We start from the raw sequence: 72,089 nt of genomic DNA, 5'->3' as shown, positions 1-72,089 counted from the left end.
GCATCACAAACAATGAAACCCATCCTGATTTAATATTTATTATGATTATGCTCATTGAGGAGTAGCCTGTTATACATATAGGTGGTCTATATGTTAGTACACCTCCAAGCAAACTATACTCCAAACATTAAGTTGCTACATTTTTAACAAAAAAATTTAATTGCTATAGGTCACCTTTGCTGTGCTGTACGGATCATTGACTTTCCTACACTAATTTGTCAAGATATATAACCTTGCTAACAGTTATGGTAATAAAGATATATAATATAAGAATGAAGAATATTTCCTTTTCTAATATAGACTATTTGGGGTTATCTGCGTTCAATGATAATCATCTTTTAACATCTAAACAAGTGCACTAAGAGATCTTACTTCCCACATGAAGTAATACATGTCTTCATGGATTGTACACGGATCTAAGCTCGATATGTTTGCATGAACACAAGGTGCCATGCATAAGTTTGAAGAAAACATTGCAATAGTCATTACAATGTTTTTCCTTTATTATGAAATTGTACATGCTGCATTATGAGGTGTTACAAAGGAAATGTCCTTGAGCTGGGAAGAGTTAATGGCTAGCTACACCATCATATACAATAAAACCAAACACTGAACATGAACAGTGAAGAATTACTGGCTTCATGTGGATGCCTAATTGCCCTAGGAGTTTCTGATGAAATCGAGTCCGTGTATGAGGATGAAATCTTAGAAGTATCCTTGGTTTTATGTGTCTCTATGGATTTGCCATCATTATCTGACATGTTTAATTTTGGGATGCATTTAATGCACTTCTTACATGATGAGAGAACCATTCTGGGTTTTAAGTGTATGGGAATAAAGAAAAATAACTTTAGGCATTTATTTTCCATAGACATGCCTAGAAGCCTTTTCTGCTTGTGCATTCACGAATTTAAGTGTCTTAATCTGCAAAGTAACTAATGCTTAATTTGGGGATTTACTCCATCAATCATGATATAGCATTTATAATGCCTGAAAAATAAAAAAGCGGTGTTTTGAAGATCATGTAGCCATGTCCCAAGTTAAGCACATGGGATGGGCAATGCCAACGGTGTTATGATACAAAATTGCATGTTAACATATATAAATTTTGGATCTACCCTGTTGTTCATGATCTCCACATCTTTGAACATGCATGAACCAAATTTAATTGGTATGGGTTCTTCCCAATTGTCAATCATATCAAAACATTGCATCAAGCCATTTAAACTATTCTAGGACCACTTGATACATATCTAAATGGCCTTTTAAAACACATGGTTTTGGATTTCTAAGTATTTTTAGATGTTCCAGATCATGATCCAAGTGCATATCCTTAATAATATGTCATTAATTTTTTGCACCTATAGGGTTGAAGCCTTAATCATTCCAAAAGGATAAGATTGTGTATATATATGTGTGTGCATCTGTGTAAGTGCCTGCCTGTATGTGCATTAGGGTTGAGCAATGTGTTGGCTTGAGTGGTAATGGTGTGATGCCCTAATACAGTAGCTGCAAGCCATATGTAACATGCACAGAGAGAGAGAGAGAGAGAGAGAAGGGGGGTGGATGGTTGAGGGGAGAGTGTTGAATGGTGTGTGCTTATTTAGATATTGAGAATTTCAGTAATTCAATTATGCGATGTGTAGAGTGTCTCGTTGCATTTTCTTAAAAACTGTGGGATAGAGCTTAGAAGGTTTGCATGGATCATGCAATTTGCTGGTTTTCTTTATAACCTTAGCAGACACTGGAGCAGACACTGGAGATGGCTAGTTTGCTCTGACTAGTCTTGACTATCTGGAGTTATAAAATATTATTATTTCTTATGTCCATTTATCCTCCTTCTCTCGCCCTCCCTTCTTCTTCTTGTTAGCATTTGTACTCTTGTGCCTCGCTTTTAGTAGCATTGATACAAATAATGGTACTTAAAAATCATATATATCTAACGGTAAATAACCAAAATTTGCTTTCTTAACAGAATGAAATGATAGCTATCATTGGTGGAGTTGAAAGCCTGCAGCTTTACATAAATAGAAAAAAAGAATCCATATGGATCATCAGTGATTCTAAATTTTCAACTCCAAAAATACTTGATTTAACAACAAGTCTATACTGTACAACCACATTAAGAGCCAAAATATCCCTTGTTCTTTTTTAAAATACGTATGAGTTTGAGAATCATAAATGTTTGAAGAGCAGGAATTGGAAAAAATTGGAGGATTAGGAATTCTCCACATTTGCTGTCTTTGAATAGAATCAAGGTTGTATGAATTGTTTTGCCATTAGCAAAATGAAAAAGGACAATATTGAAGCCATGCATTAAGGGCAAGTGGAAAAGTTGGGAAAACAAAGGTTAAGTACCTAGTTTTGCTTGAAATTGATCTCTGTCTAATAGTTAAGTGCCTAGAAATTTGGATTTTTTGCTTCTTGGAGCCTCTCAGAAGGGCAGAGATACAAGCTCTTATGGACTAAAAACTCCCAGTGAGGTAGATTTAATTGCTATTAAACTTGAGCAGCATGTTTGCATATCTTAATCTTTAAATATTTTGCGTACTAGATTTTACTGGTCTGTACAAGGTGTGTAATATTGTATTGGTAAGGAACAAGTACAGTATAGGGCTTGATACATTGTTGTACTGAAACATAGTTTGGGTGCTGTTTCGACTTAGCACTTTACCATGCATTGGTACGGGGATGTACCATACTGTGCATGGTAGGAGACCAGTACCGAGATGTAAAACCTTGATTTTAAAAAACTTGCGGCAGAGTTACTTTTCTCATAAACCTGAAACACAAAAGTGCTTGAGCTCTGCAACATATCTTATTAAGCAACCAAGATGATTACTTAGCTGCTTTTACTTGAGATGAAGAAACACAGAGGTTATTGAGATGTGCAACATATTGAGTGAAAGGTGGTGTTTCTACTGGAAAAAGTGTGGAGTTCCTATTGTCTTTTTATTGCAGTCAATTGAGCCTCATGCGTGCAACCTAAGGCTCCACCCTACTGTAGAAATTGCAAGAACATTGTATTTACTCTTGGGATGGAGACTTCCCAGTTAGAACATTCATGGAGTCACGAACTTTTATTTTAGTGGGCATCATCTTTGTTTTAGTTATAATTTGACATCAATTTCAAATCAGCCTCCTGCTTATTTAAATAAATTTTGGGTTATAATTCTTATTATTCTATATTTGTTTGAAGATTAAATTGACGTATATGCTAGTGACAGGCTTGTTTGTTTGTTGGAGAATATTCAGATGTCTGGAATATAACTTGGAAAACCCCAATGTCTTGTTGGCTATGAAGCAACCATGTTGATGATACATGCTTCAACGTCAATAAGAAGTGTGTGGACTGATGGAGAATCAAAACCATTTCTTCAAGCCAGTCCAGGCAGCATTCTACAAGCTAATTACATGAGTAACACTGTAGCTTTTCCGAATTCCTTGGAAAGCCAAGTACAAAAATCATGTACCTTTTCAAGCTTTAAGTATCACTCTAGCAGATTAAGAAGTCATCATCTGTGGGGAGCTTGCAAAGAAGGAATCACAAAGAATTGGCTGGTATACTATCTTCATTCCAATCCGTCAATTATTTTTCAGAAAAATAGAAATGTATAGAAGGTTCAATGAGAAGAGTTTTCCTGAAGTAATTAATGATATGTTCATCTCTTAAATGAGTTTTTAAATTCCCGTGCAGCGTTGTTTGCATATTAATGCATCAATGGATGAGGACTATCGCTCTTCCCGTAACATTGCAATCAGCCTATTTAAACGGTATAGGAATGTGATTGATCGTGGAGGTGGCGACAGCTTAAAAGTATATGATCGACCTCAAATTTTATATACCATTTGTGATCTACATTTCCTGATGGTAAACTGACATATAGTTTTCCTTTTCCACATGGTACATTCATTTAATTCTTTTTAGGAATTTATCAGTGCTGGGGTGAATGCATATGCACTTGGATGTACTGATGAGGGTTTAAGAAAAGAACTTATGAATATAAAGGATTCTGGCATTGAGATTGAAGGACTACAAACTTACGGTGGAGGAACAAGCGTGAAGTTCAAAATTCTTGCTGAGGAGGTAACATTCATTCAAGTAATTGATATTTAAGTTGAAAAATGTGCTTTTACTTTTCATTTCTTAAACTGATTGTCTTATCATTTGCGTGCAACATATGTTCTCTACATCCATCTTGTAGTTTTGTTTTCTTGAGTTTCACATATCACCTGTTTTCTTCATTTATCGTGTTTAGTGCACTGTGGACACAGGTTCTACTTGGTAACAAGAAATGTGACTGTAACAATCATTACATATATTTTTCATCATAATCTTTTAAAATAATTAACAGTTTGTATATGGGAAATGTCATAAAATCATGAGTTTTTTTTTCTTTTCTTAAGATTTAGATTGTGTAACATTGTGTATTGTTGTTTCCATTCATGCAATGCATTGATCAATTTACATGCACGTTTTGAATAATTTGGGCTGCAAATTTGTTTGGATGAGCTTGTATTTTTAGGGTTTACCCATGTCTATTTATCATTATTTTGAGTGATTATTTGTATTTATTAAAGTACCAGTTCACGAGATTGCATATCTTGTCAATATGTGCCTCCAGCATAACATGACATGACACATTCTGTTTAGCACTGATTGGTATTGGCTCAGTGCATGCCTTGTTGGTATCTTATATACAGGGCATGGTGGGTGGCATGAACCGGTGCCACAAATATATCTAACCAAGCACTAGAGCCACAAATATACTTTTGAGACAAGAAAAGAAGACTGGTGCCATGTCTTCTGTTAAAAGGTATCCAAATCATGTTTTCTTTGGGAAAAACGTAGCATGCCACAAAGAAAGATTTTAAATACTAGTGGGATGGTGGCGTGTCCCGCAATCCCAGGTGTCAGGATGGGATGACATCTTGAGCTCCAGGATTTGACAAGTCTGGAAATGGATTTGGATTGGATGGGACATTTACTTTCCTGAGTGTTGGGATGTGGGGCATCTTGTTTCATGGACAAACCGGGATAGCCTTATCCCACGATAGTTAAACCAGTGGGATGGTAGGGCATCCCACCATCCCAAGTGTCAGGATGGGGCACCATCCTTGGTGTCAGCATGGGACAAGTTGGTAAATGGACTGAGATGGGATGGGAGATCTACCATCCCTAGTGTTAGGTTGCTGGGCATTCATGGAAAAACTGGTACAACCTTGCTCCATGGTATTTAAAACCTTGACACAAAGCCTAGATCCTCAATGTAAGTCACATCCACATCACTATCATGAAATCTAACATGAACAGACCTTCTCTTTAAAAATGTTAACTTAGGATCCATGTCGTCACTATTATAACCTAAGACCCTTGTCAAGTTTAGGAAACACATATTCCAAGCCTAGTGGAGAAATTTGTGCCTGGCCTTTTAAACAGATGAAACTAGCTGCAAATGTGCAAATAGCTCAAGGATTTGGAAGAAACTTTTCTTTACTTACATGTAAACTTTATATCAGAGTCAAGCCTCATGCTTGACAACCTCTCATCATCGGTCGCTAATTATCATGTCTTTCAATAAATCACACTGGTAAAACCGTGTTGTACAGTTGTCTTTTATTCTTCAGGAACAAGCTTATTGCTGGATATATCCCAAGCCTTTTTACCCACAAACAGAGCGGGTGTGGGAATGTGGATACTTTAGGAACACTTTTAGCAAGGAAGCGCTTAGGGAGTGGGTGCATGCTAGAGATTCCAAGAAGATTCCAAAGCAGGACTGCATCACTCTAGGTAGAAGATCCTGACTACTAGGTCACAAACATAAAAATGGCCTATCATACAACCTTAACCAATCAATTTTTTTGCGATTTGCTTAGGGGCAGAAAGCCAGAAAGTGTCCAGCTTGCAAACAACTTGTGTTGGGTTTTAGATTTGAGTATTGGTGTTGGTTAAAAATCTTGAGAATCTGACACTTATGACAATTGCTTATTCATGATGACCTTGATCTTCCATTTGACTCTTTACATGGTAATTATTTGAGAAAAAAAAACTATCTAGTAAATTTTGTGATCCAAGAGAGAGAACTACCTAGTCTTATTGCTATATTTATTTCTGTTAGTGCGTAATAAATGTAGAAAAAAAAACGTCTTGAATAAATAGGAAGGGACATGTTTTAATCTCATACTCCATTTACGGATTTTTTTTCTTTCCTTGTGAAAAGCATTTTCTTTCATATTTCAAATTCTAGATAGTTGTATTGGATGCTAATTACAGTTGCATAAATTAGTTTTGATTAGTACTTTGACCATGCAACTTGTGATTCTGATTGATAAAACAAAGCTTTCCAAATTTCATGTCATCTTATTTATGCAGGTGCATGAGTGCATTTTGTGGTTGAGCATTGTCTTTATCACTATCCTATGCACGCCACAACCAACTATTGTCAGATGGTCTTCTACATCACCAGTTTCATCTGAAGTTATGCATCAGTGGAGAGGATTTTGTGCTCTCATAGCTAATGCTTATTATACAAGAGGAATGGCATGGTGAGTATAACCTAATATTTCACACTAGCTTTCTTTTTCCAAGTTAGATTGCTACTACTTGTTTGTGGTTACTAAATTCATGAGTTTTCTGCTTTATCAATGTAGTTTATACAGTTCAGGCAGATCATTTTACTGCTGTTAGGAGGTAGCTGATACCACTTTTTATTTTCTTTTCTGTGGCTAAGTTGAAAAGAAACCTGAAATAGTATATAGATCTATCATTATAATCTTCACAACTAGATTGAATTAGGTCGTGAAGTTGTTGATGTAGTTAGCCTAACTAGGCTTGAATGTAGTCTGAAAGATGGATACGCATGCGGGGATAGGATAAGTGTATTTAATTCAGGCATTCTTTCTCCAGATAACACATGCATTTTCTATTGTTGTTATTATTATCATCATATTTTATTACTTCAGAACAAGTCGTGAATTGCCTGTTGGGCGGTTGGATGATTATTATTATTTCAAAACAAGTACTGAACTCCTCTTTTTTTTTTTTAATGGAGGGGGAGGGGTGGTTGTTGTAAAATGTGAGAGGAAACACCACAGGAGAAAATCTGTTCACCTAAGCTTATAACTAGCTTTCCAAAATTATTCGGCTTCAATTTTATTGGTCCATCAAACTTACATTTCACAAGAGTGGACAAAACTTTAGGGACTCATGTGGCCAACCTGTTTCCATGTTTAGAATCTTGCACGGGAGACGTTAAATCCTGCTATTATATCAAGGGCATTAAACAGATTTTTATTGATAAGTTGTATCTAGTTATTCATAGATGGTGGATTTTCATAGCTCGTTATTTCATTTTGAATATTGTTTTATTCAGAACATGGTCTGCATATGATCTACTCATCTAATATGAGCCCAACTGCATTTATAACATGTGCTACCACAGGCTACCGGTGAAGACTCTACAACTAGAACAAATGGCTGTGTTGGGTAGCTCTGAGGAGCCATCAGTTGTGGCAAGTCGGATGCGATTAGTGTTTAGCACACTAGAGGTTTGAGAATCTTGTCATCTCTAATGCATATGAATTATAACATATTATTATGTGATGTTTCAATATCTTGCATGTTGTAAAGGTGTGAATATCATTGACCCCACTTAGCTAATAACTGTTCAAGATTAAGATAATTTGCACGTCAAAATTCTACAATATGTTTTTGCAAATGTCTGTTATATTGCAACAGTTCCACCATTGTGGACCTAGGCATAATTGGATCTGGAAAGAAAATCTAGCTTGCTGATGTTTGGATTGTTTTCATTATTTACAAAAATGAAAACAGGTCTCTGTTTTTTCCCCATTGACTGGTTATCTATCTATCACTATCGATGCATGTTTCTGTTCTTGTTGTAGGAATTTTTAAAATTTAACAAAAATCCAAATGTATCTGTATATCCAAAACTGCTGTATACAGTCCTAATCTGTTATAAGAGTTGTCAAACCGAACCCATTCCAGCTGAAAGTTTGATGAATTGGGCAAACAAAATCTGCAGTCAGATCCATGATTGTAGGAAGCACATACCTCTTCATGCTCAAGCAAGAAACTGGGTCAAATATCAAATCTGGGAATTGGGTTTTCTGTCAGATTTCTGCTTTGGCCATGCTAGATCCTTTCAGACTTCTTAGATATCTCATGCTGATCATCAACTTCATTCTGTCCTTGTAGATGTGATTTTGCCTGTTTTTTGAATAATGGCACAGAACATGTTTGGTATGATTTTTTGCTTGCCCCTTGATCAACGATTTCCCTTCATGATCTCTCTATGACATGTTTGCTTGCAAATCATCACCATACTCCTGGTTCTGGACCTTCTGAAACTTTTTTTATGTTATACTACAGTTACGGACCTATTTATATTTAGTAAATATTAAGAGGTGGAAGATGCAAATGATAAAGGGTTTGCCTTCCCCTTGGTGAGGTTATGCAACCTTGAACAGGATGCAGGGTAACCCTAACTTTGTCTTGAAGAGGGGTTGGCATATATGAGTTCAGAATTATGGGGCAGAAATGCATTTTACTCTGCCATGCACTACTTTAAAGATTAAGTAGGGGTTTCAGCTCATCAAATACTGGTCTTACATAGCCACAGATGTGCTTGGAAGAGCGAACTTAAAAAAAAGGAGGGTAAATCAACTGGAAGATATGCATATCCAGCACAAACCTAAGTTCTTAATGCTTGCTGTTGTGCAGTATAAATCTGCTTTACCATATAACCCAAATCATGAAGGGTGTGCATTCATGAAACTTTGCTCCTCTATGTTTCAATTTTTATATGGCCGCGTGCACATCCATCATGAGTGCCATATTCTAAATTAATTGAAATTTTCTGATGTGGTTATTTTGGTCTTTGCAGGTGGTGAGTCCACAGTGGCCAAGAGTTTAGCATAATTTTTGCTTCAGGCACACAATTCTTCTAAATTCTGTGTATATGCGAACAACCATCTCAGCAAAATGAAGCAGAGTGTTTGCTCCATAGGGGAGCTTTTCAATCCAAAATCATTCAAGTTTGGCAAAAATCGGTTGTAACCTTGATTAATTGAGACAATTTATTTCTTAGTATGATTTTGCAATGTTTATATTTGTTTACAGAGTATCATTTAGATATTACACATAAAGTTGAGAAGGAATCCTGTTACATGTATATTAGTTCTTCTGTATCTGTTGTCTGCATAGGCTGGCTCTAAATTTCTGACAAGGATATTAAGAGGGGTTCAAAATATATGTAGCTTAAACTTTGTTGCAAGGATAGTAGGAAGGGTAATAAATCATTGGATTTCTTTTATGGTTAATGTCTCGTAGTTCTTCTGCCAGATTAGCTATAATCAATTTGTCCTCTTAATTTAATCATGCTCTGGATCAAAGCACGATAGGAGATGGAAAATGCTTTGGGGCACATGTTAATGCACTCGAAAAGTTTTTGTTCTTTTTGGTTAACTCATATGTTATCGGCTTGGCATCTTATTGTTCAAATTTCTTCGCTTAATTAGCTTCAGTTGTCTTCAACAGGATTTCTTACCAACATTGTCCTAAATTTATTCTGGAAGAGATGCGCCGCTATTCCGTCTCATCTTGACATTTGGGAGTAAGGATGTTTTAAAACATATGGACTGGGATGCTAGGATAATAATAGGATGGTTTTATCTTGACATTTGAGATGGTATTTTGTTCCGGTGTCTCATGGGATATTGCATTGGGATTTGAGTCTTTGCTTCTAACCCTCCGATCTCTCATAATCCTTAAATACATTCTTTCGCAGAATGGAATAGGCAAAGCTTGCGGTACCTATTCCATGTGTATCCTGTTTCCAAACCCACTTATCTCCTGCACAAAACAGGATAAGGGATAGATTGCATAATAAAAGCAATACAAGTAGTCTAACATTTCTGATGGTGCTTATGCATTTAAATCCCTTTTATTCAAAACGCCCACAAGCAAGCTGGTCAATCAAATTCATTTTAATAAATACAACCGGTCAAGGATTCTGGATATAGTCCTATTGCTTGGATGCAGGCAAAAAGCTTATCCTCCGTATTGCAAGCAGTACTGTAGAGGGTCCTCCCCGGGGAAAGACACTTCTTATTAGGGGTGCTTGGTTGGAATAATCGTGGTCTGGAATGAAAATTAAAATAGGGTCTTATGCCTTGCTCAAGTAGTAAATTTGATGTAACAGTATAATCCCATAGTTATAATTATTATGTTAACTCTTACTTAATATCAATTTTTAAAATAATTATTTTTTAAAAATTTTTAGTTAAAAATAAAAATAAAAATTTGAATTGACTTCAATTCCTATCTTTTATATGAACCAAACAGAAACAATGAAAATCACCCATTTCGATTCTGATTACAAATCCAACGTTTCGGAAGACGTGGCCATTTGATTCCGATTTCAGTACATTCTGATTTCTATTCCGATTTTGATTTCAGCTGTGAACTAAGCACCCCCTATCAAAGTGTTTGATTCGTGATCGGAATCAAAATTGGAATGAAAGTTTGGAGATTAGAGATTGAGTTCTATATAGATTGGATCATTCCTATTCCACTCTGGAATCGAAATCAGAATGAAACTCTTCCCAACTAAATTGGTAGAGTGGGAGTCACCCATTTCTCTTCCGATTCCAAACCTCCACTCCTCCCAACCAAGCACCTAAAAACATGTTTAGCAATCAAAGCAGATGTAGCTGTACAAAAGTCCTTGACAGCAATTCCTGCAAAGTCCTTCAGCAGCCTAATAGTATCCCAGTTAATCTGATATAATCCTTTGTAATCTCATCTAATCCTTTGTAATTAGTTCATCCTCCCACAAAAAACTGTGGACAATCTAATCAGTATCGTCAAGAACTGTATTAGGAACTTGCATGGATGCTAACAAGAATTTGATTTTCACAAACTGCATTCACTCATGAATCCTGGCTGCCAAAGAAAGGCAGTGTCTTTATGAACGATGAGCTAGATCAGTCTAGTAATTAATGTGTTGTGAAATGGTAGCAAATATGAGAGGAGGAGCCAGGCTTTGCTTCTGCAGTGACAACATAGCACAAACAGCACCAAAAAAAAAAAAAAAAGAAAAGAAAAAAAAAAGAAAAAAGAAAGAAGAAGAAAGAACTGGTTTCTACAATCAAAACTAAAACTGAACTGGTCATCTACAAAAGCAACTTAAAATTGGCCCAAAAAATTCGGTTTGGTTTGTTTTTGGTTTATCAGGTTGATATTTAATGGGTTGAGTAAAATGGGCTGGATAAGGTCAAAACTAAAAAATGCTATTTTATATAAGGTTGATATCCAATGGATTGGACTAAATAGGCTGGACTAAGTTTAAATATAAAAATTTTATTTTATATAAGAAATATAAAAAATATAAAATTAAAATTTATATATGTAGATATATGGGTCGAGTTGAGTTGGGTTAGACTGGATTGGCTTGGATCGAAATGATTTATATATGTACACACACACACACACACACACACACATATATATATATATATATATATATATATATATATATATATATATATATATATATATATATATATTAGGCTCCATTCAATCGGATTTTGGTTCCCATCCAATCGAATCCTTCTCCATTAGATCGGCGTGTATCTCAGAGCTTTTTTTTATAGCTAACGGAGGAGTTCGAAGGGCATTAGTTGAGCTGATGTGTTAAAAAAAAAAAGCAGCATTCAATGGGACGCGATGCGACTGTCATCATCTCCTCCGCCGCCATCATTCGGTAACCCCCCTCCCATCCGCATCTCCTCTCTTTTTCTCTCTCTCCCCCCACCCACGACTGCCGTCTTTCGATAACCCCCCCCCCACCCATGCCACCTCTCTTCTTCTCTGTCTCCGGTGGTCGCTATCTCGTCTCCTCCTAAGCCGAGTTTCCCACCCCGCGACTGCTATCTCCTCTCCTTCCAAATCCCCCACTGACTATTAGTGAATATTTTGTATGAATTACATTCAAAAATTTATATCCTCATTGTTATTTCTCATTGTTTGTGTTTATATTGAGAGGATAAACACAAACTGCAAATAACCCAGGATAGTATAAACACAATCGTGGATAGGATAAATATCAAGTACTCCAGAACAAAAATTTTGAATAATAAATACAAATTTTAAATAATAAACATAAATTCTATTAGAATAAATACAAACTCTGCAGAATAAATACAAACTCTGAAACGATAAACACAAATTACTTACGGAATCTTAGAACGGATTGGTTTGAATTAATTTTTAAAGACTATTTTAAACTGAAACTAAATTGAATCTTAAAAAAAAATAATATAAACCAAACCGAAGAGGTCAGTTTAGATTAGATTCGTGCTTCAATCCAGTTTTTGCAAACCGCTGCCATAAATAAGCTTACAACTACATGGTTGCACACAAAAACCTTCAAATTTTTTAAACTAACACTAATTTGTAACCGTGTGTGATGCACAGGATATTTTTTTTAATATTTTATTTTATTTTAAAAATAATTAAAATAATTATATAATAATATTTTATGCATAATATGTATTATAAATTATTACACAAATCTTGGAAAGATTCGATGATTCTGACTCCACAAAGTTCCTTCCTAAATCCATTGTCCACAATATTGTCTGTCTATCACCATTGTCACTAATGATGTAACATTTTCGAGCTGAAAAAAAATACTGACATCATATTTTTAAATTATTTAATAATATATTTATATTTTTAAAATTTTTGTATATAAGCACCATCACAAAATCTGAGCCATCGTTTAAACTTTTCTGCTGGACCGCTCCAAGCCTCTCAACTCATCTGATCGAGACTCTTGAATGGAAAAAATAGATGAAGCACCGAACATTCCCTCCAATCAATCATACAATCTAAATCTCCTCTCTAAAGATCAATCTTCGAATAGATCGCCTCCAAACTTGAACCAAAATAAAGGAGTTACCTTATGAAGTGCATTGAAAATGGAAAATGACAAATGAAAACAGAAAAATATAGAACAAGTTGTTTTATGTAGTTAGGCTGTAGCCTGACTTGGTGCTATCATCCGATTAAACTTGACGGATATCTTTCTGCCAAAGATATGATAACTCTGTTCTCCATCATATCCTCAACTTTTCTCTGCTTAAACATACCATACCTTAATTTCCTTCACTATCCTAATAGTAGTTGGACTTCATTATTCTCGCCCACTAATTGCGCATTCCATTAAGCATCTAGTACTCATTCCATCTGCTTTCGATCAGACCAGCCCAAGTAGCTTCGTTTGCTTGTTTGACACTATAGTGTTCATCTTAACATCCCAACTCGTCTTTGGTGTAAAGAAAAATAGAATCCCCCTCTCGTCTCTCTCTCAACAATGTTTACCATCCTCCGCTCCCATCTCCACGGCGCCTCCTCCTCCTTCTCTGTCTCCTCTTCGTCATCGTCACTGACGCTGCCACCCCGCTCCTTTTCGTTGCTGTGGCAATCCCGTCAGCATTGCTGCCTACTGGCACCGTAACCGACCCCGATTTTTTTGCGAATGAGGCGGAAGCTTGTTGGCACCGCGGGACGTCGCGCGAGATGACGCGCTTTGGAGCTCCCTTATTTCTTTTGAACATGCCAGCATGCAAACGGATTAAAAACGTGGCGGACGGAGGCATCGCGATGCCTCCATTTTTATACATATATATAATAGATTAGAAAAAAAGAACCATGTTTTTTTTAATGTAAAAAAAAAAAAAAAAAAAAAGTGTCTGACTGCACCTTGGTAGGCCTATGGAGCTCTGAAATTTCATACTACTAATTTAAAACCCCTGCGATGCACGAGATATTTTTTTTAAATATATTTTATTTATTTATTATATTTTTTATTATTTTAAAAAATAATATTTTATTTTTATTATTATTTTCTTCTTCCTTTCCCTTCTCATTCCTTCTCCACGCCCGCCGATGCTGCCCTTCTCCACCCTAGTCCGCGCCCCCCGCCCCCCCCCCCCCGCCCCCCCCTCGCACGGCCCTAAAGGAACTGCAGGCTCATGTCTTTTGTATCTATTGCTTCCTGACATACGGGCCTGCAAACAAGTCAAGCGGAGCAGCACAGATTTAGTGGGAGAATCCGTATAGATGTACAATTAGTTTCGTAATGATCATTTGATAAAAAAATTTTGAATACTCATATATGCTAAAAAATCTAAAAAATACTTTCTAACGAGTTTTTTGGATAAAATTTTTGATTATTATAAATGATATCAAAATGGATCTAATCCATAACTCATATGGATTAGGAGATACTACAGCACAGATTTATTGAATTAACTATAAATCAATCGTTATGTTTATGAATAAATACATGAATTTGGATCCTTAATTTGATGAGAATGCAAAAGTTTAAACAAGAGAGAGTATGAGAATATATATGCAGATGTATATTTAGTCTCACATTGATTGTTCGCTGAAAAAATTTAGATACTTATACAGAATCAAGATATCTAAATAATACATTCTAGTTAATTTTTTTGGATGAGATTCGGAGTTGTTACACTTAGCTCATTAGGTATTAGGATTGCTTGAGCTCAAACGAAACTTAGTTCAAGTTGTCCGAGCTTAGCATATACAGCTTCTAAGTCAAGTTAACGAGCTTGCGAGTATTTATATATATATATATATATATATATATATATATATATATATATATATATATATATATATATATATATATATATATGATTAAAAAATTTAAATAATATGTTCTGATAAATATTTTTAGACAAAATCTTGAATTGCAAATCATATTTAAAGTTCGTTTAGGATCATTTTCTCCTTGGCCCACAGGGCTGGCACGGCCCAATCCTGTAAATGGGATAGGCTGGGCTGCCATATGAATAGCCCAAATAACAATCGAGCCTGTTTGGTCCGCCCCACATCAGTTCAAAGGCTCATTGGGTTGGGCCAGGCTAGCCTAGATGGGCCATAAAAATTTAAAAAAAAGATCTTAAAAAAAAAACCAATTTCAAATTTTTAATCGATCTGGGATTGGGAGGTTGGGACCTTAAGTTTTTTAATCCCAACTCCCGACCACTGCCCCACATCGTCGGAGGCCGCCGCCGCCCCGCTGCCCCCACATCGTCGGCCGTCGCTGCCCCCACATCGCCGAGCAGCAGGACGATCGCCTCTGCCGAGCAGTAGGACGATCGCCTCCGTCGAGCAGTAGGATGCCGAGCAGCCGGTTCCTCTCCCTTAACCCTTTCGCCCCCTCCTCCTCCTCGTCGTCGGTGCCACCGCCTCCAGCCTTCGAATTCGATTATGAAGCCCCATATCACCGGCCCCCTCCTCCCTTCCACTGACGGACGCCCCTCCATCCAACCTTCGAGTCCGGACGATCCCCCTCCTCCTCCAAGCCCCTCCTCCTTTCCGCCGACTGATGGCCCTCCTCCTTTCCGACTGCCGCCGACGGATGGACGACCGACACCACAGACCGAACGATTCCCCTCCTCCTTGTCGTCGGTGCTGCCACCTCCGAGTCAAGCTCTAGAGTTTGGTCTCTCCCTCTCAGGCTCTCTGCCTCTCTCGATCTCTCTCCATCATCGGTCCCCTCCTCCTCCTCTCTCGATCTTTCTCCCTCTCGGTATGAATATGATGAAGCTCTCTCCCCCCGACTCTCAATCTCTCTCTCGATAGTCAGTATGAATATGATGTTCTCTCTCCCTCTCGATAGTCGGTATGAATACGATGAAGCTCTCACTCTCTCTCAGTCATTTGAGATTCAAGGCCCATGAGCTGACTCAGCCCAACCCACGGCCCTTAAAGGGCTGGGCTGGACCAGCAATATTATGTCCCATCTTTTGGATGGGCCTAGTCCGGCCCCGCCCATTAAATTTTAAGCCCTTATGGTCGGGCCGGCTAGGGCCGGGCCGGCCCATTTTGACAATACTATCGGTGATTCATATGCTGATACCGAAAACATTGGGAAACTCGACAAAGATATCATATGTGAATGGTATGAACCATACGGCATGACGTTCCCTAAGAAGCCGGCCGGCTGATTATCCGATGGAAGAATCCTCACTGATTACGTTGGTCAGTATCTCTGATCTTGCATTCATCTCTTCATAGAAATGCTATATATCCTTCTCATTTCTTCTTTTTTCCTTAAAAAATCTACAATATTTCTTATGTAATCCATATATACGACGGACATCACATAATTGCAGTATGAATTGTCTAAGATTTTTATTATCCCTCTTAACGCAATCCTTTGGGCAATACTTTGATCACATAATTCTGTATAAATCTCTACCATTTTCCATCAATTTTATGTTGCGGTATACCTTTTTTTCTTCTGACTATAAAACTCCATTGGATGCCCGAACTCTAATGAACTAATAGCATGTCTAGGTGCAATTCTTGTACAAAGGTTTAGTGACTATATTTGACAAGGTGTTGCAGCTTCATTTCTGGAAATCAGATCTCCTGTGCCTTACAAGGATAGAAGGGTAGCCTACAAGTTGTTTCCATATGGCATGAACTTTGCACTTGGTGGAACTGGCGTCTTTGACACCGGTAACGGTCAGAGCAACCTATCTGTTCAAATCGATACATTTCAGGAGCAGATTGATGCAGGTATCTTCTCAAAATGTGATATCCAGTCCTCTGTTGCACTGGTATCCGTTGCTGGCAACGACTACGTGCATTATGATGATATCCATGGCAGTAATGTAAGCATTCTCCAAGGTCTTTGCAACCTTTTTTTTTCTTGTGATAGCAATTGATACATGGCTTGCTATTGTTTGATTCATGGTTGTATTCATCTCTTTCCTTCCTTTTCTCAGGGCATTTTTGGTTTCATTGAAGATTTACGTTAGGATTAACCAAGCAAGTAGCATTAGATGTAAAGCGTATCCATGATCTTGGTGTGCCCAAGGTGGTGGTTACCAACCTGCACCCTGTGGGTTGTAGCCCCTTCTTGACCAGGAAGTACAACTACACACTGTGCAACACTGAAGGCAACTTGGGGGCGTCCATCCACAATCATTTGCTTGGAGTGGAAATACAGAATATATCAAGTAAAGAAGATGTAAAAAAGACCTTACACATGCTAGACCTCAACACAGCCTTCAACTCTCTACTCAATCAAGGTAAAACATGAAATTTAGCAACTTAGCATTTTTGTGTAACAGCTCTTTAGCTAATGTTGGGTCCTAGTTTTCACCTTTCTCAGTTTGATCAACCAACTTTGATCTGAAATCATGCTGTTGATTCATCTGTTGTTCATGCCTTATGTAGTTGGTTTTCTTATGATCTTGATAAATTAGCTGGAGTTTTGAAATTTGATGTCATTTTTCTCTCTTGTTTTACAGTGGAAGGAGCCAAGAAATTTAAGCATGTTTATAGGCCATGCTGCGACAGCAAAACCAATGAGACAAACTGTGGAAATCTAGATAGCAAGGGGATTAAGCAGTAAACATTATGCCATGACCCAAACCCCTACTTCTATTGGGATAAGGTGCATCCCTCACAAGCTGCTTGGGCTGCTGTTTTTGAGTACCTCAAGCCCGAGCTTCGCCAATTTCTGTCACTGTGAATTTGATGCCAACTTTCCCCCTTCCAGTCATTAGATTCATATATTTTTCTCATGATTGTTTCAGTAGAACCAGTTTAGTGAAGTTCAGGCCGGAGTTTTCTTTGTATGTGCCTATTATTGTTGGCCAATTTTAGTTCTGAAATGGAAAATTTCATTGACAAAACTGCCTTTTTTATATCTATTAAAAGCCACAACCTCCAATTTTTAATAAACAATATTATCTTAATAATTCTATTACTTTGATGGCTCCTCTTGAGAATTGGACTTCATCCAATACTTATATTTGGTTAATATCTTGCAATCAATGGTCAATTTCCTTCCTACAATGCTCAGAGAATAATAGAGGATCCTAAGAATGAAGGAAAAATGATGATTGAGGATCTATATGCTCTCACTAGGAGAGTTCCCCATACCAAATAATTCAGTGCTAGAAATTACGGATTTTTCACAGCTCCGCTGTAAATGTATTTGTAAATCTTGTCAATAATTTCTGATCATAAACAGTCTATATTTCTTCCATAATCATTAATTAGTTATTCGCTATTTCTGGAGGACAATTGAAAACGAAGAAAAATGTTTTTGCAGATCTGATAAATAGTTGTACCAATTCTGCAAAATCCCTTGAATAGTCTCCAGATGCAACCTGTAGAGAACTCCTTGACAAGCTCCTTATTTAGAGGTTCCTGGTTTGTTGACAGTACAGGCAAAAGAAGTTTAATCATAGCCCTCGGACAGAATTCCATCTATACAAGGCTTCAATATTAATAATTATACAAAGCCTTTCTTACCCGCATATATTTTGACTCTCCTTGAGGCTTGAGCTACGAAAACATGGAGCACAAGTGCTGGGGCCAGCAGCATCCAAAGTAGATATTTATTCAGTTAACCAACAGTCATGCAAGGGAAAAAAAAATTCCATAAAAGCATTTCTTGCTCTCCAACACAAAAGCTGAAACCAAGTTTTCTGGATTGCCAATATAGACTTGCTACAAGAGCACTTCCATAGTGATGAAAGAGTTCACTAGATTTCCTGCAGGAAAAAGAAGTTAATGCAAGTTATACAGCAAATCCAGTTTTACCAAGCATTCTGTTTGCGGTTCGTGTTACTCCACATTCAGTATGAAGCCATGTGCTAAAAGCATAGAAACATCTCAGTCCAACATCAGTGCTAATCAGTTAAAGAAAAATTGGGACGAAGGTCTAAAGTTAGTCAATTACAATCCATATTCAGATACCAATGCTACAATTGTTGGTGTTGAATCCCCATGAGCACAAAGCAGCGTTTCTTCTCGAAATCATGGAACATAAGGTTATCTTTCAACTTCTTTTCAAACACCACACTATGACTTTCATGGTCATATGACCCAATAAATAAGTTTGGTGGCAGTCTGCAACTATGATATGACAAGGAGGAGATACAAGAGAGGAAAATAAGTACAAACAATCTGTTTTATTGTTAATTCCATGAAAAAAAAAAAAAATCCATGATGTTAAAAATTGTTGGAAACAACAGATAAGAATACATGGGCTACTAAACCCTATTGTATGCCACCGTCTTGCTGAATAGGCGGCGGATGTAAACTACCTGCAGTACACTAGCACAGACCAGTGTAAGGTACTCAACCACTGTGTAAAAGATGAGACGACTCCTGGTGCTCTCATTTGCTGCATCAAGATTAATGTCATTACATGAGTAATATTACATATATGTCATACCAAATATGAGAAAAAGAAATCAAGACATCAAAGAACAGGTGTAAGAAGAGAAAAGAATGACATACAAGATATAAATAAGCCATACAAGCATTTGACAACCTATGATTCTGCTAGGCTGGATTTCACTGTTTTGGTCTGAACGGGAGAAACTGTTCAGAACACTTTTGTCATTTTACTTAATTGTCATCCTTTATTTTACCCCGAAATACATGCATATCCGGATTATGTTATCCATATGACAGTTGGGAATAGGTCTGCTAGAAGATCATAGATATTATAAGGATCTCATACTTAAAGACACACCAAAACCTGACATTAATACCTAATCCATGTGACACAAGTTGTAGTACATCAATACTAGAGCCATGAACTCCCTGACCTAGTCCTAAACTGTTTTTGTTGCTGGATCACAGATTTACAGTTCAACCATGTGTCAACCAAGGGCCACAGCCTCAGAGGTCCATTGTGATGCATCTTCAAACTCAACTCAGATCCCGTCTTTCTCTAATCCATATCCTGCAAGCTGGCCTCTTCTTTTCCAATGGCTATGGCTCGGATGAAGAACCCCACTGGCACCAATGTAGAGCTCAATCATTGTTGAAACACCCTCTTCTCCCTACTTCGACTGTTAAAATCATGATGGGATTTGAGAGAAATGTGAGAACAAGGTGCACTAAAGTATCATTAAGTTTTCTCTCTCTGTTTTTTCTCTCTTGGAGGCATGCCATTATAAACTTATAATAACTAACCTGGGCAAGTTATTTGACTGGACGATCTTGGCCATTCATCTGGTTCAAATGATTGTGCCATGGGGTAAGTCAATCTGAAAAAGTTTTGATAATATAAGCACACCTGTAATTCCTTATGGATGACATATTTGGTGGGTCGACCCAATCAACCTACTCAAGTTTTAAAACATTGTGAAATACAGGTATACACTTTTTCTTTTGTGCCCTATATAATGATCAAGTGAATTGACAAAAATGGTTTTCTGATAAACTAGTCAAGCAAACTAGCAGATCTGCTCCATTGAGCACTTACTGCAGTTAGGAAATGTAATCTTCTTTTTACCAGTTTAGGATTCCAGAACTAGAAGAAAATAATTCTCTTAGTTTAAGAAAACCAGGGTTTGACTGAGCTTGTGATGGGCCTATTCAAAATTTTGGATCTCTTACATCAGATCGGACCATTAACAGCCTTGGACATAAACAATACAAGGTTTCTTGGATGTACAAGTCAGCTTCGATCTGACCTCTCCGGGACTGGAGGAGGTAATCAAGTAGATAACAACACCTCCATACCATTCAGCATTTCTCTCTCTATCAACAGTTATGTGGTCATACCTTATCTTTCTCTCAAAGCACATCCTTCATCCTTCACTCCAAAACATTTTAATTGATGTCCATGAGCACGGGCTTTCAGTACATACAATCTTCTCCAACTAAGAGGGTACCAAATAATATAAGCCTTCAAATACCGTTGAAGCTAAAATTCTAGAAAAAGTCCCAATCCTTTTGAGATGAAAACCCCACATTCTCCCAGAGTTCTTATGTTCTCTTCGCAGTTTCGTTTTGGCAGCCAATTTCTTTTATTCTTCGCTTTCAATTTTTTTGAGGTGGTCTTCATGCCATTGAAGCCTAATGTCACGATCTCCAATAGGCCATGATTATAACAATGGAAGAAGTCTCAAATGTCAAATCTTCCCACCTATAATACCAATTGACACAACCACTTTAGGTTACAAGGCTATTTTAAATGCTTTTCTAACTAAATTTATTTTCAGAGCAAATCTGAAATAACTTCAACCACAGATAGCAGATAAAAGGCTGCTGAAAAGAGAAGAATATCATTAGAAGAGGGCAGAAATAATAAGAAGATGGAGATAATTAGAGAATGAGATGGCAAAAGAAAGAACAAAGAGCACTTGAGAACTAGAAAGAGAAGAAGATAGCACCCAGATTTTTATTTATTAAAAAAATCATTAAACCTTACAGAAACATCACTGTTCAAAGTTGCTAGACAACAAAAAAAGTGTGGGAACAATTTTTTCCAATCCTAAAAGGACTTTCAACTAACATAACAGACATCCTAGAAACCATGGACATGGACATGGATATACAATATGAATATGACACATATAAGATACAGGTACATTGATATGACAAATCTTGAAAAGTAGGATAAAATAAGCCAACAAAATAAATAAATAAATATTTCTTATATACAATTTTAGAAAAAGCTTTAAAACACAGTAGGCTGGAGGGGGTAGGTCTTGGTGCAACAGTGAGATTGCTCCATTAGTCCAATCTAAGGTATCAGAGGTTTAAAACACAGAAACAGCCTCTCCATAATAGATCCCGTAGTGGTGAAAGTCGTATGTACTAGGATGCCCTTTTATAAAACATAGTCAAAATAACATAGTTGTACTGCATATATTACTATGAACTTCCACAAACTCATCACCTAGTCATCATTTAAATTTGTAGACTAGAATCTGCAATCTGTAGTTGAATATCTACTTCACAAACTCCCAAATCAACCATTGATCATTAAAAGACTAGTATTTGTAAAGTAAAATTCTTCCCTCATTTTTGAGGTATCTCAAAAGAATATTGAGAGTATCTAAAGCACTTTTTAATTTTGAACAATTATAAATATCAGATATATATCCTAGAAGTATCAATGAGCATCCTAGAAGTATCTCACTTTGCTGCCTCCCTCTTCTCCCCCCTTTTTCCATGGAACTCTCTTTCCCTTCAACCTAATCTCCTTCATGAAATTTTACCTTCATCTCTCACTCTAGCTACCTTATAAATCACCTTTTGGTTAAATACCTAATTTGTTTAACGTTTGAAAGAAAGGAAGTGCATTCACTATGACGGCACATTCAAATCTCATAGCCGCTCACACCACAATAATGTCTTACAATGTCCTATTCATCAAGCACACAAGACCAACATGACCAATTTCAATTTATATTTCTTGCTTAATGTGTTCACGTCCATATCCAACATGCACTTGATACTTCCCATAAGTGTCCATTTATTTTCATTTTTTATTTTTATTTAAAGCTGATATTTGATATGGCAAAGACACACTCTAGAAAAATCTGAACCAACTAGATTAGGAAGCAACATCTAAAGCCACCCTCTTGTAGTGATTAAAGCCTCCTTAGGTCTTCATTGCCATGTGTGTCCTATTTTGAGATAGAGAGAACCAACGAAAAGGGAGTTAGCAAACGTAGAATGACATTTTTTAATAAACTAAAAAATGTAAAATAAAATTTACTTCCTAATGTATCACCATCATCTCCTTATCCTTTTGTTTTAGAGGTTGCCACATTGGCATCTTCGCACCATGATTCATCAAGTTCTGATGTCCATATCTATGCTTCATACTAAATAATTAATGTCTGTCATTCTTTCTAATAATCATCATGCAATCTATGGCTAGACAAGCATTTAATCCCAGGCAAATCAAACCCGTAACCCCTTACATGTATGCAGGGGATGCATAACCTCTATGATGCCCAAGATATTATTTGGGATCCCTTTAAGCAAGGCCTTGATGGTTAAACCAGCAGACAACTAGTTTGACCCCTCATGTGTATGCAAGGGATGCATAACCTCTACGATGCCCATGATATTATTAGAGATTCCTTTGAGAAAGGCATTGATGATTGGACCAGCAGACAACTATTTTCCTGCACTTAGCCACCTTCTCATAGTAAAAACCACACAAAGGTCCAATATTTTATGTCCTAGACAAAAATCTGTGTCATGTTAGATTTAGCTGAGAAGAATGCCTCAAGTCATATTGAACAAATAAATTTTAGCCCTTGGACCATAAATTGCAAAATATACTATTCATTGAACTAGTATCAGGGATCATATCTGCAAGCAACCGGTTCGGTAAGGTACCAGTCATCCTGTACCGGCCCGGTGCATATAGGAACCATGAGGAAGCGGGGAGAGGGACAAGGGGAGGAGGAGGGTGGGACAAGGGGAGGAGGGTGGGGGGGGGGGAGATCAGCTCACTAGGGCCATGGATGATGCCTCCCACGAGGGCTTTTGGCCAATTCGATGAGATCATCAAATCCAAGGTCCTGGTCCCTCGATCCTCCTGGAGAGATCATCGAACCATGCTTTTCATGTTTCTTGATCTCAAATTTGATTGCTTTTGGTTGTTTTTTGGTGTAGATCATGACCGATCAAGAGACAGGGAGGTCAAGGGACTTTGGATTCATGAGCTCAAGGAATGAGAAGTCGATGAGGGCTGCTTGATAGACCTAGGGGGAGGGAGAGGAAGGAGGAGGGAGTCGGTGGGGGGGGGGCGCGCGGAGATCAGCTTGCTTGGGCCATGGATGATGCCTTGCTCGAGAGGGCAGCGAGATCCTCGAACCCAAGGTCCCAATCCCTTGATCCAACCCAGAAAGATGCTTGAATCCAAGCTTTTTCTATTTCTTGATCTCAAATCTGATGGCCTTTTGGTTGTTTTGTTGTTGCAGATCATCACTGATTGGGGAGATGGGAAGGTCAAGGTTTCGATTTACAACCTTTAGGAACAAGCAGATAATGAGGGGTGCCATTGAGGGGAAGAATAAGCAGACCTTAGATGGGAGGAGCATCACTATCAACGAGGCCCGCTCTCAAGACATTAATGGCAGGTTTCATAGTGGCAGAGGTTGTCGTGAGAATGGTGATGGTGGCTGCAGTCGAAGCATTCAAGGAGGTGAGGCCGGTAAGGTGACAGAGCAGGGTGGTGAGGAGATAAGTCGGAAGCTTTGAGAGAGGGTAGGGAGCCAAGATGAGTCAGAAGCTTTAAGAAAGGGCATAAAATAGAGATGAGCCGATGAGGACATAAGCCAATGAGGAGATAAGGTGAACCAAATTATAAAAAGCCTTGAACCAAACCATGGGGCCATTTTTCATCCTGGTAACCGATCGGTTCGGATCAATATGCCCTGATTAGGTGGTTTGGGATGGTTCAACCATCCTTGTATACTATTAGATTTATCCTCAAATTTAGTCACAGAAAAGGTTGACCAAAACCAAGATTAAGAAGCTTCAAGATCCACAAAAATTCAACCATTCAATCTTCATAATGTTGATGCCACTTTAAGGTTCATAAGAAAAACAAAATCCTCAAGTTTGTCAAATAGGATGCATTAAGCCACAATCAAGACTTGAATTCATAGTTCCAAGCATGATTTTGCTTTATTTGATCAGTAAAGCTACCATGACAATTGCTTCATCTTGAATTGATGACTTGAATTCGTAAATCGAATTATGGTTTTGCTTCATTTGATCAATGTGAGCTTTCAATATTGTTAGAGTTATTAAAAATAGAAAAGGGTGAGATTACTTAAATGACATACAGACATTCATGAATGGTCAATCCTAGAGAAATACTATCTTTGAGAGATTCGAGGCCCATATTAACATGTTTGGTTCTTAAAGTCAAAAACATGGAAACTTCATCGAAAATACAAGCAAATATCAGGGTCAATTAACTTTTGACTACAACAATAAACAATATTGGCAGGACAATGACTCTCTAGAGGACATGGAGTATATGTTGATGTTGATGATGATGGTAAAGGTGAAATTTTATTGGCCCCACTTACTCTTAGGCGGTCAAGTAGAATGACTGTGGGATAAGCACCTAGTTTGCTCAGTTAGGTGATAAAATGCCAAACACATGCAGTTTATGGACATTGGCATATAGTTTGCCTTTCTCCATGTCAACATAGACCATGGGATGGCAACAAGGAGACCAATCATAAGTCAACTCATTGTCTGGTCACAGTATAGTATTTTGCTAGTTCTGCAACTCATTTGTCACTTACATAGTGAATTTTATTAAGTGATTCATACTTTCATTTGGGATAATTTTCTTTATTACTTGATGAAAACATAAGAGAAATGCATTTTGTATCAAATTGGTCAAGTTGAGCTACGAATCAATCTTATAGTATTAATGTTTTGGTTAAAGCAAGTCCATTTTCAGTCCTTAAGCTGGCTGGATGTATTGCAGAACCAATATCTCTATCCTTGACAATAATAATTTAAAAGTGGAACGAATTTAGAGACACCTTGGCATTTTCCCTTCAAGTGGTGATGGAAAAATTTTTTACATCTATGTTCATGATGGTCTTAAATGGGAGATGCAGTCTTAAAATGGGATCAAATTCCATCATATGTTATAGGTTTTATAATGTAAGCTTACTACGGCGGTGCCGAGATTCCCGTGCTTTCAGGTATCGCTGCTCTCCTGTAACAGACTCCAGTGCTTCCCTAAGCTCTGCAATCTTCACATTTATAGGATCCAAATGCTCTGCAACAACAAAAAAAAGAGTACATAAATGTATACAGAACAATAAATATGACCAAAATATTTTACATAAATCTTATTTGTTATACTGAGAAAGGAAAAAATATTGAAATTCAGATATTCAGATTTTTCAATTTATTAGATTTACAGTGATTTGCCTATTGATTAAAGAATAGAATTACGATATAACATAACTTCAGAATTTTTTACCCTCTCCTAATGAAATAATAATTTAAAATCACAGCCTTAGTAAGAAAACAACTTGGTGAAGTTTCGAATCCCAGTCCCAGACCCAACATCAGTCAGGGACCAGGTTGAGATGGTACTATTCTGACACTTGAAACAAATAGGTCTTTCGATAATTCGCTGGGACAACAATTCTTTTGTCTTTCTTTCTTGTTTATATTGTTTGTTGTTGTTGATAACTGTTGGGGTTTATAGCATTTGTTTGTTGTAATTTAGGACTAGGTATTCATGTTATTAGTACCAACAGGTATCGGTATTATGCTGCTCGTTTGCTGAGCTTTTCTCCCCTTCTTCCTCTCTTTCACCTTCCTCTTGTTATCCGTCTTATTATAGGTACTGGGGTCCTAGACCCATCACAGGGTCTGGTTGTTAACCAGTCCGATTCAGGAAGGCAGGGACAGCATCTTTAAACTTTGCTCTTGGTACTTAAGAGACATAAGGAAATGATGATTACACACATATAAACATGATGATCCGAGCAAGCAGCCATAGTAAATCTACCAACCATCTTTAGCAAGATTATGTTCGTTGGGAATATGCCCCACATGTATGTAGAAAGATACAGTTTCTGGTGTTCTTTGTGGATTATGGAAGCAAAACTTGTACATTCCAGCCCTTGGAGCTTTGAACTCAAACTTGTCACCAGATGTTCCCTTTAATGTGTGCACAGTATTGCCCCCTGGAGAAGTCACCTGAATTATGTGACAGGAAGGAGTTAAAAATATAGAAAAGATCTAAATTGCCAAACCATGAATTATTGACTACTGCATCTAGGGAGGGTATATGTGCGGTGAAAAAATTGCCCATGCACTAAAGGCATCATGTAAGCTAATTGGATCACAAATAATAATTATAAACAGCATAGTTAGATAAACAAATTTTCCTACCTATCAAATTCGAGCATTTTGGAAAGTTTAGCTTTAGGAAAAAAAACTAATGTTCCAAATCTAAAAATAGATAATTATATGAATTAATGAAGAATTGATGATATATGCCAAATGAACAAAAATATTACGTGAGAAACCAAGGCAATGTAGTAAGGGAGTGCACATCAAATGTAGGCAACTGGAAATATGCATTCTTGCACATGCAATCACATATTATTACGTACATACCAAAAAAAAATCACATATTATTATGTGCAACAACGTGCATGATATTGGCTTTTGAAGCTACAAAACTAGCTTAGTTCTCGGACTAGTTTTTTCTCCCCAGTCAACATAGATCTTTAGAAGCTCATTTCACCTTTTTAAAATTATGTTAAAAAAAATCGTTTGCATTGTAGCTTCCAGAAGTCCAACATGTTCACATGTTGCAACTGAAGGACATCTTTCCAACTTTATTTGTTATATTTATTTATTTATTTATTTGAAAGGATACAAGAATCTAGCTAACCCCAATCCATACAAAATACAAGATGAAGTGTGATCACTTACAAGTTACAACAATATCGATCTTGATAAGGCAAATGATTAGCCAACACAGAGATTCTTCTAAGTCTGTAAATGTTAAGAATGTAGATGAATGGGTGGAGAAGCATGACACACAAATTAGGAACTATACAAAGATCATAAAGAATAGGGGTTGTAGCCCTGGTGATTACCATGCTATCTCTATTACCAAGTTTGATATGACGACAAGTTCGATGCAATGGTGAGAATAACTCTTATGCTAGAGGCTTGAGTATTAGCAAAGGATTCAGATGTGAGATCTAGAGATGCACTTGCAGAGTTTTCTGACAACCTAGACAGTATGACCTTTTCCTTTTGATAGGAGAGAATAAAGAGAAAAGAGGATAACTGTCTATTGCAGAATCTTCAAGATTATCCAAGATATCCTTCAAACTCTGATGGCCAAGTATAACCTAAATGATGAGACTAATGATACCCCTACATCATCACATAGCAAAAGCCATACTTCAAAAGATGATGATTACTAATGACTAAAGGTCTTTAAGGGTGCGGCTCAGCTATTCCTGCCAAGAAACAAATTGGGCCTCTTCTTTGGAGTGTTGCGATTCAATTTAGCTATCGGGTCCCAAACTTCCAGATTTAGGAGAAACTATTAGCAAATATCATTCCATGCCATTTCTCAAACTCATTAAAAAAATAAAAAGTAGAACAAAGATGAAAAGGTAAGAAAAACCCATTGCCCCTTCCACAATGCCTTCACCTCCCTACCTTTCTTGCTGCCCTCACTTCACTATGCCTCCCTTTTCTTCACCGCCATCATAACCACCTCACCCCCTCCCTCTATGCCTTAAACCTTGCCCTTGGCCTCCCTCTTCCCTTGTCACTGCCTCTACCTCCCTCTTATCTCTAGCCCAAGACTTCTGCCCTCTTTATTGATGCTACCTCCGAAGACCCAAGTACCCCAAGTCCCTTGTCTTTTGTGAGCCAGTGACCCAAGTACCCCAAGTCCCTTGTCTTTTGTGAGCCAGTAGCCCTCTCCTTTCGCATCCTCCCCCTGCTTGGCTTCACTTAGTCTTGCCACAACACCATCTTCACTGGCCCTGGTGACATCATCTGCATATACTCTACCCTCGTCGTCTCATCTTCACCTCCGAAGACCCAAGTACCCCAAGTCCCTTGTCTTTTGTGAGCCAGTAGCCCTCTCCTTTTGCATCCTCCCCCTGCTTGGCTTCACTTAGTCTTGCCACAACACCATCTTACTAGCCCTGGTGACATCATCTGCATATACTCTACTCTCATCGTCTCACCACCTAACCCCCTAAGCCCACGCCTTTGTAAACCATATCTACTCATTCCCTGAAAGCAGGAGCTCAGTCTCATCCTGAATGGAAGATTGCAGTGGTAACCGAGCAAGTGGTCTCAAAGTTGGAGAAGATGGAAGGGTTAACATGTGGGACTAGTGGGAAGAAAGATTGGGTGACAATGATGGATTTTCACTTCTCTCCTTACTTTTTTTTAAAAAAATATTTCAATGGGTTTAACCAATGGCATGGAGCACCCTATGTAGGCAATTTTCTCAGCAATTGGGGCCAATCACAAACCTTCATGCAAGCCACCAAGCCTGTCTCTTGTCTGAGCAGAAACAATTGAGCTATACATGTCTTCGAAGAAGCTTGTGACATTTCATGGATAAAACTATCTAAAAAGCTGATGGCTTTAAGCATCCAACTCAGATTCCAACTATGGTTCGCTTGAGCCAGATGATGTCCTACCTCCTATAGTCATATATACAAAACAAGGCAGCAATAAGACAAGAAAACGAGAAAAAGTAAGTCCTCACAAAACAGCTATGGTTCATCAGTTAGAGTTTTGATTGCTCTAATCTATACCAAGATCAAGATCTGAATTTAGGTTCAATTTGAAATGTAACTACAATGTAAAATGACATGAATTTAATTTTTTTTGCTTGGGGTTCAAATCACAATTTTCTGGAAAGAGATGAAATTATACAACTTGATAACAAACGAAAATGAAGAAACAAGAAAAATCTTTTTCTAAATCTTATTTGCAAAAGCTTTTCCAAGATAAGTAGCAGATTTCCCTACATGGAGATCTAATAAAAAAATAATAAAAGAACCAACCTAATAATATGGATGAACATAGAGAGCATCATAAGTTGAGAACATGTTCTGAAAGAGAGAAAACTTTCTTGAGGTGAATTGATTTGCATATGCTAGCTCCTTTCTTTTGTACTGTTTCTTCCTTTTCTTTTTTGACTTCTCTCTTCTCTTGTTCCTATGCCCTTTCTCCTATCTTTCTATTCTCATTTTTGTCCTCCTTTCTTTCATTGTTCTATACTCGACCAAGTCTCTTCTTTTCTTAGGAAAGAGAGTGTCTGATTGGAATGGCTTAATCCTTAACAAATCTATTGTTTAATTGTGGGCCCCCATGTCAGCAGGCTACTTCTTTGGTAATCTTTATTGTGGTCTCTACAATGTACAATAATGTATAAATTGACTAGCAAAGTCCAAAGTAGCCTCTAATCATGACCATGCATCAAATAAGCACCCAAAATTAATGAAAACCTACTTAATACATCAAAAGCATGGATGCTATCACTGCAGGGCACTAAATTGATTAATAAGGAAGTGAGAACTGCGGCTCATTAGCAGGATGGGGTTATGTCCATTATTTTCAAAGGGACATGCCTCAAATTTAAAATCATTTGATAATCTATTTATGATTTTTCTGCAATAGAATCAGTTGCTTGTGTCTCTACATTGCTAAGTCATGTCATTTGCATATGTATGAACATCATATGACAATCCATTCTATGTAAGCCTGCGCTAATAGGATACATAATGTCAGCAGCTAATGGTGTTGATCTGCATCTTCATGTATACGTGGAATTCATAGGACATTTTTAACAGAATTTAAATTAGTACATGAGCTAGGCCTCGTGCTTTGTATGTATCTTTGAGAGAAGCAACTTGAATAGGCATACATAGATAAAGTGCACTCCTCTTCAGCATTCAGAGAGGACATGAAGATAGAGGCATGGAATGTACTTATATCTCTTTATCAATATGTATAATGAATTAACTGAATCTATTCCATCCTCTTGTACTCTAGTAACTTAAAGACATTATTTGCTGTCTGGTAGCTTTTCACTTTTATTCAGTTCTTCAACTTTGGTTCATTTCGTTTAATCAATTTTTTCATAACAATTTGCAGGATAGACTTATTGATATGCTGAAGTTTATGTATTAGTTTATCTTAATCAACAATTACTTGTATAGTCAGTTTGATATAAAAATACCATAATTTTCTAAAACTTTAACTGAATCATATTTCTAGTTCAAATCTTCAAAATATTTCTAGTTGTTATTATTAAGCATTAAAAAGTGTTATTTAATAAAAAAAATGAGTTCCTAGTATGGAGGGAGGATGTGTCCTCCCACTTTATGCTAAATTTGATCCCTTGCCATATGCTTCACTCGTGGCATCCTAGGCTCCTTTTTGTACCATGCTCAAACCTTGCTGATTCACTCCAAACCCACACCCTCATTTTGATAAGGAAAGAAGAGAAGAGAGAGTCAAATTCCTTGCGTAAATCGTGAATTAAGAACAAAAGAGAAGAGAAACAGAGAGGAGAGATTTCCCCACGAGCCCCTTTCTTGTGCACTGTTTCAGGGGAGATAATAAAATAGAAGAAAAACAAAAGAAGGGAACAGAAAGAAAGAAAGAGAGCTTTTAACATGAAAGTAAACTAAAGAGAAGGAGATTCTCTTCTTTCTGAATATCTCCACTTATAAAGAGATTACAAATTTGGTTTAGGAGACGAAGCTCTTCTGTCTTTTCCTAATGTAACTACCAAACAAAATATTTTCAGTTTCTCTTCTCTTCTCTCCTAACCAAACAAAAGATTTTGACTTTCTCTCCTTTTTTATCACTTCTCTCCAAATCCCTCGACCTAAAAAGAGTGCTAATCTCTGTGAAAGAGGAGAGATTTGGAGAGAAGAGATGTTCTCTTCTAATATTTTTCTCTCATCTCTGAAGTTCTCTTCGCCTGCCTCACTTCCCTTCTTTCTTTTCTTTCATCCTTTGCTTATCCAAAAAAGGAACATGAAAGTGATCATCTTAACCAAATGAAGCAGTAATACGTAGGCAAGAAAAGTGTAGCTCTCTAATTAACTCTAGTGGGGCACTGAAGCAAGTAATTATCTGAATCCATTTATATCTACAGAATAAGTCTTTTTTTCAAACTAATCGGCATTGGCATAATGTCACATTTTCTAACTTGCATCATAGCATCAAGAGGTCATTTTTAGCATCTTACAAAGGAAACAGGATATTAAAAATAGTTTTTCAAGTTTACAGAGCTACCCAGCATTGACGAAGCCAACCTACCTGTATTCCAGTACCAAATTTTGAAGGAAAACTTAGGAAAGACACCAATTTTATTTGCAAAAAAAAAAAAAAAACGGTAGATAATCAAGAAAAGACGATGATAACAGAGTCAGAAAATAGCACCCAGAAAAGCGACACATGTAACGTCCGATCCATCAAAAACCTTAAAAAGTTCAACACTTTAAGTCGAATATACCAGAAAACGAAGGGGATTAGCGGCACTTACGACTAGATCGATGCCGGGGTGATCCGAGCCCCAGAAGATATCGTGATCGACGACAACGAAGTTTCCGGACACGGTGTCGCCATCGTAGAGGATGTACTCGTAGACGCACTCCTCGTCGGTCACGGTGACGGAGAGTGCATCGGGGTGGCGGAAGCAGCTAGCGAGAAGTACCAGAAGGAGAAAGACCTCAGGCGACCGAATCGATCTACTTCTTTTTCTCTCCATCGATCTGAACTATTCGAGATAGATCAATTGATCGGTAGCCCTCCTCCTCACTCTCCTCTTATCTAGGGTTTATTCAGCTCGACCGGGGAGGGTCTGGAGAGCTAGGGTTATGGAGATTCGCAGAGGATCGGAGACAAGGGTCTTCCGACGAGGAGAACTGGAGCTGACGCTATCAAGGGGATATCATTTACAATGAACCGTCGGACTAACTTAACTTAAGCCGGGTCATCCTTGGGTCGGCTCAAGAAATGGGAATTCAGCTCATCACCGTTTGATTTTAGGGCCGGTTTGGTTGGTAGGCCGGGGCGGTCCGGGTTTCGGCCGACAATGAACGTACCTTATGAGGCCCAAGCCTAGGCCTCACTCGAGCTTCCTAACCCACGTAAAAAAATATTTAAAAATAAAAAACAAAATAAGATATTCTAAGATTCCAAAACTTCTTCCATGAATTTACATATTAACAAAACTTAGGGTTTAATAAAAAAAAACTAAGGTAATTTTGGGCTGGGAAATGCTCGGGCGGTATTAATCCTCAAGCATGAGTTTGTCTAATTTGATAAATGGACTTATTTGCTGGGCTCACTGTTGTTGTCTCCCTTTATCAAAAGATGGGGAAGGGAATTAACGATGGCATGGTAGATGTACGCAGCAATGTTGGATTAGTCGATGAAAAGGATGATTAAAAAAAGATAAAAAAAATAATATAGATTTAATGTTGGATTAGTCGACGAAAAGGATGATTGAAAAAAGATAAAAAAAATAGTATAGGTTTAAGTGCCTTGACTTTCAAAAATTTTTGCTGTCATCATTCTGTTCATTTAAAAAAAAATAAAAAAATAGGATAGGATATAATCAGGATTATAGTTGAAATAACTCTATTATTATTTACTCTTAACATAGAATCCTATCGGTAAACTACGTTAAACTACATATATAAAAAAATAAAAATAAAGATAATTAAAAATAATCTAGATTTATTGATATATCAATTTTTTTTAATATCTCATAGTACATTCACCTATTTATATATGTAATAGCAATTATAAAATAACTGTTGAGTCTGGTAACCAACCATATCGTCACATTTTTCAGTGATTCTGAATATTCACCCTCCACAATTTCACATGCCTTGTACGTGGTATAATTATAAGCTAAATTCTTTTCAAAATAATATTAACATCCTCAGCCTATGTCTATGCATGTCTTCGTTGGTCATGACCAAGTCCTCTTGAATTTGGATTTCTCATTGTTAAGGTATCAGCAAGAGAAGGGTAGAGATTTTTTTTGAGTACGATCTTACTGGCAACTGAATTACGATGCTTAAAAGAAACCATATAGATAAAAGAGGAAAGCAAAGGAATAAATAGAGGCATAAGAAATTCAAGAAATCCACAGAAACTAACAAATGACCCTACAGGCATAATCTAGTGGGTTCTGATAATTATTTGTTTGAGAGGTAGGATGGTATAAATTAATTATATAAAATATTAGCAATAGGAGATGTATAATTCCCAGTTAGAAACAATAAATTAGTAAAAAGGTTAAAGAGATTGAAAGATACTAGAGATAGAACGATTGATTGAAAAATAGTTATAATATTTTTAAAGACGAAGATAAGAGATATATAGTGGAGAAGGGCATCATTATTTTTGTTTATTTTTTTAAATTTCAAATTAAGTCTATTAGGATATGGATGAGATATGGATAAATATTTATTTTAAAATATAGTCTACTTAGGATGTAAAAGAAGCCATGTAGAAAAGAAATAGTGGTATAGAAATAAATAAAGGTTCAGATTAACATACTGAGTAAAGTGTCATGAGCATTTAGCTAAAAACTGAGATAGGAGAAGTTACGGTTTCGTCCTCCCCTTTATCTGAAGGGGTTTTAGGGCCAGAGATGTCCATGAAGGATCATGCTTCAGGGCATTCTGCTGATGGGTCTTTTAATTGTCCACTTCCTACTTCTTCCCCTGAATGTAGAGGGGTTTTGGGTCTAAAGAGCTTTGTGAAGAATTTTCTTCCGAAGAATTCTTTTGATGCATCTTCGAATAGTCCATCTAATGCTGTTAAAGGAAAAGACAGGGGGGTGGGTTCTCCCTTTCGTTATCCTATTTGTGATCGACCATCCAATAGACTTCTTTGGTAAGATAAGTATTCTTTTTCACCTCCTTTTCATTTGGTACTTGTCCATCTCCATCTAGTCATACTTGGGCTCAAGTGATCCAAGGCATGGGAAATACCTCATCCTATACCGAAGGATATCTCTGCTTTGGAGGATAGGTTCTCCGATTTGGTGCTATTTTCTGAAGATGAATTATAGCATACTACTAAGTGAGTAAATCAATCCTTGTGGATAAATTTTTTGAACAAGGATTCCCTCTTGATTTTGTCTCAAAAGAGATGAAAAACCATTGGCAAGTGGAGGGGGATTTTTAGGTTATTCCTTTATTTGAAGGGTTTCTACTATTTTGGCTGGATAATTATTAACTATGGAAAGTCAACATCTTGACTTCAAACTATCAAAAGACTTTATCCAAGATGTGAATGTCTTGCTACACTTATCGGATTTCCCAATTGATGTTTGGAGAAAGAACATAATTTTGAAGATCGCATCTCACACCGATAAGCCTAGATTTTTGGATGTCCGGATTGAAAATTCATCTCATCTTGGGTTTGTTTGAGTTTGTGTTCAGTTGGATATTTCTCATCCTATTTATCTGGGTACTAAACTTCATATCAGCAATCATGTTATTTGGCAAGAATTTGTATATTAGGATCTTCCTTATGTTTGTTATGTCTGCGGACGCATTGGGATTAATATGGACGTTTATTTACAATGCTACCATCAATCTCATAATCTTTTTGATTTGATCTTTGGACCCTGAATTTGGGTAGCATGTGTTTCTATTTCTACAACGATAGGAGGTCCTCTTCACTGCTCCATATAGATCATCTCTAGCTTCATCCTAAGAATGTAGTATCCAAACAATCTGTTAAAAATGCATCAGTTGGTCATGAACCTACACCTATGGGTATTGTCTCCCAGTTTGTCCTATTGGTTAATCATTACTTGTCTTCTATTGTCAAACCAATGGACCTACATAGGGCTAGACCATTGTCATCTCCTCGATCCTCAGATATTAGCAAAAAGGAGAAACATAGCAGTCTCCTACAAATCGCTTGGCTGCTTCATCTAGGTCTAATTTGCCTTCACAAACTAAGGTTATCATTCATGAGGAGTAGCCTCAACCTTCCAGTAGTGTTTTTAATGCTCTTATCTTATATCCCAAGGGCCTAGGCAAAAAGGAGATTTGGAGGCTAGTGATGACTAACCCTACTAAGTTGGAAGGTGTAAGGATCTGGATTTTTTCTATAGGAATCTTAAAGTGACAAAAAAAATTTTTGATCTCATGCACTGAGCACGTGAGGCGGAAAAGGTGGACTCCTAATCGAGTCCATCTCCTCTTTCGACTTTGATCAGGAGAAGGATCTTAGGATCGATCAAACTCCGATAAAGACCCTAGGATCCATGTCTATAAATTTTCTTGTCATTTTTCTCAAATTCCCATCCAATCATTGATGAAGTCATGAGGATTCTTTTCCTAAAGTATTTTCGATGAGCCACCATTAATCGATCACTAGAGTTGAGGCAACAAACTCCTATTCTCCTTCCTCTTCTCTTTTCATAGGAGACTACTAAAGTATTTGATGGCCGATTGAGCCATCGACTGTCAGATTTCATAGGAGACCAGATTTTTTCTATTTTATTCTCCTTCTCTTTTTTTCATCAGGCCGACTATCGTCGTCAGGTTGTGGCCTTATCTTGATCACCAAGGGCTGGAGCCACCCCCTACTGCAGCCATCTAAAGCACTATCGGAGAAGGCCACAGCCATGAGAGGTGGGCCAACTTAAGACCCCCTTTCCCTATTTCAATGAAGAAGAAAGAAATTAAGAGAAAGAGATTAAAAAAATAAAAAAAAAAGAACAAGAAAGTAGAAAAGAGAGTTTTTCTCTCTCTCCCCTCTCTCCTCTCTCTAACTTCTCTCTCCACTTTTTTTCTCTATTTTCACTCTCTTTACTTTCTCTTTCTAGAATTTTTGCTCTTTAGATTGTTTCTCTCTTTTTGTAAATTTCTCTCTCTAAAAATTTTATAGACTAGTAGAGGGTGTAGTTATCTAGGTATACTCAAATTGACCCATTAATCTTGTGAGGAGTCTTGGACCTATAGTACTAGGGTCATTTACCATAATTTTCTACCATTCTTAATCATCTATGATTTTTATATTTGATCTTGATTATGTAGAAGTGTTATTTGTACAAGATGTTGAGCGAAAATATCTTGATCATAAGGTCGTAGATTGAAGGGTTGATTAATAGCTGTACTTGAGTCTAAGATCAATAGAGATAAGAATCTCTTTATATGATCATCTATATGTATATTTTTATACCATGCATGATGATTTTGATTTTATTTGGATATATAGTTCTATATTATATATGCATCGCATGTTGACTATTTTAATTGCTGAAAATTTGATATCTGATATTTTAAAATTGAATAAGAATATAATACAAATTATTGAAAGAATTATTATATGTATAAGAGGATTTGGACTAGCTACGATGTGGATTTTCAATCATGGGCTGAATCATGACATATTGAATTATCAATCATTGGCCGAATTATGACATCTTGATTTATCATCACGGGCCAAAATATGAATATTTTTGGTTTGCCATCATAAAATAAAGTACATATATTATTGATTTGTTACTATAGATTGAAGCATGGATATTTTAGTTTGCTACCACAAACTGAAACATGATTATTATGGATTGCCACTATGAATCAAAACATGGTTTATGGTTTACTAGTCACAGACCGAGCATGACTATGATTAATCCAAATTGAAAGATGATGATTGATTTGGAAGGTATTAATGAAATATAAATGATAAGTTTATGAACATACATGTGATATTTATGATGGATTTGCGATAATACATGACTGATGATATATGTTTACATAACTGTTGAGTTATAATACATACTTGATATAAGATTTTGTGAATTATGATTTCTCTTTTATAATTACATATTTATTATTTTTGAATTATATTATTATAGTAGTGTATGTGTTATAGGATTTTTATTGACAGTAAAACTCATAATCCTCTCCTTCTTTTTTTTTTTTCAGAGTTACAGGATACTTATACTTGGCTAAGGTTGAAATATTGATTCAAAGAGAATGATTAGATAGAGTATCATCCATAACAATTGGATGATCAAGTTTTATAAATTGTAAAAGATTTGATATTTGTTAATGTTGGGTATAAAATACCCACAGCCGGAACCCACAGCGGAACCGCCATCAGCAAGTGCGGCTCCGCCCGGACTCCTACGGGAGCCGAGCTCCACCGCCATCAGCAAGTGCGGCTCCGCCCGGACTCCTACGGGAGCCGGGCTCCACCGCCATCAGCAAGTGCAGCTCCGCCCGGGCTCCTACGGGAGCCGGGCTCCACCACCATCAGCAAGTGCAGCTCCGCCCGGGCTCCTACGGGAGCCGGGCTCCCCAGCCATCAGCAAGTGCAGCTCCGCCCGGGCTCCTACGGGAGCCGGGCTCCACCGCCATCAGCAAGTGCAGCTCCGCCCGGACTCCTATGGGAGCCGGGCTCCACCGACGACATCAGCGCAGCTCCCTCCGGACTCCTACGGGAGCCGGACGTCGCCGCCAACATCAGAACAGCTCCGCCCGGACTCCCACGGGAGCCGGGCTCCGCTCTCAGTATCAACTGCTGGTAAGCTCAATCCGGACTCCTATCAGAGCCGGACTTCACCCTTAACTTTGTTTGCAGCGCAGCTCCGTCTGGACTCCTACGGGAGCCGGGCTCCACCGACGACATCAGCGCAGCTCTCCCCGGACTCCTACGGAAGTCGGACGTCGCCGCCAACATCAGAACAGCTCCGCCCGGACTCCCACGGGAGTCGGGCTCCGCTCTCAGTATCAACTGCTGGTAAGCTCAATCCAGACTCCTATCAGAGCCGGACTTCACCCTTAACTTTGTTTGCAGCGCAGCTCCGCCTGAACTCCTACGGGAGCCGGGCTCCATCGACATCAGAGCAGCTCCGCTCGGACTTCTACGGGAGCCGGGCTCGGCCCACGACCCCTACCGCCAGGAGGACCTCACCCGCACCTCAACAGAAACTGAGCTCCGGCCGTTACCGAGCTTCAATCGACAGATCCACGACCCCTGACAGGCCCTCAAAGCGGCCACGACCCTGCTCCACCTCCTGTGGCGGACTCCGCGCAGTATCATCATTCCCTGACAAGCCGCAGCAGCCATAGCCGCCCTGCTCCACTTCCTGTGGCGGACTCTGCACAGCTCCACTATCCTCTGGCAAGCCACAGTGACGGCCACAAACCTGCTCCACCTCCTGCGACGGATACCATGCGATTCTCCTGACGACGGACGCTGCTCCACCCCTCATAACAGATTCCACGTGGCAAGTCGAGGTGATGCCCACGTGTCTGCTCCATTATTTTTCACAATCATTTCCCCTGACCGTGGGCGGCCCACTACCAGGCGGTTACAAACGTCGCCATCAGTCCGTTGCCTCCCCCGCCTATAAAAGGGAGGGACTCAGATACGTTATTCCTTAAGCCCTTTCGCCTTATCTCAAAACTCTGCTAAATTCTCCGTTCGAGCACTCCATTCTTGTTGAGGCAGAGAACTGACTTGAGCGTCGGAGGGTCTTGCCGGAGCAACCCCACATCCGGTTTAGACTTCCCTTGCAGGTCCCGATGGCGACCGCGGCTTCCTCAACTCCAGCTTCTCCGGCGCAGGCGGATTTCTGCACCAACAGGATTGGCGCTAGAAGAAGGGCCCTGTGTCTTCGCAGCACCCTTGTTCTTGAAGGAGCGCTCGACGGAGCCGTCTCCGGCTATCTCTCCGTCATCTACTCCTAATCCTCCCCCGCGAGATCGACACCCGATGCCTCCGCGCAGGGCGTCCACCCGGCGGTCCACGGCCTCCGCGGCCAGGTCTCAGGCTCCGGCCTCCCCTCCCGTCTCTCAGCCAGCTCCTCCTCCCCCTCCGGCGACGGCGGTCGGCGCGGAGCAGTTTGACTTGCTGGCGCAGCAGGTTAAGGGCCTCGTCGAGGCCGTACAGGCAATGCAGCAGCAGCCGCCGCAGGCGTCAGCACATCCAGAAGGGGCATCTCCAGAATGCCAGAACCCGGCGGTGGGGCGGGCCACTTGGGCCAGCCGCCCCGTCCTTCCCGGGAAGGCGAATCCAAGGGTGGAGAGCCCTCAATCGGACCACGACTCCACCCCTGGGAGATCCCTGCCCCCGTTCTGCCAAAGGACCCTCGAAACTCGGAGTCGAGAGGACTTCCTGGACCGGAGGCTCCAGGAGATGAACCGGTGGATCGAAGAACTCCGCCATGCGCCTCCCGCTTACGGTGAGGATATCTGCACTGACCCTCCCTTCTCTCAAATGATTATGCAGGAACCGATCCCGTCGAATTTCAAGCTCCCCCAGTTTGAAAGCTACGACGGGACGTCGGATCCGGTGGACCATCTGGAGGCCTTCCGAACGATGATGCTGCTTCATGGTGCTCCCGACGCCATCTTGTGTCGGGCTTTCCCGTCTACTTTGAAGGGAGCGGCAAGGAACTGGTACTCGGCCCTGAAGCCGGGCACCATATTCTCCTTCGACCAAATGAGCCACCAATTCGTGGCCCATTTTGTCAGCAGCCGACGTCCCCGAAAAGGTTCGGAGTCCCTCATCAACATCAAGCAGAGGGAAGGGGAGTCCATACGGGCCTACATCAACCGCTTCAACATCGCGGCGTTGGAGGTCCGGAACCTGGACCAGTCGGTTGCCATGGCCGCCCTGAAAGGTGGCCTTCAGAAGAATGATCTCTTGTACTCCCTGGAGAAAAAGTACCCCAGGAATTTTGCTGATCTACTGGCTCGGGCTGAAGGATACGCCCGAGCGGAAGAGGCCTTCAAGATGAACGATGAAGAGACGGTGAGGGAGCGCCAGGCGGGAGATTCTAGTAAGCCCGCAGTTGAGAAGAGGCTAAAGGAAGCCCGGCCTCGCTCTCGGTCCCCTCCTGGACATAAGCGCGCCCATACTCCCCCCCGGGCACGCAGGCAGAGGAGCCCGGACAACAGGTTTCGGCGGGGTTCCCCGCTAGGAAAATTCCGCAGCTACGCCCCCCTCAACGCCTCAAAGGCCCAGGTACTGATGGAGGTCAGGGAGCTGCTCCCAAGGCCGGAGAGGATGCGCACGCACCCCGGGAAGCGCAACCCCAACAAGTTCTGCCTCTACCACCGCGATCACGGCCACAACACCGAAGAGTGCATCCAGCTCCAGGACGAGATCGAGGAGCTCATCCGGCGAGGTTGGCTCGACAGATTCATCCGCCGCCGCCCTGAGGGTAGAGGAGACCGGCCAAGAGCCCTCCCACCGCCCGAACTGCAGAAAAGGGAGGAGCAGCCCGGGGACCGGCCTCCTATCGGGACCATCGACTCCGTCGCTGGAGGGCCTCAAGAAGGAGCGGGAATACTGTAAATGTATCGCTTACTGTTTCGCTTTGAATCTATCTTTCTTTTTAGCTAACATGCTCCTCCCACCTAGCATGGATGTATTATGACCGGATATGATTTCTCCAAAAGCACGGCCATGTCAGGAACAGGAGGAGAACCTCGTCCTGACATGCGCAAGGTCAAAGGCCCGGTTCTTTTAGACCGGATGGGGGGAGAGGCCTTACAACGCCCTAATGTGCCCCCACAGCCCTGTTAGGGACAGGAGGAAAACCTCGCCCTAACTTGAGCAAAGTCAAAGGCCCGGTTCTTTTAGATCGGATGGGGGGAGAGGCCTTACAACGCCCTAATGTGCCCCCACAGCCCTGTTAGGGACAGGAGGAAAATCTCGCCCTAACTTGAGCAAAGTCAAAGGCCCGGTTCTTTTAGACCGGATGGGGGAGAGGCCTTACAATGCCCTAATGTGCCCCTACAGCCCTGTTAGGGACAGGAGAAAAACCTCGCCCTAACTTGAGCAAAGTCAAAGGCCCGGTTCTTTTAGACCGGATGGGGGGAGAGGCCTCGCAATGCCCTAATGTGCCCCCACGGCCATGTCAGGAACAGGAGGAGGACCTCGTCCTGACATGAGCAAAGTTGAAGGCCTGGTTCTTTTAGACCGGAGGGGGGAGAGGCCTTACAGCGCCCTAACGCGCCCCCACAAGCCAGGCTGATAACGAGAACCTCGCACCGGCTCAAGCAAAATGGAAGACCCGGACTCCTACGGGAGCCGGGTTCCACCGCCAAGGTAAACTTCACCCGGACTCCTACGGGAGCCGGGTTTCACCACCCAGGTAAACTTCACCCGGACTCCCACGGGAGCCGAGTTCCGCCGCCCAGGTAAACTTCACCCGGACTCCTACGGGAGTCGGGTCTTACCGCCCAGGGAAGCTTCGCCCGGACTCCTACGGGAGCCGGGTTCCGCCGCCAAGGGAAGCTTCGCCCGGACTCCTACGGGAGCCGGGTTCTGCCGCCAAGGGAAGCTTCGCCCGGACTCCTACGGGAGTCGGGTTCCGCCGCCAAGGGAAGCTTCGCCCGGACTCCTACGGGAGCCGGGTTCCGCCGCCAAGGGAAGCTTCGCCCGGACTCCTACGGGAGCCGGGTTCCGCCGCCAAGAGAAGCTTCGCCCGGACTCCTACGGGAGCCGGGTTCCGCCTCCAAGGAAAGCTTCACCCGGACTCCTACGGGAGCCGGGTTCCGCCGCAAGGTAAACTTCACCCGGACTCCTACGGGAGCCGGGTTTCACCGCCCAGGTAAACTTCACCCGGACTCCTACGGGAGTCGGGTTTCACCGCCCAGGGAAGCTTCGCCCGGACTCCTACGGGAGCCGGGTTCCGCCGCCAAGGGAAGCTTCGCCCGGACTCCTACGGGAGCCGGGTTCCGCCGCCAAGGGAAGCTTCGCCCGGACTCCTACGGGAGCCGGGTTCCGCCGCCAGAAAAGCTTCGCCCGGGCTCCTACGGGAGCCGGGCTCCGCCGCCAAGAAAGCCGGGCTCCATCCGCTACTTCGCCAGCAAGGGTTAAGGATGGTGGCGAGGCTTGGCCACATGATGAGATCGGATGGAAGGGAAGAGTCCCTTCCCACGACGACCTCTAAGCCAAACAGGCCAAACGACGAGAAAAGGTCGACGAACGACAATATTGGCGCTACGCGCGGACAAGGTAACACAAAATGCTTTTTCCTCATTTTCGATATATGTACTACAGGGCCAGGACGGCCAGAGAAAGAGGGACAAAACGACAAGAAAAGAAAAGGAGGCAGCTACAAAAAGGGGGGTGACTACAAAAGAACTCTAAGGAGGTCCTGCTCCCCCTAACCTAGGGTGATCACCTCCATCCCTCGATCAGGACTGCCTCAGGCTCTCCACTGTTTCCTCTAGTTCTTCCTTCTTTTGCAGCATATCCTGGAGCGCCTGACAAAGTCACCGGCTCTCAGCCTCCGCTTCCCGATGCCACTTCCGCAAAACTTCGGACTCCGTCTCTGCGTCCGCGACGGCCTTCCGCTCGAGTCCCAGTTGGATTTTTACTTGTTGAAGTTCGGCTGGAGACAGAAATCCCTTCGACAGTGCCTCTCAGGGCTTGGAGCTCTTCGTTATCTTGGGCGTTAGCAAGCCGCGCCCTAGTAACCAACTGCCCCTGGAGACGAATCACCTCGTCCGCCGATCGACGGAATCTCCTCTTGTACTCTTCTACCTGCCGGCGCCAGCTGGCCCGCTGCACGTCGTGGCTCGCCTCAGCATCTTGAAGCTGCCTCTGGAGGTCGAAAACTTTTAGTGACCATATCTGCTCATCCCGCGCTGTGAGCCGGGATGAGTTCTCCTCCAGTTGGCCGATCCTCCTCTTTGCAGCTGACAGCTCCACCTTAAGGGCGCTGATCCTGGCTTCTTGAGCCCAAGTTCGGTCGCTGGCGCTCTTCGTGCATTCTTTGAGCTCCTTCGCGAAGTTCGCCTTCCTCCGGCTGTAGTCCATGATTGCCTTCACTTGGAGACTCCTGAAGTGGGCGGCCTCAGCGGCAGCCTCGGAATAGCATTTTTTTGCCTGGTGGAGCTCGCCCTCCGACTTTTTCAACTTCTTCGTCAGGTGGAGGACCTCCTTTTTTAGCCGTTGGATAGTTGACTTCAGCGGGACCCCTAGGGGCAAGGAAAGTGCTTCGGCGGAACACTGCCATCGGAGGATGCAAACGTCAGAGACCAACTCGTTACAAGAAGAAAGGCAGAAAAGAAGAAGCAGGGGGAAGGAAAGGCCATCCACAATAAGAAGTTCGACTTTATTGATTAATTTTGAAGACAAGCGGAAAGGAAATATGGCGACAAAAGAAAGATACAAGGTCGGAGGTCTCAGACCTCGGGGGCAGGGGGTGGAGAGCCCGGCGCGGGGGGTGCGACTGCGGCAGCGGCGGACGAAGGGGCGGCCTCATCGTCAGACTCCTCCAGAAAGCCGAGTTCAAGGTCGGGGTATCTGCAGGCCACCCTCTCTCGGCAGAGCTCGAACCCCTTGGTGAACGCCTCCAGGCCGAACTGGACGTTCAGCTCCCTCATCTCCGCGGAGGTCTTGAACTCCTCCACCGCAAGGGTCCTGGCCTCCGAAACCAGAACCGGAGTTTGCTTGGCCAGATGGGCGACCTCAGCCTCCGCCTTCCTTGCCGACTCCTCCAGGCTTCGCCTCTCCTCCTCCCGGATTCATCTTTCCTCTTCCCGGTCTTGTCTCTCTCTCTCCAGGGCCTCCCGGAGGGCGGCCACCTCGGCCGTCTTCGCTTGAAGACGAGCAACCTCATCTTGGCAGCGCTCCTCCGCCCGAAGAAGATCCCTTCTCGTGTGGCCCGACGCCTCGACATAGGCGAAGAGCTGGTGCCCGATCTGCAAGGACAAATGGAGAATTACAACAAAGACCGAGCAACTGAGCAAATAAAAATCCGCTTACCTCAAGGAAGGACCCCAAGGTGTCCCAGGCCCGCTGCTCGGGATCGGCACAGTCGATCCTCTCCACGACATCGGGCAGAATACAACCATCGAGCAGCCGACGGATCAGAGCCTTGTCGTTGAAGGGGTTCTCCGATCCCCCCTCGGAGCAGACGGACTCGTCTGCGGCGGCTCGGTGGCTGCTCGGCCTACGGGCCATCGATTTTCTCCTCCTCCCCGCGGTGGGCGCCTCTGCGGGGCGGACCTCCGGAATGGGGACCTCGGTCGGCGGGCTCCTTGGGGGAGCCCAGGGGGCCGCTGGCTCGGCATCCGAAGGAATGTCGATTGCCGGAGTAGCCTGGACGGGCACGGCCAAGCTCGTCTCCTCCACCCTGGCCCTCTTCGCTGAGCCAGAAGTCGCCGCGCCCTTCCTTTTCTGGGCTCTCATGGCCTTGGTGAGCATCCGTGTGGCTTCGGCGTCCATTGCTAAAAAAAAAAAAAAAAAAAAAAAAAAAAAGAGGAGGAGAAGAAAAGAAGAAGGAAAAAGCGGCACCAATCAGTCCAAAAAAAAAAGAAAAAAAAAAGAAAAAAAGAGAAAAAAAGAAGAAGAAGAAGAAAAGAAGAAGAAAGAAAAAAGAGGAAAAAGGAGAGAGAAAGAAAGAGAAAGAAGAAGAAGACAAGAAAAAGAAAGACGTGTACTTGCTGGATCCTGAGGGCTCAGGCCGATGTTGAAGAGAAGCTGCTCCCTCAGTAGGTTCGGAAGGGAAGGAGTGGGGTAACTCAGGAGCTTCTGGGCGGCCTGAAGGTCGTCCTCTCCCAGGCTGGGAGCCCGGCGGACGGAATCCCTCAGAGACCCCCAAGGGGGCAGGCCCAGTTCCAGGGTCGGACAGTAAATGAAGAGAAATTTTCCCTTCCAGTTGTGAATCGAAGAAGGGGCGCCCTTCAGCAACCCCTTCTTACCGAACTGGGGGAGAAGTACCACCAGTCCTTCGCTGAAGGATGGCGCTTGAAGGTGTAGAAATGTCTGAACAGGGAGAGGGAAGGCTGGACCTCGGCTATATGACAGAGGGAGAGAAACCCTATCAAAAACCTAAAGAAATTCGGGGTGACAGAGGCGAGAGAAATGTCTAAGAAACGAAAGAAGGCGGCAATAAAAGCAGGAAGCGGAAGCCGGAGTCCGGCACGGAATGCCTCCTGGTACAAATAAAAGCGACCAGGAGGGGGAGCGCTGGCCCGGTCAGAGGGGCCAGGAAGCTCCAGGTCGTACTCTGAAGGGATCCCGTACCGAGCCCTTATCAGAAGAAGTTCGTCCGGAGTCGACGAACAAAGAATGGCGCCCGGTGCGAAAACCGGACGAGACCCTGCCCCGAATGCGGGTTCGTCCGCAGAGACAGGGGCCTGGGGGTTGGAAGCAGAAGAACTCCCAGAACTTACGGGGGCAGAAGAATCGGAAGACATTTTTCTTTGAGGGAGAACCAAAAGGACCCTAGAAAAGCAAGCCGAGAAGGGAGGGAGACGCCGGAGGTCAACTCAGGAGAAGACACAAAAGAAATGGAAGGAGGAGAGGGCCCTAGGCGGTAAGAAGAGGAAGGTGGGCACTAACCTATCTTGCTCTGGGGGCCTGGGGAGCGAGAAACGGAAGGCGCCTACGGCTCGAGAGGGCGTTCGCTAGGGCAGACTCTCGGGGGGATGACAGACGCCGGCAAGAAATCAGGAGCGGAGTGGGGCACCTGAAGGGGGGAGGATGGGTTTAAATAGACCCTGGGATCCGGCGCCATAATGATCTCGAATCCCCCCGGGCCAGTCCGCATCCGACACGTGTCCCACTCCCCGTGGCAGACGGCTGAAGGCGGCTGGCGGTTGGCAGGGTCATAATTGCGTCGTACCTAGGCCAGCGTACCTGCAGGATATTCGAAGCGTCCCCTCGTACCGCCCCAACTCGAAAAGACTCCGGCATGCACTCTGGGAGCGGTGGGGTGCGGGATTCGAAGGGACGGTTCCGGCTGTACTTCTATGTACTTCCTTCGTTTGAAATTCAAAACTCGGATGTAGGGGACTGGTGTTGGGTATAAAATACCCACAGCCGAAACCCACGGCGGAACCGCCATCAGCAAGTGTGGCTCTGCCCGGACTCCTACGGGAGCCGAGCTCCACCGCCATCAGCAAGTGCGGCTCCGCCCGGACTCCTACGGGAGCCGGGCTCCACCGCCATCAGCAAGTGCAGCTCCGCCCGGGCTCCTACGGGAGCCGGGCTCCACCGCCATCAGCAAGTGCAGCTCCGCCCGGACTCCTACGGGAGCCGGGCTCTACCACCATCAGCAAGTGCAGCTCCGCCCGGGCTCCTACGGGAGCCGGGCTCCACCGCCATCAGCAAGTGCAGCTCCGCCCGGGCTCCTACGGGAGCCGGGCTCCACCGCCATCAGCAAGTGCAGCTCCGCCCGGGCTCCTACGGGAGCCGGGCTTCACCGCCATCAGCAAGTGCAGCTCCGCCCGGACTCCTACGGGAGCCGGGCTCCACCGACGACATCAGCGCAGCTCCCTCCGGACTCCTACGGGAGCCGGACGTTGCCGCCAACATCAGAACAGCTCCGCTCGGACTCCCACGGGAGCCGGGCTCCGCTCTCAGTATCAACTGCTGGTAAGCTCAATCCGGACTGCTATCAGAGCCGGACTTCACCCTTAACTTTGTTTGCAGCGCAGCTCCGCCTGGACTCCTACGGGAGCCGGACTCCACCGACGACATCAGCGCAGCTCTCCCCAGACTCCTACGGAAGCCGGACGTCGCCGCCAACATCAGAACAGCTCCGCTCGGACTCCCACGGGAGCCGGGCTCCGCTCTCAGTATCAACTGCTGGTAAGCTCAATCCGGACTCCTATCAGAGCCGGACTTCACCCTTAACTTTGTTTGCAGCGCAGCTCCGCCTGGACTCCTACGGGAGCCGGGCTCCATCGACATCAAAGCAGCTCCGCCCGGACTTCTACGGGAGCCGGGCTTGGCCCACGACCCCTACCGCCAGGAGGACCTCACCTGCACCTCAACAGAAACTGAGCTTCGGCCGTTACCGAGCTTCAATCGACAGATCCACGACCCCTGACAGGCCCTCAAAGCGGCCACGACCCTGCTCCACCTCCTGTGGCGGACTCCGCGCAGTATCATCATTCCCTGACAAGCCGCAGTAGCCATAGCCGCCCTGCTCCACTTCCTGTGGTGGACTCCGCACAGCTCCACTATCCCTGGCAAGCCACAGTGACGGCCACAAACCTGCTCCACCTCCTGCGACGGATACCATGCGATTCTCCTGACGACGGATGCTGCTCCACCCCTCATAACAGATTCCACGTGGCAAGTCAAGGTGATGCCCACGTGTCTGCTCCATTATTTTTCGCAATCATTTCCCCTGACCGTGGGCGGCCTACTACCAGGCGGTTACAAACGTCGCCATCAGTCCGTTGCCTCCCCCACCTATAAAAGGGGGGGACTCAGATACGTTATTCCTTAAGCCCTTTCGCCTTATCTCAAAACTCTGCTAAATTCTCCGTTCGAGCACTCCATTCTTGTTGAGGCAGAGAACTGACTTGAGCGTCGGAGGATCTTGCCGGAGCAACCCCACCTCCGGTTTAGACTTCCCTTGCAGGTCCCGGCGGCGACCGCGGCTTCCTCAACTCCAGCTTCTCCGGCGCAGGCGGATTTCTGCACCAACAGTTAATATGTAATATTTGTTATGAATTGAAATTAATAGTGTTTGTGGGATCTTTAGATTGTAATAAATTTTAAAGTCTTGCATATTCTTTAGGACTTTATCCTAAAAAATATGTGACCATCACGTATCCGATCCAGGTGCTGGATTTGGGATGTGACAGAAGGTTCATCATTGGCTGTGTCTCTTAAGCATATGGCCTAAGGTTTAGAGTCTAGATAGGGTATTAGTAATCCTCACTCTCATGCCTTTATGGTTCATAAAATATCTAAGACTTTGGAGATAGAAGGTTGGGTGGTTATGCAGGATGTTAAATCTACTAGTTCATCTATGGTTGATCCATATGTTTAGGATGGAGATTTGACACCATAACTATATTGATGGGGATCATAATGTGAAATTGTTAGGGTGTTGCAAAATCTCCTTTTGTGAAATACACTAAATCCTTACTTCGTCAATTTTAGATTAATATTTGTACCTTTGTTGAAATTCAATTGGCATTGAATTCTCTTCATCAAGTTCAGCATATGTTTGGGCCATTATGGGATATTTATATGATCCTTTTGCGGTAGAGATTAAAGAGTATTTTAGTTGCTCAGTGTAAAAGTCTTGAATTAGTGCAGATTCTCCATTCTGATCAATAGTTATGTATTGATGTTATATCTTCTCCTGGATCTCCTTCTTGGTTGTTGGGTGTTGTGTATACTAGTATTCATGGAATAGAATGAAGAACTGTTTGGAGAGTTGCTATTCAAGTCTCCTCTTTAGGCATTCCTATAGTATTTCTTGGTGACTCAATTGTCTGCTTTACTCTCAAGATAAGGTGGGGGATCAGCCTTTTCATGCCAATCCAAATGTCAAAGAATTTCGAGCTTTGTCTCCTCAAATAGACTTATTGATCTGGGTTTTGAAGGATCTAAATTTACTTTGTGTAATAATCAGTTGGGCTATTCTAGGATTTAGGAGAGGCTGGATTATGGCTTTTCTTCTACTGATTGGATATATTTCTTGTAACTCGACTTCAACATTTGCCTCGATTATGACCAACCATTTCCCTCTTTTATTGCTTTCTTGATCTCATGTATCCCAATCTTCTATTCTTTTTTGATAGCACAATTTTTAGAAGTTATGCCTAGAAATGCAGCTTATCCAAAAGAGCTAGACAAGGACTAAACATTGTCCTCTTAATGAGCATCTCTCTGTCCTTTTTGTTTAAGTGAAGACTAATCTTCAAAAGTAGAATAAATATAAGATTGATAATCTATTTAGAAGAGGAGACAAGTTACATAATTAGGTTTTGGCTCTCCAAACTATGGAATCTCAATCTACTCATTTTGATCATGCATCATATCTCGTGCTTCTTCAGCTTTTGCATGAGTATAACTAGAACTTGTCAATACATGAGCTATATTGAAGGTAGAAGTCTCATGCCCAGTGGCTTCAGAAAGAGGATTGTAACATAAAATTTTTTCATCGATCCATTATTATTTAAAGGAGACAATCATGAAGAACTAGCATAGTGGCCGGGCGATGCCCGAACCTATTGATTTTGCAAATATAGAAAAATAGTCATCACAATAATAGATTTCAATATAAAACAAACTATCAATATAATAATTTAGTTTGTAATTTAATTAGAACAAACAGAAAAATAAATCAAACATTCAAAATAATAGTTTAAATCAAAATGAATAGTACCTGTTGATCATTTTATCCAAAAACCTAATCAATATGACATCTAATCTAACCAATACAAATTAATTAGACAATTGGCATGGATATTTCTTCTAAATAAATCATATTTCAAAAAAAAAATTATAATTTTAGAGAATTTATTGAGAATCAATTACTTGCCTGTGATTGATAGTTTCAAATGCAGACACTTTTAGAGTAAAAATTCATCCAAATCCTACAGTAAAAAGATCAATGCATGATTTTATATTCGTATACATTGAATTCCTATAGAATCTCAATCCTTGACTATTAGAAAAGATAAAAGTAAATAAATATAAAATTTCATCTCGGATATCTATTAATCAGTTTACTTATATTATATAGATTATATAGACACTCCCTACTGGAGTCCAACAAATAAACACGAACTCGCTCATGCTATGAATGTTAGTAAACTCAATAATTAAGAATGCTATAAGATAGATTTATAGAATATATTCTCTAAGATCAGAAATAAAATATAAATTATTTGATATGAAAAGAAAGCTATAATTCTCTGAATTTTATCTTGATAATTCTAACGTATGAATTTGCAGCATAAAGCTTAAAAGTAACTAAAGAAAGAAATTAAAAATCTTTTAAGAAAAAAGAAGAAAAAAATTGAAAAATAGTAGGTTAGTAAGTCTATTAAAAAAATAAGATAACGAAAAAATTAAATTGATTTGGATCCATGATAGCTTTTGAAGTAGTAAATTACCTTCGAATAGCAAGGCCGATAAAAAGCTTGTACCAAAGGGACTCGATTTGAGCAATGGCTTAGAGCTCTTTGTTGTTAATCTTCTCGACATAAAGCTACAGCTATTCTCCTGAAAACTGAACCTTTCCTGGACCACTGAGGAAGAATAAAAAGGGGTTTGACCAAGAAGAGGTTATCAACAAACTCGATGTCGGCTGGGTCACCAATCTGCTTGCCGATGACTGGAGCTCCGACATCCTGCCAAGAGGTAGCATCGAGGTCCGAAAAGAAGAAAGAGAGAGACTAAAGAACTTTACGATAGGTTTTTCTACCAATGCATCATCATGCATGGATGCCTCAAAATTGTTAAACTTATTATCAACCTTGTTCAACAAAATCCAAAAGAAAAGATGATGGAAATAGACTATTTTAATTAATTTAAAATTAAAGATGAAACATATAAATGAATGAAATATTACAAGAAAATTCACATACACCTACACTTTTTAGTCACGTAAACTACATATGTAGGTAAAAGGTCAAATTCTAAAAAAAAAGATTGTATACACCCACATTTGTCAAAGGTGAAAATGCTATAATTAATTTTTAACTTATATTTAAATGATTAAATGTGAGTAAATCAAATCTACTAATGGATAAATATGGATAACTCAAATCTGCTAAAAAATATACTAAGTATTGACAAAAAGTGACTGACGCCAAGAGAGGAGCGTCAAAACAAAAAAAAAGAAAAAAATACACCGACTCCATCTCCCTTGATTAAGTAAAACAATAACATTACCGTCTGCCCCACCTAAAGTATTTTATTTTTTCTCCTCTCCATCCATCCCACCTCGAGCCCCACACTCCCCACCCCCTCCCTTCCTCTCCGGCGGTCTTCCCCTATGCTCCACCCCCCACACCTAATCGATGCTTCTGCCTTGCCACCTCCCATCCCACCCGTCCCATCCCCGCATCGCCCCTCCTCCCTCCCCGATGGTCTTCGCCCACCCCTCTCCCCTCCCTAACCGGTACTCATGCCCCACCCCACCAATGCCCGCCACCCCCATGTTGGGCCTTATGTGGTGCTTCTAAGGCTCAGGAGATCAAGACTAAGGTCAAAGTCCAAAGTCCATGAGGTGGTCATGGGGTTTCTAGGGCTAGTTTGAGCCCTAGGATGAAAGACTGTCAGTCTTTTGGGTCTTGAGGTTTAGAAATTTTAGGCCTTGAGGGGCTAACTTATATTTGAACTAGGATTGAGTACAAGATTATGAGATTGGGTCAAGTCATGGGTATACATGGACTTGAGTGAGCATAATCTTATATTGAGTTAACCAGAGAAGTTTTTGGACTGGATCACATTGACCTTGTATATAAAGATACATTGTATTTTGACTCGATGAATCGAAGGAATACTAAATTATTTTCTTTCTAACCTTCTCTCTCTTTCTTCCTCTCTCTCTGGTCTTCTCCACATTCTAACAGTAAGAAACTCTAAAATTTTTTGACCTCCAATCCCAAAAAGGAAAGAAAAGAGGTGCTAGGGTTTTATCGCCCTCCTTTGTGCATGCCCCCCTTTTGTGTGCCCCCTCTTGGCCACCTAAGAAGAGTTCTACCCCTCCATATTTTATTTTTGGAAGGTCTCATCAAGGATGCTTCCAAATCTCAAAAGATGGATTTCAGATCTAGTAGATAAGGGGTTCAAATCATAGAAAGAAATTCTGCCGATAAGATTTACAAGGCTGCTGAAATTCTGAAGGCTATTTTTACATTATTTTTGTTACTGGTCTTCAAGGACCTCCATGATCTGATCCTTACTGTTTCCTGATATCCACAATCTAAGAAAGTTGCTCCAATAATTAATATTAGAGTATGGATTGTGTGGAGAAAAAAAGAGACTCCAGAAGTTAAAAATCTTCAAAGACTAAAATTTTAGCAAGGACCCTGTCAAGGTATTTCTCAAATTCCTTGGAGTTTTATTGTGTTTTTGGTTTAGATCTAGCCATGGAAAATAACATGAAGGTTGATTTTAAGAAATTTGATGGAAAAAAAAACTTTTTCATGTAAAAAGTTCGGATAGAAGATCTTTTAGTTCAAGCAGATCTAGATCAGGTATTGGAGGAGAAGCCTGAAGGGATGATGGATTGTCAGTGAATATCCCTGGAGAAGAAGGCTTGTTCTGTGATTAGAGGATGTTTGGCAGATGCGGTGCTCTATTCGGTGTTAGAGAAGAAGATCCCAAAAAATTTATGATCGAAGTTGCACACCATGTATATGGAGAAAAATATGTGCAACAAGCTAATATTGAAAAAGAGACTGTACTGCTTTCGGTTGCAGGAAGGCGGAGATGTCTTGGGTCACATCTAAAAATTCGATCAGGTGTGCAATGAGTTACCGAACATCGGGGTGAAGATAGAGGAGGAAGATAAGTCATTGCTATTGCAATGCTCGCTGCCCCCTTCCTATGATTCATTGGTGACGATGCTGCTCTACGACAAGGAGATTCTGGAGTATGAAGACATGGTCTCGATGCTGTGGTCCAATAAACAGTGGGAGAAGTTGACCAAGGAAGGTGCTCCCCAGGAAGGCTTGGCCGTAGGGGAGAAATTAAGAAGAGGAAGAAAAAGAAGCAAGACAAGGAGACGATCAAAGTCTCGAAATAGCAGGAGCAAGAAGGAAGCCAGATGCTACAAGTGCAATAAAATCAGACACTTCAAATGAGATTGCTTGCAATGGAAGAACAAGAAAGGAGATAAGAGAGGATCTGATGTACTGAGTACGATGGCTAATAGTGAGGTGGAGGATGATCTCTTAATGATATCAGATGGTCGCAGGCAAAATACATATGTATGGATCCTGGATTCAGCCTGTTCGCATCACTACACTCCAAATCGGTCTTGGTTCACTACATACACCAGGATGGTCGAAGAGAGCGTGACACTTGGAGATGATCATCCATATCGAGTTGCTGGTATTGAAAGCGTTCGGGTGAGAATGTTTGATGGGATAGTGTAGACTCTCACTAATATGAAGCACGTCCTTGATCTGAAGAAGAATCTCATGTCACTTGATTATCTGGAGCAGAGTGGCTACAGCTTCAACAGTCATGCCAGGAGTGGGGTGTTGAACATCTCAAATAGAGCCATGGTAGTGATGAGAGGTAGGAGGATGGAGAACAACCTCTACAGGATGAAAGAATATATGGTGATAGGAGATCTGATGCAGCAGTAGCAGCGCAGGACCAGCAGGGGGCTCATCGATTGTGGCACTACCGCCTAGGCCACATGGAAGATCGTGGGATGAAGAAGCTGAGCGAGCATGGTCTGATTCCAGATCTAGATGGAGGTATCTTAAAGGTATGTGAGCTATGCTAGATAGAAAAGTAGAGGAGAGTGCAGTTTGCCAGCTGTTCAGCCCACAGTGCAACCCCACTAGAACTAGTTCACACTGATGTGTGGGGATCGGCTTCGATTTCAGTCAGAAATGGGGTGAGATACTTCTTGACTTTCATAGATGATTTCTCAAGGAAGGTATGGATCTACTTTATAAAGAAGAAATCAGAAGTCTTCACTAAATTCAAGGTGTGGAAAGTTGAGGTGGAGAAGGAGACAGATTGGAGCTTAAAGTGTCTGCGGTCCGACAATGATGGAGAGTACACCAGCAAGAAGTTTCAGATTTTTTATGAAGAGTGTGACATCAAAAAGTACTTCTCGGTGAGAAGGACTCCTCAGAAAAATGGGGTGACCGAGAGGATGAACAGAACCCTTATAGAAAGGGCATGGTGCATGAAGCTATAGGTAGAGTTTCCTAAGGTATTCTGGGTTGATACATTGGATGCAGCCTATTATTTGGTGAATTGATCACCTCACACTAAGTTAGAGGGTGGTATTTCAGAGGAGAAATAGTTTGGAAGGAAGATTGGGCTGAGCCATCTAAGGGTGTTTGGGTGCACGGTATTTATGCACATCAGTGCTGTGAGCGGAGCAAATTGGACATCAGGTCACGAAAGATGATATTCTTGGGATATCCACGAGGAGTTAAAGGATACCGACTGTGGGATCTCTTGGAGAAGAAGATTGTCATCAGTAGGAATATTATTTTTGATTAAATTTAATTTTTTAAAGATGAGATAATGTGGAGGAGCAGCGGGAGTAGTAAGAGATCCAGCAGGACAGTACTGGACAACTAACATTTTATTTTATTTTACCCCTCGCACCTCTAAACGGTGCTCCCAACCTTCTCCATCGCTTCCCAGCACCCCCATCTCCTAGATCAAGGTGAGCTTCTCCTTCTTGTTGAATCCACAATTGGCAAGCGTTTCCATCTTCTTTAGCAAGTCCTCTTTAGGCATGGAGGTCGCCAGGTTGACGGCATCTAGGTAGCAGTCAAAGGAGCTGGCGATGCTGAGATCCTCCTCCACGGCGGTGAAGGGGGCATCGAGGATGTCGGGCTTGAGGATGAGGAGGTTAGGGGCTTTTGCAATGACAGTGGAGGGGTCAAGGCCGCGATGGTGAAGGAGGTCGATGTTGCGAGAGAGGACCTTGTTCGGTTTGATGATGAGGAGCCAGAAGCAGCGATGGAGGGCAGCGATGGCAGCACCGGGGTTCAGATGGGGGGAGGAGGGAGCGGAGGAGGTTGACAGTGGGGGTGAGGCGGGCGGCGCTGTAGCCAAAAGTGGAGGCAGAGGCGATGGCGAGGTCCTTGGTCCGGCCAGGGGAGGGTAGGAGGCACTCGAGGAGCTTGAGCTTGGGGAGGAGGTTGGTGCGAACGTCAGCGGCGAGGACAGTGGGGCGGCAGCAGTCGAAGGCATAGAGCTTGGGCAAGGAGAGGCCGATGCAATGGCAGAGGAAGGCGATGATGGCATCGAGCTTGTCGGAGGAATTCAAGGTGCCTTTTTTTAATCATAATCCCTTAGGTATGGGAAAAAACTGGAGGGAAACTATATGGTCCTAATGCTGGAACAGATTATGAAGACAACTAGTTGCACTTCTGTCTTTTGTGCTTGGTGAGCAATTTCCCTCTCTCAGTTAATATAAAAGTTTTACCATTGATCTCTTGAATGTTATTCTTCTTTAAGAAACAAATACATGTGTGTGGATTGTATTGCTAATGAATTAAAATAAACTCTTGTTAAACAATATTTTTCTATGGCATCTTTGTGAAAAAATGAGACTAAAGTTTTACATTTATTTGAGCATGCATATTACTTGCTGATCTCTAGCACAAAAAACCAAATTGAGTTTGCATGTCATGAATACTGGAAATGGCAAATAAGTTGCCTCTCTTGGTATTCAGAACATAAGGTGCTGCTCTGTGTTGTGTTACTCTTGCTATGCAGAGCTGCTTGCACCAACCACAATTCTTCACTTGCTGCTAAGTTTATTGGGCCTTAACTTTGAACTCTTTGATGGAAAAGGTGTGACAACACTTTTCAGTCTTCAGCAATTCGTTAAACCTTGTGATTCACAAGTGGCTTAGTTTGCAGAGAATTTTAGAGTTTCATCGTTCCTTTCCATGCTATGCTTCACTTTTTCTTAGCAACTGTATTTGAAATAAAATGTGAAAATTCCCTTGTCATGACTATTCTGGATCATTTTATAATGTTACAGTAAATTCTTACAAAAATATTCCCTAGTGCTTTCCAACTTCACCATGTACTAAGATTTTGCAAAAATTTTCCCTACAACTTTTGAAAGTAATAATGTGTATTTATTTTTGCTCAAGAAAAAAATAATTGTAATTGTTGCTTTCAGGCGGCTTTGGAAGCTCCAAGAGTTCTGAATCTTAGTAACAGCAAATATTTCTCTAGATTATATGGTATGTAGTTTAATTGCTACTTCTCACAAGTTAACAATGTCAAACTTCTAACATATCATATTCAAGTCTTTTCTGTTGGCATCAGTTTGTAGATTTTTTGTACAGGAGAAGATGTTGCGTTTATTGCTAATGATTGGCATACTACTCTTCTTCCTTGTTACTTGAAGAGTATCTATAAACCAAATGGCATTTACATGAGTGCCAAGGTGAGCTTTCTTTGTACGTAGTCTGAATATTATCTTGTTCTTAGTTATCAGTACGGATATCAAACGACTAGGCTGAGCATTGGTTTGACATTGTTTTTAGGTGGTTTTCTGCATCCACAATATTGCTTACAAGGGCCGATTTGCCTTTCCGGATTTTGAATTTCCTGATCTCCCAGATCATTTTATGTCTTCCTTCGATTTTATTGATGGGTATGGACCCATAAATTGTCTTGCAGGAAAATTAGCATAAGTACAGTTTTTCCTTGAGATTCAAGTGCATAAATTCTTCATCCTTGTTTTCGCAGTTATGATAAACCTATGAAAGGAAGAAAAATTTATTGGATGAAGGCAGAAATATTAGAATCAGACTGCATCTTAACCATGAGCCCATATTATGCTACAGAGCTTCTTTCAGGTCCAAAAAAAAAGTGTTGAATTGGATAACATTCTTCCCAAGACTGACATCATCGAGATTGTGAATGGGATGGATGTTCAAGAATGGAATCCAGCAACAAACAGACATATCAGTGTCAATTACGATGCAACAACTGTGAGATCTTCCTAAGATGTCAATGCAACCTAATCATCTCATTGTAAATTTCTCATTGAAGAACACTTTCAGGTGAGGGAGGCAAAAGCTCTTAATAAGAAAATATTGCAAGCAGAAGTAGGGTTGCTTGTGGAATGAAACATCTCTGTTATAGCTTTCATCTGTAGATTAGAAGAGCAGAAAGGTTCAGATATTCTAGTAGCAGCTATTCCTCACTTTATTGATGAGAATGTTCAGATAATTGTTCTTATAAATAATACTACCTGATTCTTTTAACTTTTATGTATGACTTACATAAGGAATGAACAGGATAAGCTAAAAACCTATGTCTTATCTACAGAAAACTGGCAAGAAGAAAATGGAGCAATAGCCTGAGTAGTTAGAAGTGAAGTATCCAAACAAGGCTCGAGGAATTGCAAAGTTCAATGTTCCCTTGGCACATATGATGCAAGCTGGAGCTAATTTTATCATTATTCCTAGTAGATTTGAACCATGCGGTCTTATCCAAATGCAAGGCATGCAAGATGGAATGGTATGGATTCTTTTCTCATGGAACCTTGGTTTTGATAGGACCAGCTAGCTTCATGTACCGAAAATAGACTGATAGAATATAACGTGGTGACAATTTCTTTAAGGCTTGACTTGATTACTTTATTTTGTATATGTTTGGATTCATGTAGCTTGTAATTCTAAGCTGTACTTCAGTTCATGCTTTTAGAATGATACAACAATTTTACCTATTAAAAAGGAGAACAAAGAGAAAAAGAAACCAGCATTATTGTTCTTTTGGTGTTAAAGCTCAAAATGCGACACATTTCTCTGGTATGAAGCTTCATCTTTTAAGACAGGGTAATTGTGCAAATGATATACAAGACAATGCCTAAAGACTAATGATAAGTGGAATCTATTGTGGTTGCTTATTTGTGCCTCCACTGGTGGACCGTCGATATGGTGAAAGAAGGTGTAATTGGATTTCATATGGGAGCATTTAGTGTCAATGTAAGGATGTTCTTGCTGTTAATTAAATTCTTTATTAATGTCTTTACACCATTCATTAGCCTAAATTTTTTTTTCTAATTTTTTCAGTGTGATGCTGTTGATCCGGTGGATGTAACAGCAGTTGCATCCACTGTCAAAAGGGATTACAGCGTCAGGCTTGTCAGGGGCGGTGATGATGACATCGAGCTAGTCGGGGGCGGTGATAAATTAGTTCTCCATTCAATTGGAGCAATAAATTATGGTAACATAAGCACTATTCTATCAAGAAGTTAAACTAAGGAACTTGTGGAATGTCAGCATGCTATAGGATTGAGGAAGGATAGGAATTAAAGTTCAAAAATATAGTGCCAACAAAGAAAACTAGTTAAATATATAGGCACATCTCTCATGCTTTCTATACATTTCACTGTTGGCAGTATGAATAGCAACCTAGTTTGTAGAGAGGAGTTATGTGAACAAGTAAAACTTTAATGAAATATACTTGGGTACTTACATTATTTGGTAGAAAGATTATGTATATGTCTATATACATATATTTTTAATAGTGACTTGAGCTCTAAAATGATATATATATATATATATATATATATCTAAAATTATATATATATATATATATAATTTTTTTTCTTCTTTTGTAGATTCAGATCGGGGATATGATGAATGGTGCCAAGAAAAGATAGAGATTGTCTTGCTGATGCCTTCATATGTTGATGAACTCTTAGATTTTGCAAAGTTAATTTTTTGGTGTCATCAATTTAAGTTTACTTTATTCTCTTTTTGGTGTAGCAAAGTGAGCTTAGAACTTATGTATAAAGTACAGAAGATCAGCTGGAACTTGTTTATTTTATGTTTTGAATTCCAATGTTTACTTTCTTTTATATTCAGAAATCTGATGGTGTATGATCTTATTCTTTGGATTTTGATGAAACTAAAAAGGTTGTTAAGACTATTTTTTTGAGACTACACTATTTAATTCTTTTTAATATAATGGTAAAGATTGTCTTATTTGTAATTGTTTCATCTTTTTGAAGCTACAAGTCTTCATATATTATTCAGCATTATAGGATGCTTAAATAAGTTATCAATGCACCATCTTTGTTTTTATTTATTATTGCAGGTGATCCACGCTTTAAAATTAGACGGGACAGTAACATCTAAAAGTTAATTATATATTTATATTTTATTATTGATAGTAGAGGTCCATTTATATCTATGCTTTGGTAACTTCCATAAATTCTGATTTGTGTATATTTAGTTACTCATGTGCCATAAAGAAGGATGTACGCTAGGTCTATACCCATGTATACACTCTCACCTACGTTAGATGTTACATGGGTAAAGCAGGGATACACATACGAAAAGAAAAAATATGGTTATAAGCTACAACTATGCTGGACATATCCATGTTTAATCAAATGTGTGTACCAATGTGGGTGTAGACGTATTTTCATATTTTTTAGGTCTTTTCCCATGTATCTTTCACGTGGGTGTATCTCAATTTTCTTATAATAAAAAATATAACAGATATCATGGAAGACTCTGATGATATTTATTCATGAAAGTGAGGAGATGATTATATGGACTTTAGTGAGCTTGAAGAGTCAGAAGAGAGGTCCCAGGGCTCTGATAGCTGGTGATTCTAGATCAGATGCAAAGCCAACAGCCATGACAACGATTTGCCTTTTCTGTATGATTCCTACTTTCTAAGAAGTGGACTCAAATGTTAACTTAAATTATCATAAATATACACCACTTACCATTAACAAATTTTAATTATGATTAACACCTTTTATGATATTTTCACATCTTTATATGGTTGAAGACATCAGTTTATAACCCACATAAAACAACCAAAGCAATATGGTACATATTAAAAAAAAATAAATGAGAAAATTTCTGATGCTTTAGCTTGGTAGCAACTAATATTTTCATAATAAAGCAATTAAATCAGATAATCCAAATCAAAATTCAAGCACCGCCATAATGACCTCTGGTTATAAAATTTTCGGCAAAGGAATGCCAATGCATCACTAGAGAGAGAGAGAGAGAGAGGGGGAGAGAGAGAGAGCTTTGACTAGCTAAAGATGGAGCAAAATGTTGAAAACAAAGGATTTCTTCCCCATCCCCCAAACCAACCCCTTTTCTGATTTCCTTCAAGAACCTAATTTTAGGAACCAAATCTTCCCCGAATGTCTTCAACTTCCCATCGAATCAAATAAAAGAAACTTTGAATTAATTCAAATAGATTAATATATTTTTATTTTTCGTAAAAGATTCAAACTTGCAAAATGAATTATAGACTGGAGGCAGTTGAACCTAGGACCTTGGGGAGCGCTGGGAAGTTGCCAGTAGAGGCACTGGAAGAGGCACTCGGATCTCCAAAAAAAAAAGAAATGAAAAGGGAAAAAATGATCAATCAAGGCCCTATCTTTGTTTTCGTAGATTTATTTTTTCCTCTGATTTTTCCTTACTAGGGACCCATGAAATCCAGATGGAGTACGGGGGGAGATAGAGATGTGCTCTGGCTCGAAGCCCCACACCCGACACCTCACCCTAGGTTTAGAGTCCGATAGGTGCATAGTGCAACCGTAGAACCTGATGCCATCCTGATGGTGATGTCATTGGAACGAACAACCCATCCACATTGTCGGGATCCCACCAGTGCCACCTTCGACCACCATCGACGCCACCATCGCCATCGCGAGCAGCAGCATCCATTGACACTTCTTCATCTTAGTCTGAACACATGAACCCAGACCGCTCTCCATCGACGACTTAGGATTTCTAAGGTTTTTCCTCTATCTTTTCCATCCTTTGGAGTCTGAATCGGATGGTAGGCTTGTACCGAAGCTTAGGTGATGGTTGGGGTTGTCTCCACCTCTCCAATAAAACCTCCCCTACTCTACCACATATACCACCAAAACCTCATTTTTTCCATCCTCAGGAGTCCCAACTGGGTGGGAGATTTTTGCTTCGGTCATCGTGGGTGGGTTTGAAAGCTACGATAGGTTTCAAAACTATATTAAAATTTGACATATGGCATACTGAAGATTAATTTATAATTTTAGGTGTCAACACAGAATATCACCCCTAACACCATATATTGCTTTACTATTATTATATAGATGCTAGTGGATGGTGGGTTTAGAATGACCAAGTTGTTCGAGATGTTCTTCAACACTGAACTCTTTAGTGGCAATTTGTTCATTCAATAGATGTTATGTGGTTGCCTCACTTGTCCTTTGTTGTCTCTAATGAAGGTTTTATTTCTATTATTTTAGGAGAGAAAATTCTTGTAGTTGTCCAAACTATCAAGCTCGACAAGGCTCCGAATCCAGATGGATTCCCAACTTCTTTCTTTTAGGTATTTTGCACATTATTGCACAAGGAGTTATTGAGGGTGTTCATTTCTTTTTTGAGAAATATATTATGTTGCCTTCTTAAAAGTATACCTACCTCACTCTAATCCCTAAACTTGATCATTCTTCCTTGTTGATTTTCAACCTATCAGCTTTAATTACGTGACACAATTTATAAGATGGTGGCAATCTTACTTAATGGGATGAAGTCATTATTTCCTGCTTTGATCTTTTTAACTCAAGGTGTATTTGTCGGAGGATGTAGTATTATGAAAAATATTCTCACTGCTCAAAAACTTATGCATTCTCTTGAACATGCATCTCTATCTAAGGGTCTTTTGATGGTTCAAGTGGATATAGAGAAAGTTTATGATCGGATGCAATGGCCTTATTTGATTCTGGATTTGTAGTAGTTTAATTTTCTAGATTGATTTATTTGTTGGATCATTGCTTATATTTGTCATCTGTAGTACACTTTTCTTGTTAAAGGCTCTCCTACTGACTAATTTTTTGCTTCTTATGGTCTTCGTTAGGGCTGCCCAATATCTCTGTTATTATTTATCTTTTGTTCTAAAATCTTTTATGTTCCTTACAGGTAACACATGATAAGTTGCTTTGTCCTTGTATACCTCAGCTGCATGGCCCTCAAATGTCTCATCTTTTCTTTGTTGATGACTATCTTCTTATCATCAAGGGGGTTGTCTATCATGCTTTATCTCTTAAGCTTGTTTAAATATCTATTGTTATTTCTTCTATCAGTAAGTTAATCTTTCTAAGTCATATCTTATTATTAGTCCATCAACTCCACCTATTGTGAAGCATCTTGTTTCCTCTATTTTTGGTATGTTGTGCAAACGGAGGGTTTGAAAGTATCATGGTATCCCTATTTCAGGCACCCAACTACAACCTATTGATTTTACTATCCTTGTAGATAAGATTATCGGCAAAATCATATAATTGAAATGGAAGGCTCTCTCTTTTGCAGGCAGAGCAATCCTTTACAATCTATTTTGTCTTCAATTCTATTGTATAGATTGTTTTCGCTCCCTACTCCCATTTCTATGCTTAACCATTTGAGTATGAATTTTGATTTTTTCTATCGGGTCATTTATCTAATCAGAGAAAATTACATCTTATTTCTTAGGACACTATTTGCTCATCAAAGATGGTTGGTGGCTTGGTTTCCATTCACTTCATAACATGCAGAATATTCTACTTGATAAATTGGTTGCAATCTAGTGCTGCAATCTATATCTTTGTGGGCTCAAATGGTTTCATCTAAATGTCGATTCAAGAGATTTTGGCTCTCTTATCATAAGCCAGCTCATTATTCTACAATTTGGCAAAAATTTATTCTGTGGGGAAAAATGTTTAGTTTCAATTCATGTGGCTTATCAGCAATGGTGAGTCTATTAATGTTTGGGCTGTCCTTGGATTGTAAATATACCTATTAATTTTAGAATTGATTTTGCTAATATTAAAGATGTTTGAGTATAAATTATGTTTACTAATGATATTTTTAAGAGTGATTGTAAGATTTCTCAATATGCTCAATTGGCTTATTCAAAAAAAAGTCATCTCAAGAAGATTCATGTTTCCAAGTGAAAGACCTTTAGTTGAAAGCAATGAAAGTAAGTTTATAAAAAAAATTTTAGTTTAGAAGTACCTCTCAACAAGTCTACATATGTACAAATTAAGTTTTAAAAGGTAAATCTAACCTAGAATAAAATTAATCAAGAAAAGCTATCTAAAATACTATAGCATGCTTGGCACATTACTGAGTCGACCAAGTGAGAAACTTAGCCAACTTAGTTTTGGTCCAAGGAAAAGATAGAAACCAAAGCAATTCAAAAAATCTGTCTTAGTGACCAAGCTTCATCTTAGTTGATTAAGATTGGATCTTATCCGACTCAAGAAGAAAAATAGTTGACTTAATCTTGGAGATAAAAGAATACATAAAGTAATATAAATTAGTAAGTTTTCTAAGCTGATCCAAAAAATTAGTTAATCGACTAAGTCATTAAGTTAGCCAACTAAGAAGAGATCCAAGTCGACCCAGTCTCAGACTGACAGAACGATGAAATTTTGGCATGTGCTGCTGAGCCATCTCAAAGTTTTCACCTAGTCAACTCCATGTTGAAAGTTAGTCGACTAAGAGTTTGGATGAGCAGACTTATAGTTTTTTGATAGAATAATAGCTAGTTTTTTTAAATTTTTAAAATATATTTAAAATATTTTTAACGGCTATTTTCAAGCTTTCAATAGATAGAGCATTAATTGCAGATATTTTTGAGGCTATAAATATAGAGGATTCAATGAAGAAGCAAGTCTTTTGAAGCTTTTGGAGTCTATTGAGTTATAGTCTTCGAGCTAGTGAGTGAAACTCAAAAAGGAAGAGAGAAATTTAAGAGCGCATTAAATTTAGACCTTCTCACATACAATTAACTTGAAAGAGAGGAAGAGAGTAGTAATCTAAGTCAACTACTCTGGTACAGAAGTATTGAAGGCTTCCTCAATTCTCTCAAGCATTCAAGAAAGAAGTCCAAGTAATCAATAACTCACCTTCCTCTACTTCTTCAGAGCTTAAAAGAGTTTTATTATTTCTAAACTCTATTTTCTATTTATCTTTATTTATTGCTATTGTGACAAGTTTCTTGAATGTAGAAATTTTGAGTGGGTTTAAATCTAAAGTTGAACGGTGTAAGATTTTGATTGGTATCTCCATAAAAATCAATTAGAGTTGATTATGAGTCTAAGATAAAATAATCGGTTATAAGGTTGTAATTGATGATCTAGATAAAATCAACTGGGTTAGAATATGAATCCAAAAAAATAATCAAATTGTAATTTTAAAGAGGATATAGTTTGAATTTTCAAGTGGGTTTACTTGAAGAGTGGATGTAAGTGCTAAGTTTAGCACCGAAATACTATAAAGTTTTTTTGTATTTATAATTGTATTGCTTTGCTTATTTTTTTATTTCTACTATCTTTTTTATTATCTACTAAGCACTCCACAAATACTTCTAAGATTATTATTGGGCATAAATAGTTAAAGTTAATTTTTTTTTTGAAATCCAATTCATCTTCCTTCTTGAGTTGCCTTCCTTGAAAATATTAAAAATGCAATAACTAAATATTAAAAATGCTAAATATCAATTATAGAATATTAAAAATTCAATACTTAAGGTATTCAAATATTCTAGAACTTCTTTCTTTAGGTTTACATATCAACAAATTTTAGGATTTAATCACAAAAAGCTATGGTTAAAAAATTATGGGCTGCGCTGGGCTCAAGGGACTTTAATTCTTAGAGTAATTCTTTGTACATTGCATCCGACGTAGAAAAAATACACCATCCCACTTGATTGGACCACGTAGCCATTACTTTTCAAAGCACATTTAATACCTACATATTCACCTTTTTGTTTGAAATTTTAAATGATGAAAATATCTCTCTTTTTCTGAAAAAATTATAATATTCTATGGTCATATTATGACATCCTGTAATTAAATTATGACTTCCAATACACAAGATGTTGTAAGAAAGGGAAGAGCATTTTTGTCACTTAAAAATTTATAAATTTTCAATGACAAAAATGCCACTTCTGTCTTTATGACTTTTGGAAGAAAAATTATGACATCCTGTCTGCAGAAAATCTGTTGCCCAAAGGTAGCAACCCAAGAGGAGGGTGAGGGTGAATAAAATTGTTTAACAATTTTAATCAAATTTACTTTCTAAATAATAAAGTTTCTCAATTTGAAACTTAACTAAGTATTTGTGATGTGATCAATATGTGCAGCAGCAAAAGCAAATGATCAATAAAATTTTATAATTAATAATCTAATAAAAAATAAGAACTAAAAGTAAGAAAAGTAAGAAAAGTAAAAAAGCAAAGAGAATAATGCACAATCACAAATACATAAATTTTATAGTAGTTCGGTGCAACTCACACCAACGTCCACTCCTCAAGACTTTCTTGAGATTTTCACTATAATCCTCTTTTGATTACAGTGTGTTTGTTTTTTCAAACTCACAAATAAAATTTAGTTAGTTTTTTAGGATCACCAACTAAAATCTTACACCATTAATTTTTCGAGCTCACTAACAACCCAGTTGATTTTTCGAACTAACCAATCAACATCTTACACTCGTCTAATTACGGGCTTGGATCCGTCTAATCCCCAAGTTTCTTTCTCCAAAAAAATTTATAAAGAAATCATAAAATAAGCAAAAGTTTTCAGTTTAAACAAAACAGAAAAATGAAACTATTTTTCAGTACAAAAAAGAGGCCGAAGGATGGCTCATTTGAAGCTTGCTTTCTTTTCTTTGAATGTTGAAAGGATGCTTGAGAATTTATAGAGGATGGCTCTTGAAAGCTCTCTAAATTTCAACACTTAAAAATCTCTCTTTTTCTTTCTTGTAGATATACAATGTAGCTCACTCTTATTCTTGAAGATGTCTCACTTTAAGCTCTAATTTCCTCAAAAACTTCCTTCCAATTTGATTCTTTAGCCTTAAATATACTTGAAGATAGTTGGAGAATGAGTTCTAGCTATTGAAAGCTCTGAAATAGCCGTTAAAGTGGAAAAATAGTCTTTGAGCAATGGTTAAAAAACTAATCGTTAAGTCTGTCAAAAGTCGTTGAGTTGGCTCAAACTGGTCTCGAGTCGGCTTGATTTGGATTCGAGCTAGCTCGAGCTTGTTTCGTGCTGGCTCAAACTGCAAAAATAAAGATTTAACTTTTTGAAGTACTGATAGAGTTGGCTCGGGTCCTGCTTTGAGCCTGCTCGAGCTACAGAACTTGAAATTCAGCTTTCTATCCACCTGAGAGAGCTAGCTCGAATTTATCTCGAGCTAGCTCGAATTATAGGCTTGAAAAACTAACTTTCTATCGATCTGAGAGAGCTGACTTAGATGTTGTTTTGAGCTAGCTCGACCTGCAGAATTCAAAAATCTCTTCTCTATCATCTTAAAAGAGTTAGCTTGGATCTATTTTGAGCTGCCTGGACTGTGTGCCAAACCAAAGTATCAAAGGCATTCTGTGCCAGAGCTGGCTCGATTCTTGGGTAGGCTAGCTTTAAATTTTCTAACTTCTTTTTCTTTATTATATGACCTTCTAAACTTGAATTTCTTAGCCTTAAGTTCTTCTAAATAATATTTTCATCTTCCAAATTTATTTTCTTCATAATGAGCCATCCTTGTTTCAGTGAAGGAGTCAGCTCATCTTGCTCTAGGGTCGACTCCACTAAGTTTAAATTAGAATTTTCTCCCTTAAAGACTTTGACTTAATGAGTTTTGTGAAAATCTTTTCCAATGAATATTTTTTCAATGCTAATGTCTGGAAAGACTTATAAACATTCTTGAAACACATGATTAGATATATGACATACTCAAAGTTTGACAATCATAAAAATCAATCATGGGGTCAACAATTTTCTCCTTTTTGATGATGGCAAAATTTTGAGTATATGCTAAAGAAATAAATAATATGAATCAAGATATTATGAATAATGAATTAAATTTCATAAAGATTTTTAATGAGCTTTTAATTCATTACATATACATATTTCATATACTCATGTCAAAATAGTGTATTAATTCAAATCAATGAGTATTGCGATTTTAAGCATCAAATTCATTGAGTTTCTAAAGCATTAATCCTTTAGGCATATACTTAACTAAGCATATACTCAACATACTTCTTCTTCTTTTTGACAGCATCAAAAAACTCATGGGAGGAATTAAGAAATAACATCAAAATCAGTCGAAGTTCAAATAGAGAAATGTATCAAATTCAAAAAATTTCAATTACAAGAGAGTATTAAATTTGAACTATATGGCACATCTGATACCAAATTAAGCATGTTTGATACCAAATTCATATTGATACTACTCTCTCCCTTTCTAAATGAATTAAATTCAGATTTTTTAAATTCATACTAAGAGATAAAGCTTTTCAAAAGATTTGAGTCAAGAAACAAATATATAGTATAAATCAATATTTGTTCTTTCCTTTTCTTAGTAAATTTTAGTCAATTAAGTTTTGAAAAGATATGTATCAGAAATGTATCAAAGATAGTATTAGAGCAAAAATAATTTTATAAAAATTTTTCATTGCACATAAAAAATTTAGTGATATCTTCATATTTTCAAATGATTTACAAGATTGGATTTAGAAATTCATTTCTTAGAGTAAGAATGAGTTTTCAATTCAATTTAACTCCACTTGATTGTCAAGAATGATAAAATCAACACATAAAAAATTCTATATGATGAGTTTCAAAATTGAAAATTTATGTCAAAATCTATTTGTTTGGAGTGAGAATATGTTTCAAATTTACTTTAACTCTAATTTGTTGTCAAAAATGATTTATCAATCAAATCAAGTAAATCAAATGGAATAAACCCATGAAAGCATAAATTAGAAAAACTATAAAGCGATTGATTAAGAGTTTAAGGTCAATATTCAAAATCATTAGTATTGTTAATTAAATCAAATTAGTTAATTCAATTAATATCTCTCCCCTATATTTAAGAGCAAATACCAAAAAAAATTTATTACATGATGTTTTCTTCTCTTTTTTTTTTTCAAATTAAGCACCTTTAATTGATATCAAATTTGACTTTTAAATTCAGATTATCTAGATTTTTAAAATCAAATTTTAAATTTAAAAAAGAATTTGATTATGATAGTCAAGCATAGAACATATTTCAAGCATCAATCTATTAAGTTCAGAAAAAAAAAAAAAATTTCAACTTCACCTCAAATAATGTTATATCAGGAATACATCAATACAAAATTAATTTGAGATATAATACTCATTTTTTTTATCAAAAATAATGTAATAGAGTGCAAGGCAAGATTTAAAAGAGCATTATTAAAATTAATTGTATTCAAATTTCATAGCTTTTTCTCTTTTTCAAATTTTAGATTGAATTTTAGGATAATATAGATTCAAAAATTTTTTCTCTTTTAAGTTCTAATTGAAGGAAAATGGATAGTTCAAAGTATATATTTTTAAAATTTTACAGCAGAATAATAAAAGATTAAACACTTTAATCTTCTAAACATATCTTCGATCAGATCTAAACTACCATTAAGGATCTATAACATAAAAAAGTTACATATAAAATATGATATAAAATAGAAAACTGTATCGATCACATCGATGTCCTGAATCTGATCTAATCTTTAGATCATATTGGTTGAGTTCAGAACTCATCACCTTTTCATGGATCAATGATCTCCACTAATGGTAGGTATGGTATAAAGCTCTCGCTGATACCAAACAGCCACACAGATCATCCGATCTCTACAGATCATCCACTCAAAGCCTTGATCAGATCTTCCTTCGTGGGAGTGCTAGCTCGCGTCGAAGGCTCTGGATGATTGATCCAAGCTCCTTTCTTCAGATCTTTCAGACTCTTTCAGATCAGAAGATAAAGCTTTATGAAGAGGTGGTAGTGTGAAAGATTGAATAAGACTCAATCTCATATTTTCTTCTCACAAAATCTAGAATTGAAACCCTAGAACCCACAGCTCATGCCCAAGAGGAAAAACACATCCTCTGTTTCTCATGTACGAAAGCCCAACCCACTTCTCAATTTTTCATATCCCCACTCTCAAATTTGTCACACCAAAAATCACTCTTAATCTTGCACAAAACTGATCCCCTTTTAAGGTTCGCATCCCATGGAAGATAAGGATAAGAAAGAGGTAGTTTTAGTTCAAATTCAAACGTTGGTTGATCTTTATCACCAATTCAAATTAAATTTGAATTAAATTTTGAACCAAACTTTATCCTCATCTTATGAACTCAGAGAGAGATCGACCAACATCAGAATAGTGCAAAAAATCTCATATAAAAATACTTTATGCATAGAGAAAGGTGGTGGCGTAAAGAGGAGAGTCCAACTCAATTTGGACTCTAGGTTTTCATTCAAATTCAAACCCATTTGAACTCAAATTTAAACCAACTAATTTCTAATTCAAAAAAAATCAAATGAGGATATGAAAAAAACTTCTGGGTGTGAGAAAAATCATATAAAAATATTTCTCATGTGAAGAATAAGAGGGCGTAGGGAAAGGAGGTGCAAGAGATTCGAATTCGAATTATTTTTTCATCCAATTAGATTCCTAACCCAACCAAATTAGGTTAAACCCAATTGGACCACTAAACTTAATCTAATTAGATAGTAAATAGCTTTGATTAAATCTTAATCAAATCAAAAATTAATCGAGCTCAAGTTTTGATCATATCAGAAATCGAACATCCTTAGCAATTTGATCATCTCATAACCTAACCAGGTTAAATCAAATTGAATCCAATTCCATTAGATTTGATCCACAACTCAAAACTCAATCAAATTAAGTTAATTAGTAATCTAATTACTAATCAATCCTCCTATAATTCAGCAATAATTAGTGAATTGATTTATTGCAACTTTTGCATAGGGTTAATCATCAATCGAATTGACTGTTTTATCCTAGAACGATTCTTAATCATTGATCAGCCATATGATCTGTCAGAAATTTCTTTTGAGTGTGATCCCATAGTTTCGAACTTAAGTCGGTAGTATAAGAACAATCTTCTTATACCAATCAAAGTGACCATCTAGTAATGATAGGTCGAAAGATTGTAAAACATCATTCAAGAACTTATTGGCATATGGTTATCATATAATTCATCTCTTTGACCCAAATGCTCAAAGTGATCTAGGGTTTAATTGTCAACCCTAGTATGGTCATCCATATTATATTTTAAATTTTAAAATTCATCAAATAGATTATCTTAATCAAGATTTTACTGAATTGAAATACACTGATATATTAACTCTAATTTATTCGGAGGGATCAATTCCATCTTGACGCATACACCGACTTCGCAAGTACTTGACTGTGTCTAAAAATCTTTCATCACTGAATTAAAATTCAGATAGTCTGACATCAAAGCATAGTGAGTTACTTACAAGTCACTGTAGTGATCTCAGATTGGAGGGACACTTATACCCATATCCTTTGCGAGCTACTTTTGACAGCAGAGTGCTCAGCAATTTGGTCACGTTCAGTGAGATGTACTCCTATGTCTCACTTGCATGCCATGCCAGTGTCTCCACACTCTTTGGTTAAGAGAATAACCAACATACATGGCACACAACAACCTATACTTGATATAGCTATCATCCTAATAATAGTAATCATTTGGTCGTGAACTTAAGGTTTAAGGACTAAACGATGTATTCTCCTATATTGAATCAAATAGTCTTAAAAACTTCATCACATAATAGGAGTTAAAAATAAGATGTACAAGTGATGAAAAAATCAAAAAATATTTATTAATTTAATAATTTATATATAATTATAATAATAAGCTCAACCGTCAACAGGCTAACGATTGACTTTGGGACATAATTTTTAACAACTCTCACTTGGACTAAAGCCAATTGGTACAGTATCGTATATCCATCTTTGATTTGTAGTCTTCGAACTTCTTGACATCGAGAGCTTTAGTAAATGGATCGATCAGATTCTCCTTTCCGTCGATCTTCTGAAGCTCGATGTCACCTCGATCCACGATCTTTCGAATCAGATGGTAGCGATGCAGAATGTGCTTGGTCTACTGATGTGACTTTGATTTCTTTGCTTGAGCAATGGTGCCAGTGCTGTCATAGTACAACAAGATAGGGCCATCAAGAGAAGATGCCACTCTGAGCTCATTGATGAAATTTTGTAACCACATGGCTTCCTTTGCAGCATTGGATACTGCGATATATTCTGCCTCGCAAGTAGAGTTGGCCACAGTGTACTGCTTGAAACTTTTTCAGCAGATTGCTCCATCATTTAGGGTATAAATATATCTCGATACGCTCTTGCTGTCATCATGATCCGACTGAAAATTGGAGTCTGTAAGCTCCACAAGTTTTAAGTAGGATTCTCCATAGATAAGCTACTGATTCTTAGTATTTCTCAAATACTTAAGGATAGTCTTTACAACCTTTCAGTGTTCCAGTGATTCTCATCTAGATCGGATTAGTATCTGCTCACTACTCTTAGTGAGTATGCCACATCCGATCGCATACATATCATGATGTATATAATAGATCCCACTACCGAAGCATATGAAATTCTACTCATATGCTCTCTCTCTTGAGGAGTTATCGGACAATCACGCTTCGAGAGAGAAATTTTTTGGCCTATTGAAAGATAGTCTTTCTTGAAATTTTCCATGCTAAATCTTTTTAGCACAGTATCAATGTACGTCGATTGAGATAATCCAAATAACTTTTTAGATCTATCTCTATAGATCTTCATCCCAAAGATGAAGGATGCTTCTCTCAAGTCCTTCATGGAGAACTGTGATGACAGCCAAATTTTTATTTCCTATAATACAGAGATGTCATTCTGATTAAGAGAATATCATCGACATACAAAATAAGAATTACTATCACAGAGTTATTAACCCACTTGTATATGCAGGGTTTCTCTCTATTCTTAATGAAGCCATACATTCTGATCACTTTATCAAAATACATGTTCTAACTCTGAGATGCCTGCTTAAGTCCATAGATGGACCTCTAAAACTTGCACATCTTAGACTCATCTGTGGATATGAAACTTTGAGGTTGTATCATATACACCTTTTCTTCTACCTCTCCATTTAGGAAGGCTGTTTTCACATCCATTTGCCAGATTTCATAATCCAAATGTGCTGCTATTGCAAGCATGATCCGAATAGACTTGAGCATTACCACAAGAGAAAATATCTCGTCATAGTCAATACCATAATGCTGACGGTAATCCTTGACAACCAGATGGGCTTTATAGGTCTCCACCTTTCCGTCTACGCCTCTTCCTTTTGAAGATCTACTTACACTCTATGATTTTATTC

General features: G+C 39.6%; 2 protein-coding genes and 2 pseudogenes across 4 annotated transcripts in view; 3 read left to right on the top strand and 1 right to left on the bottom strand.

The window, feature by feature from the left end:
• LOC140856426 (uncharacterized) overlaps positions 1-9,335 on the top strand; it is a 10,289-nt gene extending 954 nt beyond the window's left edge. Inside the window, exons 2-7 of one of the 2 annotated variants that reach the window (XM_073253643.1) lie at positions 3,256-3,561; positions 3,698-3,817; positions 3,929-4,087; positions 6,374-6,546; positions 7,443-7,548; positions 8,907-9,335. In XM_073253643.1, the coding sequence (XP_073109744.1) occupies positions 3,310-3,561; positions 3,698-3,817; positions 3,929-4,087; positions 6,374-6,546; positions 7,443-7,548; positions 8,907-8,936 (840 nt within the window). In that variant the 5' untranslated portion in view covers positions 3,256-3,309 and the 3' untranslated portion in view covers positions 8,937-9,335. Of the gene's footprint in view, positions 1-3,227; positions 3,562-3,697; positions 3,818-3,928; positions 4,088-6,373; positions 6,547-7,442; positions 7,549-8,906 lie in introns of both variants that reach the window. The other variant, XM_073253644.1, reaches the window with a different exon arrangement.
• Positions 9,336-15,912: 6,577 nt separating this feature from the next.
• LOC105042219 (GDSL esterase/lipase At5g03610-like) lies at positions 15,913-17,606 on the top strand (annotated as a pseudogene).
• A 1,162-nt stretch (positions 17,607-18,768) lies between these two features.
• LOC105042199 (transmembrane emp24 domain-containing protein p24beta3) lies at positions 18,769-32,352 on the bottom strand. 2 transcript variants are annotated; one of them, XM_010919318.4, is made up of 4 exons: positions 31,950-32,352; positions 26,407-26,593; positions 25,551-25,658; positions 18,769-19,271 (listed from the first exon to the last, which is right to left on the bottom strand). In XM_010919318.4, exons 1-4 carry the CDS (start codon positions 32,172-32,174, stop codon positions 19,138-19,140), a joined length of 654 nt encoding a protein of 217 aa, XP_010917620.1. In that variant the 5' UTR covers positions 32,175-32,352; the 3' UTR covers positions 18,769-19,137. The 2 variants fall into 2 exon arrangements, with proteins under 2 accessions (XP_010917620.1, XP_073109743.1); XM_073253642.1 differs by lacking the exon at positions 18,769-19,271 and adding an exon at positions 20,126-20,145.
• A 22,754-nt stretch (positions 32,353-55,106) lies between these two features.
• LOC140856175 (granule-bound starch synthase 1, chloroplastic/amyloplastic-like) lies at positions 55,107-56,913 on the top strand (annotated as a pseudogene).
• Positions 56,914-72,089: the final 15,176 nt, after the last annotated feature.

Source organism: Elaeis guineensis, chromosome 3 (assembly GCF_000442705.2).
Source record: "Elaeis guineensis isolate ETL-2024a chromosome 3, EG11, whole genome shotgun sequence".
NCBI lineage: Eukaryota > Viridiplantae > Streptophyta > Magnoliopsida > Arecales > Arecaceae > Elaeis > Elaeis guineensis.
Note: the sequence above shows the minus strand (reverse complement) of the source record. Positions and strands in the feature narration are given on the sequence as shown.

Bases quoted from the DNA above. Each gene is read 5' to 3' on its own strand.
- LOC105042199 (XM_010919318.4), bottom strand. From the start codon at position 32,174: ATGGAGAGAAAAAGAAGTAGATCGATTCGGTCGCCTGAGGTCTTTCTC. The intron at 26,594-31,949 runs GTAAGTGCCGCT...CACATAATTCAG, and splicing joins ACCCCGGCATCGATCTAGTC to GTGACTTCTCCAGGGGGCAA. The intron at 25,659-26,406 runs GTTGGTAGATTT...TTGTTGTTGCAG, and splicing joins ACATAATCTTGCTAAAGATG to AGCATTTGGATCCTATAAAT.